The sequence below is a fragment of the Aristolochia californica genome, unplaced genomic scaffold (assembly GCF_029961685.1).
Source record: "Aristolochia californica isolate CCGP_79_NKW_82.1479 unplaced genomic scaffold, dmAriCali1.0.hap1 SCAF_6, whole genome shotgun sequence".
Lineage (NCBI taxonomy): Eukaryota > Viridiplantae > Streptophyta > Magnoliopsida > Piperales > Aristolochiaceae > Aristolochia > Aristolochia californica.
Window position 1 is genome coordinate 33,801,786 of NW_027182257.1, and position 72,089 is coordinate 33,873,874.

Below are 72,089 nucleotides of genomic sequence, written 5' to 3' on the forward strand. Positions count from 1 at the left end.
ATCTTGCACTTCAGGCAGAGCCACCCATTTCTACTCTGGATAACCTCAATTTTGGAGGCGTTTTGGGGCTCTATGACAGAGAGCAAGAGCGCCAAGAAGTTTCTAGAAGAAAATGAACAATATTTTTCCAAGAATGAAAAAACGGAGGCGAGTAGCCTTTTGGCTAAACTCGTTTTGATGAAGTATAAAGCCAAAGGGAACATAAGAGAGTACATCATGGAAATGTCTCATCTCGCGTCAAAACTCAAGTCACTTATGTTAGAGCTGTCTGAGGACTTGCTCGTGCACTTGGTTATGATCTCTCTTCCTGCACACTTTGGCCAATTCAAAGTGAGTTATATCACTCAGAAGGACAAATGGTCCCTAAATGAGCTTATATCTCATTGTGTGCAAGAGGAAGAGAGGCAGCAGCAGGATAAGACTGAAAGTGCTCACTTGGCCTCAACCTCTCAATTCAAGAAGAAGAAGAGAGGTAAGGATACTGCGGTAGGTTCTTCTCAGACTAAGAACAGAAGAAACATGATGAGGAGTTTACCTTCTACTTCTGGAAAAAGTCGGGACATATGAAGAAGGATTGTCCCAAGTACGCCACCTAGCATGTAAAGAAGGGTATGCCTCTAACTTTAGTTTGTTCTGAAGTTAATTTAGCTTCTGTACCTAGAGACACTTGTTGGGTGGATTCTGGTGCTACCACTCACATTAGTATGTCTTTGCAGGGTTGCCTGTGGAGCCGACCGCCAAGTGATACTGAAAAATTCATCTTTGTGGGCAACGACAATAAAGTTGCAGTAGAGGCTATAGGAACTTTCAGATTACAATTAAACACTGGATTTTATTTGGATTTATTTGAGACATTTGTTGCACCGTCTTTTAGGCGGAATTTAATTTCTATTTCCATTTTGGACAAAATCAGGTTTTTCTTGTTCTTTTGGAAATAATAAAGTTAGTCTCTACCAAAATTTAATTTTTTTTGGTTCCGGTCCCTTAATTAATAATCTATATATGTTTGACATTGTTAGTTCCTATAGAGAAATATTGCATATTAGTTCATGAGGTACGAAGCAAAAATTCAGTGAGAATTCTCCTACATTATGGCACAAACATTTAGGATACATCTCTAAACAGAGAATTCAAAGGCTTGTGTCAAATGGAATTCTTGAATCTCTAGATACTACAAACTTCCAAGTTTGTGTTCAGTGCATCAAGGGGAAATAAACAAACGTTATAAAATTAGGTGTCGAAAGAGCTAAAGATGTCTTAGAACTTATACATACATATATCTGTGGTCCATTCCCTACAGCTTCATAGAATGGTCAACAGTACTTCATTACATTCATAGATGATCACTCTAGATTTGGTTACCTATATTTATTACATGAGAATTCACAATCCCTGGACGTCTTTAAGTCTTTCAAAGCTAAAGTTGAACTTCAACTTGGAAAGAAAATCAAGGTTGTCAAATCTGACCGTGGTGGTGAATACTACGGACGGTATGATGGATCAGGAGAACAACGTCTAGGACCCTTCGCGATTTTCCTCAAAGAGAATGGAATTGTTCCGCAATACACCATGTCGGGCAAACCCAGCATGAACGGTGTTGCAAAGCGACGAAACCGAACTCTTAAGGATATGGTAAGGAGTATGATCAGTCATTCCTCTTTGCTAGAGTCACTTTGGGGAGAAGCTCTCAAGACCGCAGTGTACATCTTTAACAGGGTACCGATCAAAGTAGTTGCCAAAACCCCCTATGAGCTTTGGACAAGCAAGTAGCCTAGCATTAGGCACTTGCACATTTGGGGTTGTCCAGCTAAGGTGCGGGCTTATAGGCCACATGAAAGAAAATTGGACTCAAGGATGGTTAGTTGTTATTTCGTTGGTTATGCTGAAAGCTCTCGGGGCTATAAGTTTTACGATCCCACATCAAGATCCTTCTTTGAAAAGGGAAATGCGAGATTCCTAGAGAATTTTGAGTTTAGAGGGGAAGAAAACATAAGGAATGTTGTCTTTGAAGGAGAATCTGTTATTGACAGTGATCAGGTCTCCATACCTATTGTTGTTCAAGACACAGTTCAGGCAACAGAGGACAATGTTCAGGCTCCTATTCCTGACATTGTTCCAAATCAAGACAACAATGAGATTCTTCCTATTGCACCACTTTTAGAACAAACTCAACAACCTCAAGAAGTGCCATTAATGAGATCCACTAGGGAGAGGAGAAATGCGATTCCAGATGATTATACCATATTTCTCCAAGAACATGAGGATGGCGTCAGATTGACAGAAGATGACCCGATAAACTTATGTCAAGCCTTGTACAGTTCTAACTCTCAAAAGTAGATTGCTGCCATGAAGGATGAGATAAAGTCTATGAATGACAATGACGTTTGGGATCTCATCGAGTTGCCTAAAGGTGCAAAGCCCATTGGTTGTAAATGGATATTTAAAACCAAGAGGAATTCAAAGGGCAATGTCGAGAGATATAAGGTATGTCTAGTCGCTAAAGGCTTTACTCAAAGGGAAGGCATAAACTATAAAGAGACATTCTCTCTGGTATATTCGAAAGACTCTTTTAGAACAATAATGGCACTAGTGGCTCATTTAGATCTAGAGCTACATCAGATGGATGTCAAAACTACGTTTCTCAATGGAGACATTGATGAGATGATTTATATGGTACAACCAAAAAATTTTGTATCTGGTTATCCAAAGTCTATCGTCTCAAACAAGCTTCCCGTCAATGGTATCACAAGTTCCATCAAGTCATAACCTCGTACGGTTTTGAGGTGAATGTTGTTGATGACTGTGTATATCATAAGTTCAGTGGGAGTAAATACATCTTCCTGATATTATATGTCGATGATGTTCTACTCTCTAGTAGCTATTTAGGCTTACTGCAAGAAACAAAGAAATTTCTTACGAAGAAATTCGAGATGAAAGATCTTGGTGATGCCTCTTTTGTATTAGGTATACAGATACTTAGAGATCGTACTCAAGGTATCATTAGGTTGTCACAAAAGAGCTATATCGATAAGGTGTTGATCAGATTCGACATGAAAGATAGTAAACTAGGAGACACACCCATTGCTAAAGGAGATAAGTTTAGTCTCAAACAGTGCCCTAAAAATGATCTTGAAAGAACAGAGATGCAGAAAATTCCCTATGCATCAATAGTAGGGAGTTTAATGTACGCTCAAGTTTGTACTCGTCCTGACATAGCATTTATAGTAGGAATTCTGGGTAGGTATTTGAGTAATCCGGGTATGCAACATTGGAAGGCAGCCAAACGCATGATGTATTATTTGAGGAGAACAAAAGACTACATGTTTACTTATCGGAGATCAGACAGTTTAGAGATCATTGGGTTCTCTGACTCCGACTTTTCTGGATGCCAAGATTGCAGATGCTCCACGTCAGGCTACATCTTTATGTTGGGTGAAGGAGTTATCTCATGGAAGTCTACTAAGCAGACTCTCATAGCTTCTTCAACCATAGCTGCGGAGTTCATTGCTTGTTTTGAGGCATCAAACCACGGAATATGGTTGCAAAACTTTGTCATTGGGCTACGAGTGGTAGATGGCATTGACAGGCCATTAAAGATTTATTGTGACAATAACTCGGCTGTACTTTATTCCAACAACAACAGGAGCTCGACTAAGTCAAAGTTTGTTCACATCAAGTTTCTAGTTGTTAAGGAGAGAGTTCAAAATAAGCACATTTCTATTGAACATATAGGGACGGACTCTATGCTAGCAGACCCATTAACAAAGGGTTTACCGCCTAAAGTCTTTCATGAGCACACTGCTCGTATGGGCGTTATTTTTTAGGATACCTTGGTTTAGTGGGATTCACTTTTTTTACTATATGTTTGTTTTAGACATTGTGTTATTCGATTTTTTAATAAAATTGATTGCTTATTATTTTATTTATGAACTTGCTTGTGTTTTTCTATGTGCAATGTTCACATTGCATTAAGGACTATGGAAAGATCTCACTAAAGACTAAAGAAGGACTAGTTCGAAATAGGCATGTTTGAGATCACATTGCATATAATTTCCATGCTATTCATCCATATTTGATCTATGTCATTGAGGGTATTAGTATGGTGATCATTGTGGTTTAGTCACGAATGTAATGTGATGAAAGTCACGGTGGTTCCATTATTAATATATACGATGGTTCCATTATTAATAGTATACAGATGCGTGCCTCAAGAATTTGTGATATAATTGTTTATGAAATGAAATGTAACCCAAGTGGGAGATTATTAGGAAATTCACATTTCCTATTCTAATTTGGGTAACATATTTATTATGCAATTATAATTTCTATTTTTAATGGAATGGGCTGAAATTAAGTGATCGAATTTTTTTAAGCCCATTAAGGAATGAGCCACGAATATGGGCCAATTGAGTAGATACCATAGGGAATTATGGGAACCCTATATAAGGAGACACAACATGGTTATGGTCCCCAATATACTAAATCACACATACTTTCCCTTCTCCCCATCCGGAAGAGAGACAAAGGTCCCATTAAGGAATACGGCGATTTAGTTGAGGAAAACCACAACATCAATATCCGTTCTTATCGTTCGTCACGGTAAATTCCGCATCAAAAAATGAAATTCACGGAATGGATCCAGGTATGTTTTCAATCCTAATATTCTAGCATGTTGTAAATTCTGGATTAGAATTTACTATTATGGATTCTAAAACAAACGTGTTAAACAATATTCTTATTCTTAATCTCCACATTGTTGATGCTTCTGATCAACATTTCATTTTCCCCGAAAGTGAAAGGATTTTCGCTTGTTTTAGCTTAGGTGATAGACTCGATTCGCTCATTTTTGCTTTTTGTTCCTTCACTACGCCTGTCTGGTAAGATGGTCAAAATCCTTTACTGTGGGCATTGGAGCAATTAAGCTTCAACAAGAAATGTGGAGTGATGGGTATTTCTCAGATGTTGGAAAACTGATAACTGGTGTGTGGTTGAGCTGGTGGATCTGGAGTGCTTGAGCATTTTCTAATATGGGAATGTTTTTAGCAGAAAGGAGTAGTGACTCATACCAGCTTCTTGGTATGGCTGAAAGAGGAATGCTTCCAGAGTTCTTCACCAATAGATCTCGCTATGGAACCCCACTGATGGGGATCTTATTCTCTTCTACTGGGGTGATACTGCTTTCTTGGATGAGCTTTCAAGAAATTGTTGCAGCAGAGAACTTCCTTTATTGTTTTGGGATGATCTTGGAGTTTGTGGCATTTATCCCACTGAGAATCTAGTATCCCAAGGTTTTGCGACCTTACAAAATACCCCTGGGGCTGTTGGTTCCATTTTGATGTGTATTCCTTCAACCTTATTGATCTGTGTGATTTTATTTGTTGCTTCTTTAAAGGTTATGGTCATAATCCTTATTGCAGTGGTGATTGGGCTTGTTCTGCAACCATGTTTGCAGTATGTTGACAAAATGAGGTGGATGGGATTTTCCATTAGCACAGACTTTCCAGATCATCAACATATGAAGATGAATATATTGGTTTTTAGTTGTGGGTTGAACAACTTATTGTCTGGTCACAAGAGTCTTTCCTCCCTGATCTTCTTTCATTAGGATTAATAGTCATGAACTTCAAATGGCCCTATTAGAGTATCACATTACCTTGTAATTATATCCTCTGTCTAGTTGATTTTTTTTTGCTCTCATGCTTCTTTGCCTCCTTTCCTTTCTCTATGAAAGTAACTAACGTCCACTTTTTTTCATGTGCCTGTTTTTCAATCAAATAAGGTGTTTTAATCCAAGTTAGTATAAACAAGAATCACTTTTTGGCTGTCTTTTATTGAATTCGTAGAAAAGATAAATACTTCACTAACTCGTTGTTAACTGAGTACAATGAACTTCTATTTATAATAGAGGAAACAATTAAAATCCAATTACAATTAAACTACCATTGTCCCAGTTATATCCAAAGTCAAACATTACAAGATAAATCTTAAAATAATTGAACAACTGAACATAAATGGAAGACTAACAAAAATAAAAGACATTTAACTTAAACTCTTCTTTGAGACCTCATACTGTGAGACTTATATAAGACTCCACTACATTAATTCTGACTATGTGAGACTTCGTACTATTAGAGTTATGTAATACTCTTCCATATTTGTTCTTTCTCAAGTTGGTAACTCCAGTTTGCAATGAAAAAGGATTCTTAGTATTCAATCTTCATTGGCTAAATTTTTTTCATATATGTTAAATATTCATCATTTATTTTCCTCCTTATTTTAAATATTTTGGTCACATAAAAATTACAACAACATATGGAATAAAACACTTGTTTCTTGTACTTCTTCTTAGGGGTGGCATTGAGTCGAGCCGAGTTCAAACCTGCATATGTTTGATCTGGGTTTGATGTAAATACTTTGAACTCCAGCTCAAGCCGAGTCTAGGCTCGAGTTTAAAATTGGAATCGAGCTTGGACACAATAATTTTAATTGGAATCGAGCTAGAGCTTGAGCCATTTTGAGCTCTAACCTACATTTAAAACTTTGCAAAAAATACATGTCAAATAAACTGTATATAAAATTATATATAAAATTTTCTTAAAATTGGGTATCATCTCTACATAAAATTGGATACATTTTTAAAGAAGTTATTTGAATTTCTGGCAATTTCCCAGTAAAGTAAAGAACATGGAGCCCGATAAACCCCCGTTCAACCCGACAACTCACATCACATCTCTTCTGAATCCACCAAGTGACCCTTTGACCCAATCAATTCTAAATTTTGTGCCCCTCTCTCTCTCTCGTCTTTATTCTCAACCCTTCATTTTCTATTTCTTTTTTCTCTCAACAATTGGGATAAATTGTCAAAGAGAGCATGGAGGTCAGAGATTAATGAGAAAATAGTTGGAAAGAGAACTATGATAATCGATTAGATGTCCAGCCAACCATTCACGATCTTCCTCAAAAATCTCTATTTCTTGGTTTCTACTTCCATCTCCTACCAGCTCAAAAAGCTCTCCCTACCCAACACGACTCCCTCACACGGCTTTCTAAGTGGGTGATGGCTCGTGCTATTTAAAATCTTGTTTGGTGAAAGGATGGTGGAGCTGGAAGGGAATATTGACAAAGAGAAGAGTTCTTTCAGGATGAAGCAGAGAAATGAGTCCAACAACTGGTTTTGATTCTTGTAGTACAAATATCTCAAGTGGTTCTCGAGGGTTAAGTGCTATTGTCTAGTAGCGTCTTCTTCACTGGCTGTTATTGTCAAAGCACAATAAATGGAGAGAAATTAGGGTTTGGGGTGGAAGCTTGGGAAGCGACAAATTCAGTGTTCGCCTTTCCTCCGTCAGTCACGGGTCCCGAGTCTCGAGTCTCGAGCCGGTTCCCATAAATGGCTAAAACTCATTATATGTTGGGTTTAACTAAATGAGCCAGTTCGTGAGTTTGAGAACCGAACCGAACCTTGTTCAAGTTTGGCTCATTTACTTAAACAAGTCAAAAATACGATCCGATTATTTAGAATCGAACTGATCGGGAATTGAGATACTCACAAACCAGCTTGGTTAGATGCTACCCCTACTTCTTCTTTTATTTCTCCCCTTCAAGCTGAGGGTAAAAAGACATAGAAACCCAGTTTGGACAAAACGTAATGTGGGAGAAGAAAATCACTCATAACATTACGAAAAGCTCTATATACTAATCAAAATGGTTATTGTTTGAAGCACACTCTGCTCAATTTTAAAAGCGGAAAAAGGCTCAACTTTAGGGCTTAATATAGAGATTACTCAATTTTTAAGGGTAGCTCAAATACAAATCACCTATTCATTGAAGAATAAAAGACTTGACTCAAATTGGATATTGGGCATACTCTTGGGTGATGCATTTGATTTAATTTTAATTTTTTTGTGTAATTTTGGGATTTATGGTATTTATATGGTTCAATTTCGTCTTTATAGGGCTTAATTTCGAGATTAGGGTTATAGTTTTGTGTATTTAGGGTTAGTGTTTTCTATTTACTGGTTTAGGATATTTTTAGGGTTTTTGATTTACTTTTTTCGTTAAGGGTTTGTAAAAAAATTAGGGTTCTCGATTTTGGGGTGGTAGGGTTTCGGGTTTAGGGGTTGGGGCTTTTAGGGGTTTGAAGATCTACGGTTTAGGGTTTAGGTTCTTGAATTAGGGTTGAGCTTTTAGGGTTAGGTTTTAGAGTTTGGGGTGTTTAGTCCAGTTCAAATAAGGGCTGAGTCGCCTACACCGGGGTTCATTAGCCAACGAAACCCGACCCCCATCACTGACGAGGTACAATTCGTAGTGACTGCGAAGTCTTTTGGGCCTCCTCCAAGGGTTTTTTGTGAATTTGGACTTGATGTGTGTGTGTGTTTCCATTGTTTAGTGTATCTGTAATGGAAATAGTTTGATTAATTTTGGAATGTTTTAGAATGTTAATGAAAATTTGTGAAGTGCTATGGAATGATTTTGCCATGTGGTGAGAAGATTTGGATGTTATAAATATCCACCACATGGTATTTTCTTTTGTATGGTTTTTGTTTCAATGACAGGTAATGGTTGTCTAAAAAAAAAAATTCATGAGGACCATCTCCGGTTTAGATTATAAATGGTTGTAAGAAGACAACCAACTACTCGATCTTATGACATTTAGACCTTTTAAGAAGATAGTAAAATGCTCGATCTCTTGGTCTAGCTAGTCAATATAGGGAACAAGTTGCCCAATAGGGTTTTGAAGCATGAGGTATTTATGGACTGTATCAATAAGTTCAATGAAGACGTAGTTAGTAAAAAAATTGTTGAGCAACTCAAGAATCGAACAAGATACTAGAAGAAAACATACCAAATGGTAACAAGTTGTCTCAACACCAGTGGGTTTGGCTAGGATGAAACCACACAACGAGTTACTGTAAGTCATTATGTAAGGCAAGACTACATAAAGGTCAGTAAATCATGATGTACTGTAAAATATTTTTTTTGTTTTCTGTATTACTAGAACTCTATTCCAAGTCATTCAAAGGATGTTTTATTCTTGTAGTAGCATAGAGATGCTGAAAAGTATAGACAACAAGGCTACCTCCTTTATGACAAATTGGCTTTGCTAGTGGGAAACTCAATAGCCATGGGGACAACTAGTATAACTCCTGTACATCAGGGAGATGAACTCCTCCATGTGTCGGATCCTATCCCGATGGACGATCCTGAGGATGTCGATGTAGTTAGGGAAACTTCATCACAATTCATTAGAGGAAATGAGTTGACAACTGAGCAATCTCGAAGAAGTAACGCGTCATCTTCAAGTCATCATAGAAAGAGAAGCAAATTGCCCACTGATGACAGTAGTAAATTCATTGATGCAGTTAATCGTATCGCTCAGGCATTGAATAATGTTATGAAGTCTAATTAGAGCGGTGTCAAAAAAGATTGTGTCAATGCCCTAAGGAAAATCCAAAACCAGTCAGACGACATGAAGTATTGCGCTCCTGAATGGTTGGATACACCAATTAAGAAGGCCATGTTTACGGTGATGACAGCGGAAGAGCGGGTCGGGTGTCTTACATATTATGCAAGAAAATATTTTTAATACGTTTTAAGTACACTATCTTCTTTGGGAAGATTGCTATGTATTAATGACGATGTTTAAATTATGACATTGCAAGAGTTATCGGTATGGTTAATATTTTTATTATATATGATTGTTACGTTAAAATATTATGTGGATGAATATGGTGGATGAGTATGGATGTGGTCAACTAAATATTTTGATGGCCATGAATATAATTGTTGAGTATGGGTGCATAGGTTATAATTGAAGATTGATGTTTATTTTTGTTTATGACTTTTAGGAAGATTAAATTTTCAGATTTCCATGGCAATTATTGTTGAATTTATGGAAAAGAGAAATAATTCATTGACTTATTATAATCAGTGTACATGAACCTCTATTTATAACAGAGGAAGGTAGTAGATTCCAATTACAATAAAACTACCTTTGTCCGAATTACACACAAACTCTAACACTTAAAGATAAGTCCTAGCATTATTAAATGACTAAACCCTAGATAAAAGACAAACATAAATCAAACTAGAACCCTTCTAGGACATGACCATAAGATAAGGATGCCTTTATGAGTCCTTCTTGATCTTCCAACTGATGTTATAAGGATATCAGCTCATTGTAATCATTGTGGGCCCTACTTCTTATGTGGTTGGATCCATTTTGTAGTCCTTACTTGGTTGTGGTCCATCTTATAACACTCTTAGATATGTGGGCCTTCCTTGGTCGTGTGGGCTTGGGCATATCTTCCAACACTCCCCCTCAAGCTAGGGGGTGAGAGAATAACATGAACTCCCAAACTTACTGCAAATTATATACAGAATTTTTTATTTTATTTTATAATGTGGCAGATCTTTCAACACTTCCCCTCATGTTGGTGCTCTCGTTCATGAGGCCCAACTGGCATAAGAAAAGTGAGAGTAAAATCACTTCAAGTAGTATGACATTGCTCTTTAATCCAATCAATTAACTCCTATCTTGTTATGGACTCCATAGCATCTCAGGTAATAAACAAGCGTAGAAATTAAATTATGAAAATTTCATTTTTATGTATGTTGGTTTTGGTTGGGGTTGGTTTGATTGTAATTTTCGTGAACTTAGTGACCATGGGTCAGGTTTGTCATTCACGTCCCTAATCCTATTTATAGGGGAGAAGGGCTTAATGAAAAATCAAGTATTGAATCAAGTAGAAGGTTAGAGGTTGGATTCTTCCTCATGAGGTCCAGGTTCAGCCTCCTTCAAGGCTTAATTCGCTTTCACCATTCCACATTTCAAACATCGAAAACTCCTTCCCACGTCAAAAGCAAATCTGGAGGGAAGAGAAGGAATAAGGGTGACGAGATCCATGGCCTGGGAAGATCCCAACATCATGGTATCAGACAGGTCCACCCTTGGGGATTCCTCTTCCCCAGAGGATTTACGTCAACTTATAGAGGAACAATGTCAAAGGACAGAGGCACAAAATGAAGCCATTGATGATAATCGCCAGCACACTGCTGACCTTCAATTGGAAATGGCAGCTTTGAATGATTCTATCTAGCAAATCCTCCAGCGATTAGATGAAGGTGTGGTTCAAGGGCCACCGCCGCCCAGAAGCTACACTCCTCCGGCCGAGCACCACCATCACCACCCGCCACCCGCCACCCCCCCCGGCATCCCACAATGGGACCCCACGCACATGCCCCTAATTCGGTGCCCAAGTATGTTAAATTGGATTTTTTGATATTTGATGGGTCTACCGACCCCTTGATCTGGTTACACCGATGTGACAAGTTCTTTTACAATCAAATAACACCTACGAATGACCGGGTCCATTTAGCCACATTCCATATGCTCGATGAAGCGCTTCTATGGTTCCACCAGTTTAAGAATGAACATCTGGTTCAGGATTGGGATTTATTTAAACAATCTTGCATGTTGAGGTTTGGTCCTCCCAGCCGTAGCAATCCTTTGGGTGATTTGGTGAATTACATGACCCTCAAGACTTGGACCACGCTATGAACTTGGTCAGGACAATTGATGCTAAACAGTGCGCCCTCAAAGAGTCCCTGGTCAGAAGACCCTCTTGGCCAAGCAGGGTGCCCACCAATGCCCCCTCATCCTATTCAGGGACTACACTCCCTGGACAAAATTCAGCATCACGTTCAGACATTTCACCCTCTACGTGACCAGCTCCTTACATTAGAAAACTGTCCAAGTAAGAGATGGAATAGCGGTGAGCCAAGGGCCTTTGTTATAACTGTGATGAACAGTATGTCCAAGGTCACCTATGCAAGAGGTTATTCTATTTAGAGGTCTTCAATGACACAGAGGAAGTTACACCAGTGGAGACAGTGTTGAGGCCGAATAGGATACATCAGCTATTTCACTCTATGCTATGACTGGCATGCACAACTCCAACACAATGCAAGTTCGAGCGGGTTTGTAACACCTCCATTTACTGGCCTTAGTTGACTCCGGCAGCACCCACAACTTCATAAGTCAGCCAGCCACAGAACAACTTGGGTTGGTAATTTAGCAGCCTGCATATCCGTCTCAGTGGCCAATGGGGCCAAAATCTCCAGTGTGGGTATCTCTACAACCACACCATTTTGTATTGAGGGCAGTCCTTTGTAGCCGATTTTTTGGTCATTCCACGGGGTGAGGTTTGACTTGGTACTCTGAATTAAATGGCTCCAAACGTTTTGGCCTATCTTGTGGGATTTCAAATCACTTACCATGACGTTTATAGCTGCCTAGCATCAAATTACACTTGATGGCACACATGCTACTGTGCCCTGCACTCTTCAGGAAATTCAGGTCCAGAGCACTGAGCACTGAGCACTGTAAGTTAACTACTTTACTTATAGAATTTGGTGATTTATTTCAGTCCCCTACTGCCCTCCCGCCTATTCTCCATTGTGATCACGGCATACAGTTGAAATTGGGGATTGAACCAGTGGTGGCCAGGCCTTACCGTTACCCCTACTTACAGAAGGATGAAATTGAGTACCAATGCCAAACTATGCTCGCCCAAGGAATTATTCAGCCCAGCAGGTCTCCCTTTTCATCCCCCGTGTTACTGGTCAAGAAACATGACAGGTCTTGGCGGTTTTGTGTTGACTACAAGGAGCTCAACACTCATAAAATTAAAGATAAATTTCCTATACCAATGGTTGACGAATTATTAGATGAATTACATGGAGCTACCTTATTTACGAAGTTGGATCTGAAGTCAGGTTATCATCAGATTCGGGTTCATTCGTCTGATGTGGAGAAGACGGTGTTTAGGACTCACCATGGGCATTTCGAGTTTCTAGTCATGCCATTTGTCCTTCCACTTCCCAGGCCCTCATGAATGAGGTATTTAATTCACTCTTGAGGAAGATTGTTCTTTTTTTTTTTTATGATATCCTAGTCTATAGCAAAAATTGGGACAAGCACCTTCATCATCTTCACCAGGTTTTTACTATTTCACATTCCCATCATTTGGTTTTAAACCAATCCAAGTGTTCCATGGGCACATCCAAAGTGACATATCTGGGGCACGTTATATCAGTAGAGGATGTGAAGGTCGACCAGAGTAAAATACAGGTAGTCACCGACTGGCATCTTTCCACAACCATTTCAGCATTAAGGGTTTTTTTGGGGCTCACTGGTTATTACAGAAAATTCATCCGTAACTACAGACAGATTGCTGCTCCACTCAACAATCTCCTTAAGAAAAATACAATTCTCTGATCTGAGACAACAGCTTCTTCCTTTCAGCAGTTGAAGGTAGCATTATCTTCAGCGCCGATCTTGCAGCTATCAGACTTTGATGAATTGTTTGTGGTTGAATGTGATGAGTCTAGTGGGGGTATCAGCGCAGTATTATTGCAACATGGCCACCCGACAGCTTATTTCAACAGACAGCTGGGCCAACACTATCACAAACTCGCGGCCTCTGAAAGGGAACTGATCGGGTTAGCGAAAGCCATCCAGCACTGATGGCCCTATCTCTGGGCGCCCATTTCTCATATGGACCGATCATTGCAGCCTGAAGTATCTCCTTGAGCAGCGTCTTACCACCTCCCCCTAGCAACATTGGTTGAGAAAATTGATGGGGTTCAATTTCACCTTTGAGTATAAACCGGGCAACTTGAATGTGGGGGCAGATGCCTTGTCTCACCGGGACATGCCCGAGCCACAATTACATGCTATCAGTCACCCAAGACTTCTTTTGTTGGACTCTATTTGGGATGAAACACAACAGCATCCCGAGCCCATTCAGTTATATCATAATATTGAACAGGGTACAACGGATAGTCATTGGACAATCCAAGATCGTCTTATATTGTTCTGGAACAGGATTTATCTGCATCACACATCGCCACTCATTCACAACATCTTGTCCACTTTTCATGATAGCACACATGAGGGCAGGCATAAAACATATTTTCGTCTTAGTCGGGATTTTTATTGGAGGGGCATGAAGAGAAGTGTAATAGACTATGTGACAGTTTTTCAAACTTGTCAGCCGAACAAAGTTGAATCATTAAGTCTAGCAGGGTTGCTCCAACCACTTCAGTTACCTTCATAGGTATGGTCCGATATTTCCATGGATTTCATCGATGGACTGCCGCCATCTTCAAGAAAATCAATTATTTTTGTAGTGGTTGACCACTTCTCAAAATCTGCCCATTTTCTGCCTCTGGCGCATCCCTACACAGCAGCTCACATCGCCCAACTCTTCATGGATTATATTGTTCGATTACATGGGGTGCCTGTGTCCATTACTAGTGACAGAGATGCCATCTTCACCAGTACTTTTTGGAAGGAAATCTTCTAACAACAAGGCACCAAGTTGGCTTTCTCTTCCGCCTACCACCCTCAGATCGATGGCCAGACAGAAGTCGTCAACAGAACTATTGAGATGTACCTATGTTGTTTTGTGGGAGACTCGCCTAAACGGTGGGTTAAGTGGCTGGCATGGGCAGAATTCTGTTATAATACTTCCTACCACAACGCACTTGGCAAAACTCCTTTCAAGGTAGTGTATGGCTGTTATTCACCCCGGCTCTTATCGTATGAACCCAGTTCTTCCAAGGTGGCCACTCTGGACCAGGCCCTAGCAGAAAGGGACGATATGATCAATCAGGTGTGCACTCACCTCCAAACAGCCCAACACGCAATGAAACACTATTATGATAAAAAAAAAGTACCGGGAAGTGGTCTTCTCTCCGGGGGATCATATGTGGCTTCATCTTCAACACTACTGGCAACTATTCCTTACGGCCTCAAAGCGTCACAAATTATCCCCAAAATTTTATGGGCCCTTTCAAGTGCTGGACCGCTTGCAGCTACCCCCAGAGGCTAAGCTCCACAATGTTTTTCATGTCTCACAATTGAGGGCCTTCCATGGCGACTCTCCATTCCTCCACACATCTTTGCCACCGTTGCAAGATGGTTGGGTACATTCTACTCCAGCTCAGGTGTTGCAGGCTCGCCGCATTCAGGGCGACTAGGAGATTCTTGTGCAATGGGCTGAGACCGACCCCATTGACACTACCTGGGAGCCCCTGGCGTCCTTCCGGGCTCTCTAACCCACCTTCAAGCTCGAGCTTGAGGACAAGCTCTTTCTCCAGAAGGGGGCTGATTTTATGGACTCCATAGCATCCCGGGTAATAAACAGGTGTAGAAATTAAATTATGGAATTCTCCTTTGTATGTATGTCGATTTTGGTTGGGGTTGGTTTAATTGTAATTTCCGTGAACTTAGTGACCCATGGGTCAGGTTTGTCATTCACGTCCCTAATCCTATTTATAGGGGAGAAGGGCTTAACGAAAAATCAAGCATTGAATCAAGTAGAAGGTTAGAGGTCGGATTCTCCCTCCTAAGGTCCTGGTCGAGCCTCCTTCAAGGCTCAATTCGCTTTCACCATTCCACATTCCAAACAACAAAAACTCCTTCCCACGTCAAGAGAAAATCTAGCGGGAAGAGAAGGAAGAAAGGTGACGAGATCCATGGCCCAAAAAGATTTAACATATCTTCTATAGGTAGTGGGTCTATATGTTGGATGTTTGGCACACTCCTATCTTCCACAGGTAGTGGATCTATACGCTGTTTGGAATAAAAAAAACTCCTCCATCACCGTGTCCCTCCATAGGACAATGACTCTCAAGTGGTAGGAGTAATAAATTCCTATTCATGGGGGTATATCATAGAGTTACTAATAAACTCTTCCATCACGGTGAAATAACATAGATGTCCTTACGGGTAGTAAATGTAGTAATAAGCTACTTCGTCATGGTGATGTAACATATATTGAGGCCACCTCTTCTTCAATAATAATGTCTCATCCAAAGAGACATAATAGCAGTAGCTGTATATAACACGACCATCTTCCAACTCATATAACACGAACCAAAATAATAAACCTTGAAGAAGGACCCATGAAATAATCATAATCCGATATAAATATTTTTTCTTAGATGCAGAAGCTTCATCTTTTGTGCTCCCCTTTTCTTGAATATTTTGGTCACATAAACTCATCCACAACATATTGAATAAAATACCTCTTTCTTGTACTTCTTTTGCTTCTCCTCCTCAAGCTGGGAGCTAATGGCAGTCATCCCAGCTTGAACCAAATATCATAGATGTAGCAATAAGCCCAAATAATAGAGATGCATAAATAAGCCCTCAAACCAGGGAGAAGTGAGTGTTTGGCCCTCTTGGTATGATTCGATTCACTCGATGATCTTCTCTCAGTTCCTTATTGGAATACGTTTGAGAAGAAGGGTTGGAGTTTTTTGAATCCCGGATCTGACACAGGGACTCGTAGGCAGGCCACCTGAACCCGTAGGGAGACATGGAGAAGAAGATGAAGGTAACCAAGCTTTCGAAGGAAGCTTGCACCTTGGACCTCGTTGGGAGAGAGAATCAGATCTCTTGCTAAAACTATTGATCAATGCTTAATTCATTCATAACCTGACGTCCCTATAAAAGGATTAGGGAACGCACACCACAAAGGCCGAACAAAAGGGCCACGAGTTTGAAGGAAATTACATCAAGACCTGTTAATTGCATAAAGCTAGAAATTACATAGTCTACCCCTTGCATGTACTAATTACTCTAGATGCTATGGATTCCATAACAATGAGATATTTTCCTGATATATCAACTCAAAAAGTGACGCAAATAAATTCGGATTTTTCAATACAACAGAATACCAGCATGACCTTTGATTCTTCCTATGCTAATATATCTTTAAATATAGATCAGATTGACATGAAATTTTCTTGTTCTGAAAGTAGAATTAAATACCTTGCATAAAATTATAACTTCTCTTCATAAAATATGATTTTAATAAGATAAATAATCTGATATATTTTCGTCTCTATCATCTGGGTAAATTAAGTATTGTTTCTCCTTTTTTCTAGAATGACCATTGAATCTTCCAAGATCAATATCTCTATTTAAAAAAATCATACCGAGAATTGGTTGAATAGGTAAGAAAATACACTTACGTATATTACTTTTGATATATAATTACCCATATAAATTCTCTTTTTTTATAGCATAAAATACCTCGGAAGTTGAGGCTTTCTGCTGCTGCTCGAACCTTTTTGCAATCTACCCTTTGTTCATTCAAATATCAATATCTCTCTATAGATAACTCCGATTGGAAAAAATCACTTTTCTTTGGAAATTACACTCAAATATCTTTCCGCCAATATATAATTTACAATATGAAAAACTCTGTATAGAGGTAAAAAAATGCAAAGAAAACGAGTGTAGAGACTAAAAAAATAAAATAACTACTAAACTAGACATTGGGTTTAGGGTTTAGAGAAAGGATTACATTAGCTCTGTGGGTTGACCACGTCAATTCATAGAACCTGCTCTGATACCATGTTGAATTTATGGAAAAGGTAAATACTTCATTGACTTATTATAATCAGTGTTCATGAACCTCTATTTATAATAGAGGAAGGTAGTAGAGTCCAATTACAATAAAACTACCTTTGTCCCAATTAAACTCAAACTCTAACACTTAAAGATAAGTCCTAGCATAATTAAATGACTCATTATAGATAAAAGACAAACACAAATCAAACTAGAACTCTTCCAGAACGTGACCATAAGATAAGGATGCCATTATGAGTCCTTCTTGATCTTCCAACTGGTGTGATAAGGATGCCAGCTCATGGTAATCATTATGGGTCCTACTTCTTATGTGTTTGGGCCCATCTTGTAGGCCTTCCTTGGTTGTGGCCCATCTTATAATATTCTTAGATTTGTGGGCCTTTCTTGGTCATGTGGGCTTGGACATATCTTACAACAATTATGATGGACGAAGAAAGGGTTACATTTTTTGTTGGATTGATATGTATTATTGTCATCATAGGAAGATACTATTTAAGCCATTGTAATAGACATGTACCACGTTCTCTTGGGATTAATGGTCCGTTGTATTTGCAAAAGGCGTTATGTAAAGAGGATTACAATGATATATTTGAATTGGAAGATGATGATTCGGATGACGAGTTTGGTGGAGGAGGTGATGGGATTCAATTAGGTGCAACAGATGATACATACAACCATGATAGGGATGTTCTTGTGGAAGAGGATACCCAATCAACAATCTTTTAGAGGCACCGTGCATTAGAATCCACAAGAGCCGCACAATTTCAAGATCACAAAGAGACTTGCATGTGCAATGATAAATGATGATTGTATCTTATTGCTTTTGAACATGTGTTGTTCTTATGTACTAAATTTTTAATTTGATGATTTTAATATTAAAGGCATGAACTCATTATTAGAATAATCTTTCTTAGGTTATTAATGAAGTTGTATAATTATTTATATATTATTTATATTAAATTTTATTACTATATTAAACTAGATATTTAAGTCTGGTAAATAAAATTTAGTTGCAATATGCATTTAATCAATTAATTATTTCAATTTTGTGGAAATATATTATTAATTAATACCATGTAAAAAATCCATCTTCTGTTATTAATAAAATAATTCATTTTTTATTCATTATATTTATTTTTTAATTATTGTATTATATTATTAATTTAATAGTGGTAATTAAGATATTGTTAAATCAAGCATTTCATCAATTATTTTGGTTTAATTGATCCATTTTATATTTAATAAAATCATTGGTTTTAGATTTAACATTAACATATTATTAATTAATAATACGTACAAATATATAGTGGATTAAAGTTATGATTAGATCAATTTTTTGCTCAATCATTACTTTTTAGCTTAAAGTATACCATATGTTATTAATAAATTAATAATTCAACTTAGTATATTCATTTATGTTATTTATAATGTTTTTTTCTTATAATTAATCGTGGGCATATTTCATTGGCTCACGTAATTATTGTATTAATGTACAATAAATATAATCATTAAATAATATAATATATAATTTAATTAATTAGTATATTAATATATTTTAATTATACATTAAATTACTTATTCGTGTAGTAATAATGCATGTTTTACCTAATTTGGGGTTTAAGGATTAATTAAGTATACTGTTAGGGTTTAGGGATTCTCTTCTTTTTTATATTTTTCTCATGTTGGGGCACTAACACTAGAAACTATTTTCCAGTGCACACGAAGTCGTCAACACTAACACCAATTTCAAATATGAAGTTCATGTAAATGAATGAAATGAATTTTAATCAGGAGATGAAGATGAACTTCAAATTTTCATTTTGTTGACTAACCCCTCTTACATACTTTTGAATGAATGAATTGTACATCTTCTTATATGACTAACTTCCCAAATTAAATGATGGGATTGTTCCAAAGTGGCTTGATGAATATATCTACCAATTGCTTATTTATTGGTATGTATGTAATTCAAATAAGTCCTCATTGAATCTTCTCGTGAGTAAGGCGATAATTGAGTTCAATTTGCTTAGCACATTCATAAAAGACTAGATTACATACAATTTGAAGAGCCCACTGATTGTGAAAAGAGAAAAGTTGGTTTATTATGTGGAACCCGAGGTCAAGAGATAGATATGTATTCAATATAAATTTACAACTTGTGTCCTTTTGGTAATGATCTTGAAACTATTGTTTGCTTTTTTATGTTTTAAGAAATTAACGTCAGCTCAAGTATTGTGGAAAAACAAAAAATAAATATCAAAATCAAAAGATAAATAGAAGAAGAAAATAAATCAAAAGATTAATGGAGGAGAAAGAACGTAAGAGAGGAAGAAGGAGAACTCATGGAGAAAAGAATAGTGGGACAAGGAATAGAAAGTAATTGCACGCCACAACAACTCCCTTGAGACATGAGACTACTCCTTATATTCCTCTTGTGGAGTCTTTTAACTAACAAAAAATCCACAAGAGATGAGGTGTGCAATAATTTCACATCCCTACTAAAGAAGGAGGTGCACCAATGTTCTTACTTTCTAAGTGGCGCCAACTAGTTGCAATTATATCTTTGCCCCTCTCTCATTTATTACTAAAAAACTACATGAATTACATGAAAGGAAAATAGTAATGAAGTATAAAGTAGGAAAAATAATATAAAATCTTAGGCACTACAACCGTATGTAGTACTTGAGAGGCATGCGTGAGTTAATTGACAATATTAATTAAAATGAGTAATATCAAGTCTAATCAATGAAAAACTTAGACATTTTTTGATCAATATTTAATACCTAGAATTCAATTGGTCTCCTTTTGTAAGACATAACATATGTCCTACTTCAAGAGGAGTAGCACTCTATTTGCAAGCAAGTATAATATATTCCTTGAGCAAATTTGACACATACGTTTTTCTTGACAAATAAAAATTTCAGATTTTTTTGGACATACCTCAATTATGAGAAAGTATTTGAAAATTTCAAAGTTCTTAGTTTCAAATTCTTTGGCTTATGTTGCCTTCATTCAACAATAAGCTTATAATTAGTACCTGTAATGACCATATCATCAACATAGACAAACATGACTATCAAAGTAGTATGATTACACCAATCAAGCAAAGTATGATCAACATTACTTTAGTGAGAACCTTATTGAATCATAAGCATTGCTAACCTCTCAAACCATGTGTTGATGCAGGTATGGAAAAGTCTAACTTGACTCTCATAGCAAGAAGTCTAACAGAGCCAAAATTAATATGCTGGAGTCTAAGAGTCTCATAGGAAGGAAGAGTCATAGAAGAGGTTTATTTTACAGGTGTTTGAGTTATGTTAGTCTTCAATTTATGTTTAATTATTTAATTAGATTAAAAATTATGTTTACTTGTAAGACTTTGGTTATAACTGAGCCATGCATAATTTAATTGTAATATGATTCTACTTATTTTTTATTGTAAATTGAGGCTGATTGTACTCAATAATGATCAAGTCAATGAAGTGTTCTTCTTTCCAAAAATTAAACATGGTATTATAATAGGTTTTGTTAGTTTAGTTTAGTTTGGTCTTTATTGTTGTTTTCTTTTCTATTGGTTTATTTCCCTTTTGCGTCCTTGACGCCCTCTCAATAATTGAAAACTATGCTATGGAGGTTGTTGTGTTAGTACTTCATATCCCAAGTTCAAAGAGTTCTACTGGCCCCTGCTATGTGGATGAGCATTACTTCCCATCTATGTATCCATACAAGCTCCTTAGCTCTGGGCTAAGAGAAGCTTTACATGGGTGAATTGGTCAAGAGATGGAGCACACCTAGACACCTTCCGGAGTGAAAATATTATATAGGATTGTCTTAAGAAAGTTCTTCAACATAGGAGTTGTATGTATAGTAACCAGTCGTCTTCTGTTTGTTATTTTTTGTTCCAAAGTTCACTCCTAGTGCATTGGAGAGTAAACCTTACACCCAACTACCTGGACTTCTACCAGAGACAACAAAAGCAGTTCTGAGAGATTTTCTCTTGCTGGTTGTTGAATTTAGGACCCCATACTTGAAACCTCGAGCAAAATGAGAGAGAGAGCTTAGGTAGAGAGGAGAGAAGAGAAAATGGAGACGAGAAACTTTAGGCTAGGAGAGAGTTTCTTCCACAAATTTGAGAAGAGGAGAGCTAGATTGAAGGCTTCAACCAACACCATATTTAGGGAAACTCCTCAATCAATTAGGATCTCTACTTACATCAATCTTGATTAGCTAAATTATATCAATCAAAGGATGATCAATCAATTACATTAATCAAGGAAGATTTCCAAATCTTCTACCTCATGTGATGACTCGTCATGCCACCTCGTGTGGGCATGGAGGGTTTGGTCCCACTTTCTAACACTTGGGGGTGAGAAAACATCATAGATGCCCAGCTTGTTGCAAATGGTGGACATGATTTTATGAATGACTGGTTTGGTGAGAATGTCTGCAACTTGCCCTTATGTGGAGATCTGTTTGAGAGATAATACAGGTTGGAATTTCTCTCATATCAAGTGGAAGTCCACCTCAACGTGTTTTGTTCTTTCATGGAATACCAAATTTGAGGTGTTATGAATTGCCGCTTGATTATAACAATGTAGATCCATTGGAGCTTCTTTATGGAATCTCAATTTAGTGAGAAGAGACTTGATCCATAGAAGCTCACTAACAGTAAGAAGTCTCATAGCGCCATAATTAATATGATGGAGTTTTACCGAAGTCTCACTGAAGAAGGTCTCATAGAAGAGTCTCAATTAAAGGTGTTTTAGTTTATGTAAGTCTTCTATTTTTGTTGAGTTATTTAATTATACAAGGACTTATCTTTAAGTGTTGCAGTTTGGGTGTAATTGGGACAATGGTAGTTTAATTGTAATTGGACTCTACTACTATCCTCTATTTTAAATAGGGGTTCATGAACTCAAATTACATCAAGTCAATGAATTTTTTCTCTTTTCCATAAATTCAACATTTTGCACTGGACCTTTCAACTACATTATGCTTCTTGCTTCTCCATGTAACCTAGTTCCCTCCAACCATTGTACAATATCCGCAAGTAGATATTCTATCATCTGGGGTTCTGGCCCTGTCAGCATCTGATAACCCTTCTATGTTCAAATGACCTTGGTTTTTATAGAGAAGCCCTCTTCCTAGAGCACCTTTCAAGTATCGCAATATTATTTTCAGAGCTTGTCAATGAGTTAGTTATGGTTTGTGTAAGTACACTTATTGCATATGATATATCAGGCCTTGTTACAGAGAGATAAATGAGTTTCTCCACAAGTTTTTTATATTTTTTTATATCCACATCTTCTCCAATGCCTGTAGATAATTTTTTATTTGAATCCATAGGGGTTTTTGTTAGTCTACGCCCTATCATTCCACTCTCCTTTAGTAGATCAAGGACATACTTCCTTTGAGATAATATAATCCCACGATTGGATTGTAGTACTTCAATACGTAGAAAGTATTTAACTAATCCAGGATCTTGTCTTGAACTCTTCACTTATATTTTCCTTAGCTTTTTAAATGACCTCGAGATCACTAGTGGGTAAGACAATATCATCAACATAGAAGGCCAAAAGCACTTGCCCTTTAGGAGTGTCTTTAAGAAAACATAGAGTGATCTATGGAATATCTGTGAAATCCATCCAGTATCAATGTTAGACTAAATTTATCAAACCATGCTTGAGGAGATTATTTCAGATCATAGAGGGATTTCTTCAATCGACATATTGACTCCCCCTCAACCACAAGTCCAAGTGGTTATTGCATAAAAATTTCTTCCTTTATATCCCCATTGAGGAAAATATTTTTCACATCTACTTTATAGACCGACTAGGAGGAATTAGCAGCAAGAGTTAATAAGATACATATCAAGTTCAATTTGGCAACTGAAGAGAAATTTTCCTCATAATTGATCCCATAGCACTGAATATAGCCTTTGGCAATGAGGTGGGCCTTAAGGCATGCAATTGACCCATCCGTATTGTGTTTAACCATATAGACCCACTTACAACTTACAAGTTTTTTTTGTCTAATGGAAGAGGAACTAGAGCCCATCTCTGATTCGCATAGAGTGCATGCATTTCTTCTTCCATTGTTGCCTGCGCCCCTGTGCCCCTAGATGTCTCAGAGCTTCCTGATAGGACTGTGGGACAAAGATGGAGTAAATAGACGCAATAAATTGACAACATGAAGAAGATAAGCGATGGTGGGACACAAATTTGGATATGGGGTGAGAAGTAGAGGGCGTAGTGCAAGCTCTATGTTTTTTCCTTAAGGTAATAGGTTGAGTATCATATTGTGGGCCAAAAGGAACATTGAGAAGATGGAATTACCTTGATGGGATCCGCAAAGTCCACAAGTGTGGTGTTAGCCAGTGCTTTAGGGGCTTGAATTTTTTATATTGGAAGATGGTCCCAAGCCCACATGACCAAGGAAGGCCCACATATCCAAATGTGTTGGAAGATGGCCCAAGCCCATAAGATATGGACCAACCATGATCACATGTGCTAGTGGGACCCACCATGACCACGCAAGGTAGCATGATGAGTCTTACACAATAAGAAGTCTTACAGAGCCAAAATTATTATGGAAGCAGATCTCCCATAAGAGTTTCAGTTTAAAGATGTTTTAGTCATGTTAGTCTTCTATTTATATTGGGTTATTTAATTATGCTAGGACTTATCTTTAAATGTTACAATTTGGGTGTAATTGGGACAAAGGTAGTTTAATTGTAATCGGACTCTTCTACTTTCCTCTATTATAAATAGGGGTTCATGTACCTTGATTACATCAAGTCAATGAAATATTCTTCCTTTCCATTAATTCAACATGGTATCAAAGCAAGTTATGTGAGTTGACTCAGTCAACCCACAGAGGTAATGTGATCTTTTCTGATCTATTATCTCTAGTATTTTAGGTTCGTATTTATCTCTTTTTGACCTCTATACTTCTATTCTATTTCTAGGAGTTTTTGGATCATGACCGTCTACCATGATGATCCCTCTCTTGTCTCTGAAGTTGCTCTCCCAGCAGCATTGGCGAGCTCGTTGTTGAATAAATCTCTACCCCACCATTGCTCAGTTGTTGATCACTTTCGGCTGTTGTTCTGTGACTTGAGGATTTTCCATGCTGTTTTGTTGGACTTCTCCAACGGGTTTTTTGGTGCAGATTATTTGCAACCTCCGCCGTTTGGTAAGTTGCCATCTCTGTCGAACGTGCATGAACCACCAACATCATTGGCATCTAGGAACATTAATGTCGCACTGGCATTGCGAGGAAGGTATAGATACTATTATTCACGCAGCGATGGTAGGCCTAGTTTTGAAAACTCTTGCTCAATCAGTTCGACACAACTATCTTCGAAAAAAAAAATCTCTACCGATCCGTTGTTGCATTGCTAATTTTGGAAAGTTTTGATTCTCTAAAAAGTTATCTCTCCATTTTTAGTCACCGCGCTAGCGTCGTTTCCATTTCTAGAGATGAAGACTTCTCACTACAAGGAAGTAGGCCACCGATCCGGCCGAATTATCATCAATATTCATCTTTCATTACTGATCTTGTGCTGGAAACTTGATGTACCTTCTGTCTATCCTCACAAAAAACACGTTGCTGATTTTCTGGTTCTGTGTCATCATCGCTGAGTTGCCATTTTGGGAGGGCGAAGATGCCAACCAGATTATTTTCTTGTTTCTAATTCTCGATCATATCTTCATTGTTGTTGTCCATTAGGAATCTCTGGTTTTTTTGGTCTGTTCGGAAGAGGAGAAGAAGAAGGCATTGTTGCCCAATTTTATTTTGCCAAAGTTAGGAAAAATTTGATTGAACGTTGACTCTGCTGAGCAGATTCTGACCGAGGCCTATTCCAGTCCAAATTCAGCCAAAAAAAACCAGAGACCCGAGCTTACTGATTCCGCACCAGTATTTCGAGTTAACTCAGACCAACTAGGACCAAGTCAACATGGTTTGGGTAAACCCAACTTGGCCAAATTATTTTTTTCCACGATATACGTGTCTGGGTCTCAAATTTTACAAATATTTCTGGTGCGACGAGGCTTTATTGTTCTACTATTTGACTAGCACAACTCGATTCTATTTCTTCGACTGGATTATTATTTTGAGGTATTCACAATATATTCCTTGGTCATCATATTATTTGGCGCAGATACACACTTCAAATTATTTAATGGCTCCTTTACAAGGATTTTTATAATTTTGGTTCATGTGAGATAGGCCCAGGCTCATTTAAGCTACAACTATTATGTCTCTTTTGATGAGATATTATTATTGAAGAAGTGGAGGCCTCAATATCTAATCTTCCTCAAATACCCGTTTGGGCCAACCTCTTATGCGTTGCTTCAGTTGGTGTTTTAAGTCCATACATAAATACATATATGGGTGTTTTAAGTCCATTTAGACTTTTTTAGATATATACCCGTGGGTCTTTTATTACCGTCTTGTGAATGACAGGCATTACCCACTTATCACCTAAGTCAAACTCAATTAAAATTATTGGGTTCGAGTTTGATTCCAATTATAGGCTCAAACTCAAGTTCTAAGTATTTAAATCAAACCCAACTCGAGCATATGCAGGTTCAAGCTCGGCTCGACTCTATGCCACCCCAAATCTCCCCTAATACTTCATATTTCTAATGATCGGTAGAAACCTAAATATATGTTATTAAGGAAAAGTAACTAAAACACTTAGTAATTTCAAGGTATGCCATTAATACTTCTTCAATAGTCACTTTGGCCTATCTTCTAATAGTATCATAGGGTTCTCGAGACTTCGCAATATAGTTGCACTTATTGGTAACTACAGCTAGATATTATTCATTCATTTTGTCGATGATGAACTCGTTCATCTTTATGGTTCACTTAAGGATTTTGATTTTGCTTGGTTTTTTTATAGAGCATCTCGTAGGGACCTAGATTCTTGGACATATGTGATTTGCTCATGTGAATTTATTAAGAAACATGTTGAGTTGATGGAAATTCTTTCCACAATGCAATTGGATAAGGGTCAAAAACCTACAGAAGTAATAAATATTTCGGTCTTGCTGGCCTTTAAGTTGTCTTCATGAGAAGAGAACTAGCAATTCGTGCTTACAGGGGTGAACTTTTAATTTATTTATGGGTTCAGCTATTCTTGATTTCAGGATCCTAAAGATGTTTTTTAGTATTTGAAAACACAGAGGAACAAGATTTTATTTGCATTTCAATGATCGAAGGTTGCTCTATGAAGGCATCTAGTTTAATTTTTTCCTAGATTTTCTTTTTTTATAAAATAAATTGGAAATGAAAATTATATGATTGAGAAGATCTAGAGAAAAGTTTTCATGACAATAGAAAAATAATTAAGATATGAAGAAGATTTTATTCTCTACTTGAAGCTTTTCTTAAATAATTGAGATTTTTTTAATATGTGGAAATTTGGAAATAGAGCATGTAAATGGTTCTATAGAAAACACAAAATCTTAGAGAGCCATATTTCCAAATTAGTCTACATAAATGCTCATTGTTGCATAAACTAAATAAACTTCTAAAACAAATTCTTCTCCCATTCTACTATTTCATAGGTTTCTTTACCATGATTTCTATTATTTTCCACGATTCTTCCATTGTTGAAAATTATAGGAGCATTGTGTGTGCCAACTAATTTTCTATTTCTAATTAGGTTTCAGTATTTCTTCAAGTTTATTTAATCACTTTTCCACAACGTATTAGAACTTCACTAGTCCTTCACCTAAGTTACTTTCACAACAAGGTGTAGAGAGTTTGCTTTTCTCTACCAATTTTTTGACTTTATTAAATGTGCTATGGATCCATATGTGATACTTATTTATATTTTTTTGCATTTTTCTATATCAACCCTTGTTGTGTTAAGGGAAAGACCATGTTGGAGACACGGGATTGGCTAAAGAAGTATGGTTGAAATGCCCCTGTGTGAGGTTAAATGTAGAATCAAGCTTAAGTGTCGAAACTTTAGACATAGATAGAGTTCATTTAAGTTAGCATTATTAAGTCGTCCACCAAGGGTTTCATCAAGTGAAAAACGTGGAAAGGAAGCAGAGAAGGATCTAGAAGGCTACACAAGTTGGAAAGAAACAACTTCACGTTAAGAGGAGAGTTAAAGAGTCGGTGCCAACCAAGAAAGGGTAAAGATGACTAGAGAAAGTCCTACATAGGTGTTCCAATTAAGGAATGGAAAAAAATTTGAGAAAAAAGTATATTCCAAGTTTTAACTCCTTTAATCCCACATAGATTAAAGAGTAGAAGCAGTTTTAGTCTCTAGTCTATAAATTGGAAGCTCTATGAACCTTCTGAATCACTATTCTCTACCCCAATAGATCCACACGCCATCCAACCAAGGAGAACATCACTTTGTCTAAGGTATTTATATTTTTTACTATTTTTTGTTTTTTTGTTTAGTTATCTTATCGCTTTCCTTTTATTTGCCTTGCTACCCTTCCCATCCTGTAGTCCTACTAACTCCCAAGAGACACCTATGCCTCCCCCTTCATCCATGAGTTTCATTTTCTTCTTTCACTTCCATCCAAGCTCCATCATCCATCACCTCATAGTCTTCGTGTTCTATATATCCACCTCTTCTCCTCCAATGCACACCCTTAAACCCTAATCTCTCCTCATATTCTATATTTCATATACACCACACCCAAACCCCCCCCCCCCCCCCCCCCCCCCCCCCCCAAAAAAACTCACACACACACACACCCTTCTCATTAGCTAGCCTTAAACTCCATACAGCCCCAAACCTTATATTACTTAGCTACCCAATGTTCTATTCAAGGTACCATCTTTCACACTTCAAACCAAACTTAATGGTCCCCAACATAATTCTTTAGCCAACAATGCTCAGGCAAGAAATTGGAATCATAAATTTTTCTGTTTTGTTTGAAAATATAAACATTCCGTTGTTTGTGAGTAACAATGTGTGTCTACTTGAAAGGAAAGAGAGGTGTTCCTCTTTGCTTAAATAAAAAAAGAAATTGAAGTTGCGATACATTCTCTAATTTTACTCTAATTCTTTCAAAGCGCTATTATTTTTATCTATTCCTTTTGTAGTGGTTCCTTTACTTGGTTTTTGTTCTCACTAATTTTATTTGCTTGTTTTGTGCCGTTTCATTCATTTCATTTTTTTTCTTCATATCCGTACCCAAACAAGTAAAAATCATCTTTTTGGTAGATTTATAGATCATGGATGGAGATGTGTGGCTTGGATTACTATTATAAACATCATACGGAATGGATGGAATTGGAAAGGTCAAACTGTAAGTTCACATATTGATTCAAATATTACTTTGGATTCTCTATTAACGTTTGTTTCCTCATATATATATATATATATATATATATATATATATATATATATGAGTTTGTGTGTGTGTGTGTGTGTATATAATATACAAAATTATATTTGAAAAACTGGCCTTGCGTGATTTTTAGCTAAAAATCAAAAGGAATATTCTTGCGTTTATTATGTTTAAGTTGTATATATATATGAGTTTGTGTGTGTGTATATAATATACAAAATTATTTTTGAAAAACTGGCCATGCGTGATTTTTTGCTAAAAATCAAAACGAATATTCTTGCGTTTATTATGTTTAAGTTGTTTAATTACAATAGTTCAAGTTGTAAGAAAACAGTTCTTCAAACTAGTGTTACAAAACTTGAATTGAACGGGTCTCTTGGCTCCTAGCAATGGAGAAGCATGCACTCCAACACAAGTTTCTTAAAGCAATTATTAGCTAGGAAATGATCGTATGTGTAGACACTCTAATTCAAATTTTGATTTCTTGTTTGTCAAAATATTGTAGACTTGCCTTTTTTTTCTTTGTCGCGCCCTTTGATATGATCGATCTGATATTTGTTGTTTTCTTTATGGATGCAAGGGTTGTTTCGAGAGTAACTCAAGGAATAATGAATATCCCAGGGTTGACTCTATCAAGCATTGCCATTTGGTTGCCCTGTTGATTTGGTTCCGGATGTTTTCATGCAAGTAACATTTGATCGATTTGCAACTTTCATGGTAAGTACATTACTTGCTCCATTAATTGTCAGTCACCTTAGCTATAAAATTTGGACAAAAAATCATACCATTAATTGCTTAGCGAAGGACTCACGTATGTAAAGGGAACCTGCCCCTCAAATGGTTTGCACTCGGTTCCGGTGCAAGATTTTCAAACAACGGGGTTGATCAACTCACAAAACATTTCGTTTCGTCTACATAAGTGATGACATCTTTGACTCGTACCAGTCTCACGACGAACTCATTCCCTTCTTCGAAGTAGTAAACATTTACCTTTTTCTCACTAACTTTCATTGCAAAAACTAAGAGAATTCCTCTAATTTCATTGCAAAAACTAAGAGCAAAATGGCTCAATTTGGTCCATTTGCCACTGGCAAACGAGTATCCGAAAATGGAGTTGACCGCATAGGCCTGCCCATGGTGCTTCATCTTGTTTCATTGTTAGGTGAAGGAGCATCCTTTGAAAGGATAAACCTCCATTCCAGCATGCCCCGTCTTATCTCATTACCTGCAACTCTTCTTCGTCTCTGAAGTATTTGGAAAGTGCCAAGCTAAGAAAAGAAAAAGAGAAGCAATGATAACTTCCTCATGGTCAAATGCAATGTAAAGAGAGAGAAAGAGAGGGAGAGACTGTGGAAAACATAAGGATTTGTGAAAAAAAAGTTCATTTTTAACATCATTGGCATTAATTTCAAGAACAGAAAATTGGGCATTAATTTGGCTTTGTCATCTCTTTAGTTTATGTGATTGAATCCTTTGAATAAATTATTGTTCATAGAAATGAAATCCAAAAACGTTCTTTTGTGTCAAACCGGATTTATAGGAGCATTCGTAGCAGTTAATGTGGTATTGGCTGCTCATTTGATAGGCAATTGTCGTGTCTCTGAAATCAGGGTTCTCGGCCAACAAGAAGTGATAGATGGGACTAAAATGGTCTAATATATAATTATTATGTCTTCCAAAATTTGAGTTATAGAAAATATCATTCGAGTCTTTGACTTAAGAAAACCTATTTAATGTTTAATATAATTTGATTATATCTAATAATTATTATTTATGACAATAATTACCTGGTAAAAGATTAGATTGATAAAAATAATTAAATATTCATAAAAAATTTTAATTAAAATAAATGTATCCGACATGACATGTAAACTATAAAACTTTGACTAGCACAACAAATTTCAACCAACTCCAAGTTTATCTTGTAAAGAACTAGATAAATATTTTAGACTCGGTATTATTATAGTTATATGCTTCCAATTATTATTATTCTTATCTGTCATTATTATATAATAATTATTATTATTTTATATTAATAAATTATCATATAATATCAATGGCCCAACATTTTTTTATATTTTTTTATTTATAATTATTATTATTTTTAATTAAAATAGGCTAAAGACCTAAAACTTGAAACCCTACCATCTTACCAACTATATATGTTCCATGGTATAATTTTAACATCAATTTTACTTTTTATAATAAAAAATATTTAAATATCACATTTTTTTGTCATAAAAAGGTTTTCTAATTGATACTCAAATATGATTGAAAAATAAAAGAGAGAAGGAGAAAGAACCCAACTTGGGAACCACCCTCCTAAGAACCCAATTACCAAATTCTCTAAATCTAAGGTAAGTTAAATGGTCATGGTGATTCTTATCCCCCTTGTAGGAAGCATCTATGGAAGAACCTTAATGAGTTGTGTTAATTATGCTTAGAAAGTGTTACATAGTAGATTTAGATGCACAAAAATAAGACATGTGGTCAACCACATTTGAGATTACAAATCTAAGGTCTTATTTAGAAAATTATTTAATATTTAAAATAAAAAAATTATTAGGATAATTAAAATCTTAATTTATTTGTAAGGATAATTAACAATGTTATTTAACATTTAAATTACAAGGCCAATTAAAAAATAAAATATTGATTCAAATATTGGAAGTTGAAGGCATATTGGAAGATGTGCCATTTTTATACATCATTTATAGCAAGTTGGGAGTTCATGTTGTTCTCTCACCCCCAGCTTGAGGGTGAGTGTTGGAAGATAACCTTAAGACCAAATGACCAAGGAATGCCCACATATGTAAGATTATTATAAGATGGGCCACACGACCAAGGAAGGCCCACAAGATGAGCCCAAGCCCATAAGAAGTAGGACCCACAATGACTACCATAAGCTGGCATCCTTATCATATCAGTTGGAAGATCAAGGACTCACAAAAGTATTATTAAATTGTCATACAATATCATTATTATTTTTAATTAAAGTAGGCTAAAGACTTAAAACTTGAAACTCTACCATCTTACTGAATATATAATGAAATATTATTACCATGGTATAATTTTAACATCAATTTTACTTCTTATAATAAAAAATATTTAAATATCACATTTTTTGTCACAAAAAGTTTTCTAATTGATACTCAAATATGATTGAAAAATAAAAGAGAGAAGGAGAAAGAACCCAACTTGGGAACCACCCTCTTGAGAACCCAATTACCAAATTCTCTAAATCTAAGGTAAGTTAGATGGTCATGGTGATTCCTATCCCCCTTGTGGGAAGCATCTATGGAAGAACCTTAATGAGTTGTGTTAATTATGCTTAGAAAGTGTTACATAGTAGATTTAGATGAACAAAAATAAGACATTTGTTCAACCACATTTGAGATTAAAAATCTAAGGTCATATTTGGAAAATTACCTAATATTTAAAATTAAAAAAATCATTAGGATAATTAAAATCTGAATTTATGTTTTAGGATAAATTAACAATGTTATTTAACGTTTAAATTACAAAGCCAATTTCGTACAAGTACAGATGAAGTTTCTTTATGTTTAGTTTAACAACTTATATTTATTTTATATAATTGAGAACATGGTAAAGTTTGCTTTTAGTAGGATTTCAAGTTGTATTCATTTAAAAAATAACATGATGTAAGAAAGCATAACATCTTTGTCATATTTTTCTCACATATCAATCTACATGTATTGTTTTGGTTCTCTCTTTTCTTACCTTTCATTTCCATGTTTTCTTTGGTTCTCTCTTTTCCATGTTTCTTTCTTAACACTTAAGGCTTGTTTGGAACCCATAAAAAAAAAGGGAGAGAAAACTATATTTTGTTGTTTGGATTGGAGAATCATTGAGAGAAAAGAAAATAAGAAATAAAATCTTAGTTAATAAATTTTCACTCACAAAATGATGGAATTTGGGGAGAAGAAAATAAACATAAACTTAAGAAAAAATATTTAATTGTCAAAATTTTAAAATATTGTTAATTTTTTTTCAAACAAGAGGAACTATATTTCTCTTCAATTTTCTCTCATTTTCCATAAACATCCAAACAAGAGAAAAAAAACCTCTTGTTTCTTTTCTTTTATCTTTCTCTTTCTATGTTCCAAACATAGCCTTGCGAAATGCAAATATGGATCTACATTTTTTTTACCTAGTAAAAATAGTTATTATTGGCCATGTTGGCGCAAATAGCCAAATCCTACATTGACCAAAATCCCACCCAAGAGTAACCACTGACACCCTCGCAGGCCCTTTGTCGATAGAAAAGAGTCCAATGCCGTCCATAAAACTCCCTAGTACATACACCCACAAACGTACCTATCGATTTAAGGTGGAGATGAGCATGATAAAAACATTAATTTTTGGGTTGTCAGGGAGGGCTCATTGAGTTATCGAGCATAGAGCGTGATGCAAAGGGCATCATGATTCTGCAAATGGCATCACGAACAGACTTAGGCGTCCCATCCAGATTCCTATTCTTTCCCTTGTCGGCTAAAGAGCAAATGTGTTAAACAACATTCTTATTCTTAATCTCCACAGTGCTGTTCATTTTCCATTTGGGGGGGGGGGGGGGCGTCTTCGCATTTAGTGTTAGTGTTGATGCCTTAATGTACAGGAAAACAGTTTTCAGTGAATAGTGCCCACTCATTAGAAAAACATAAAAAACAAGAGAATCCCTAAACTTGTACAATACAGTTATAATTACAGCATAATCCTTAAACCCCAAATTAGGTAAAACAATCATTATTACTACACAAGTAACTTATTTAATGTATAATTAAAATATATTAATATATTTATTAATTGAATTAGATATGTTATTGTGCATTAATATGGTCATTACGCGAGGCAATGAAATACGCACATGATTAATTATAAGTAATAAATAAATAACGTTATAAATAACAAAAACGAAAGTTATATGTTTAGCTATTAATTTATTAATAACATATGATATACTATAGCCTAAAAATGAATGTTTTAAGAGGAAAATTTGATCTAATCATAACTTTAATACATTATAAATTTGTACATAATATTACCACTATTAAATCACTAATATAATACAGTAAATAAAAAATAAATATAAGGTTCAAGGCCTCTCTGACGCACGATTTCTGAAGAAGGTAGCTGGAAATACTGGAAATTTACCGTATTTGTCATTTGTTTTCGTGGAGAAAGAAAGTTATTTGTTTATTTAGCTCTCCCTGATCCATTTTCTTGTTGTCGTTGTTTCCTGTGCTTGTAAATCCTATACAGAAAAAAAATACAAACATCATACTGAATTGGGCTGTGAAACTGGGAACAGCTGAATCAGCTGATTCGGTAGCATAATAAGTTTGAAAAAGTCCTCTTGAAGCAAAGGTAAAAAATTCTCAATTATTCTCTCTCGTGAAGACCGAATTTTGAGGTTCATAATGGAGCTTACAAACTGGGAGAGACCATGAATTGGAGATCACCATGAATGAATTTGAAGGGATCTCCATGAATTGGAGATTCAGAAATAATTTTTCAATATTAATCTCATCTCTTGAGGACCGACTTTTGAGGTTTTCACAGCTCCCTAAGAAGGGGTATGACACAGGGTTCCCAGCAGGACAAGTAAATCATAAAGCAAAAAAACACTGGTCAACAATACCCACAGTAGCAAAAACAGGTTTCTCAAGGAGAACATCAAGAAAATTTAAAATTATCAAAAGTTACAGGTGATGCTTATTCATAATGACAGACATTACAAGAAACGAAAGAGTAGGGAACAGCCAAATACTAGTAAAAGAGATGCTCAGCAGAAGAAGGATTGACTCTGATAACAATACTTCATAATGTAATTTAAAAGGGGAGGTAGTTGTTATAGGTTTACTCTTTTGGGGCCTCATCGGTATCGATTTGCTTATCTTCCTTAACATGTGAGTGTTCTGCTGTGGTTTCTATAGGCGCAGCTTCTGCTGGTGTGGTTGTGTCTTCCGTGGATGTGGCTTCTGCTGATCTGGGTTCCGTCTCAGAGGACTCAGTGGCAGGCCCATCCGATACTGTGACAGTTTTTTTTATGGTTCCAACTTTAACATACTTGCTCATGAACTAGTATTCCCAGTCCTGTAAGGCTTCTAGCTCAAAGGGGGCGAGACCTGAGATGTCTCCCGTCAAATCCTTCTCTTCGAACGACATCTTTGCGAGAGCTCTGCTGGCGTCTTTGCCAGTGAAGAGGGCATAAGGGCCACCAGGTCCATAGAACATTCTGCAACAGTGACACCACAAATAGAGAGCAAACACCAGGGTCACTAAGACATTAAGGCATGATTCTATTATAGGAATGGGGCTACCAATGGTTTCTCCAACAATGAAATTGAAACACTGAACTAGGACAATATATAATAGAGCAATAAACTAAAGATATGAGGAACCCAAAAAGTGAGTAATTGATACAATTCAACAACCACCCCAAAATAAAAAAGAAGGGAAGAAAGGCCAAGAAATGGTTATCAGCAACAGTTAGCTGCTGCGTGGGGGGAGGAGGGGAGAGGAATGAAAATCGACATGATCTCCTTGAGAGCCTAAGACAAAAGCCGGGGATGCAAACAAGATAACTGGTCTGATGAGCAGAAAAACCAAAATCGACCAAGAAAAACTGACACCCAGTTTCCTGAAATCCCCGGAACACTCATCAAGCAAGACACTGGTTGTTCAACTAGTCAAACACAAAGAACAAACCAACAAACAAACAAAGCAACCAAAAAACCACAAAAACCACAAAAACAAAAACCCCAATATTTAGATGCACAAAATAAACCCGGAAACAAAAAACTCCAAGGTGAAAAACCTGCTCTGCGAGACATCGTAGATCTGTCCCTTGATCGCCATCAACGGCTTCTTAGGATCCAACCCATCATAAGCCCTTAATTCCTCTTCAGAAATCTCCTCGAGCTGAACAGGCGGAGGTAAGGGCTCCGTCTCTTCAACAGGCTCCCTAGCTCTGGGCGGCGGAGGCGACTCAAAAAACCTAGAAATCGCATAGTCAAAGGCCGGAGACTAGCAGAACTAACCCCCCCCCCCACACCTCCCCCCCCCCCACACCTCGGTCTCCCTCGAACTCATTTCATTCATCTCTCGCTGTTCCCTCAGCCTATGGTTCTTAAATATGACACTCTGAGGTGCTTGCTTTCGAACTTTCTATTTTAAACTCTGATGCTTGAAATATTAACTTTTAAAATATTCTGCCGGGCTTGCTAAAACATTTTTTTTTCTTTCAGATATTTGGTTTTCACTCTATGCGAAATTTTAAAGCTTTCAGGCGACTTCGATCCTTGTATGACTTACTGCCTCTCTTTTGCTGAGGGGTTGAGGTCCTGTAACACCCGAAAGAGAAAGGATTTTCATTTGTTTTAGCTTAGGTGACAGACTCGATTGCTCATTTTCGCTTTTTGTTCCTTCACTGCGCCTGCCTGGTAAGATGGTCAAAATCACCAAGCCGCTGCTGCTGGAAATTTGAAAGACCTTATTTTGCGTGATGGGAAGCTGAGTATATTGGAAGCGTTTCTCTGTTTAGATGATTTGTAAATGAACTTCTCCAAATTCTTTCATTGCATTGTTTGCTGTTTTTCTCATTGGTAGCTTTATGCTTTCTAATATGGTATCGCGACAACCAATGCTTCGGAATGCTGTCTATATGGTCTCCGAGCGAAATGAGTAAGCTTCTCATTTTAATACTTTTGCGTTCGTTCTGTTTTGCCATTATCTTCGTTTCTCCTAGAATACGAAGAAACCCCATCTTCCGTTAAGATTTGTTCCACCGCATCTGCTCGAATTTATTAATATTTCGGAAAAAAAAGGAAATATACATCAGGCTTCACGATGGGTATGGCGATGAAGTGATTTTTTCCTATCCTTCTGATTTAGTACTTAAAAGTTTTCAGACTACCTCGCGTTCTGTTTTTGGTTGTCGCTTTGTGTTTAAGCTTTTGATGTTTGTTTGTTATTTTCTCGTTCTACCTAGGGTTTTCGTCTATATCTGCTACTTATAGTGGGTTTGTTTCGTAACCTTCAATCATAGAGTTGCATCTAACAATTCCACTGTCTCACCTGATTGTTTGTTGGCTATGAATATGCAGAAACTGAGAGTAACATCGAGCAAGAACTTCAATTATAAAATGCGAGAGCACAGCGGAGTTGGTTATCAGGACCTTAGAGGAGAACTTCCGATACTTAATAACTTCCCAAAGGTTACTCTTGTTCCCCTTGTCTTTCTGATTTTCTATGAGGTATCTGGTGGTCCGTTTGGTGTAGAAGACAGCGTCAAAGCTGCTGGTCCTCTTTTGGCCTTTATTGGATTTCTAATTTTTCCATTCATATGGAGTATTCCAGAAGCTCTAATAACTGCAGAAATGGAACTATGTTCCCTGAAAATGGAGGTTATGTTGTATGGGGTCTCATCTGCTTTGGGTCCTTACTGGGGTTTCCAGCAAGGTTGGATGAAATGGTTAAGTGGGGTTATTGATAATGCTCTTTATCCTGTTCTGTTTTTAGATTATCTGAAATCAGCTATACCAGCATTCGAAGGTGGTGTTCCCAGGGTTATAGCTGTGCTCATAATTATACTTGGATTAACTTATATGAACTATCGAGGGCTAACGATAGTTGGGTGGGTAGCAGTTTTGCTAGGAGTTTTCTCTCTTCTCCCTTTCATTGTTATGGGACTAGTAGCCATACCCAAGCTAGAACCATCCAGGTGGTTCGTGGTGCCCTCGGAACATCTAGACTAGGGTTTGTACCCGAACACACTCTTTTGGAATTTGAACTACTGGGACTCCATTAGTACTTTGGCAGGAGAGGTACACAATCCGAAGAAAACTTTGCCAAAGGCTCTCTTCTATGCTCCTGTTGGTCATTTTAGGATATTTCTTTCCTCTTCTTGTGGGCACTGGAGCAATTGAGCTTCAACAAGAAATGTGGAGTGATGGGTATTTCTCAGATGTTGCAAAACTGATAGCCGGTGTGTGGTTGAGCTGGTGGATCCAGAGTGCTTCAGCATTTTCTAATATGGGAATGTTTTTACCAGAAATGAGTAGTGACTCATACCAGATTCTTGGTATGGCTGAAAGAGGAATGCTTCCAGAGTTCTTCAGCAAGAGATCTCGCTATGGAACCCCACTGATGGGGATCTTATTCTCTTCTACAGGGGTGATACTGCTTTCTTGGATGAGCTTTCAAGAAATTGTTGCAGCAGAGAACTTCCTTTACTGTTTTGGGATGATCTTGGAGTTTGTGGCTTTTATACAACTGAGAATCAAGTATCCCAAGGCTTTGCGACCTTACAAAATACCCCTGGGGACTGTTGGTTCCATTTTGATGTGTATTCCTCCAACCTTATTGATCTGTGTGGTTTTAGCTCTTGCTTCTTTAAAGGTTATGGTCATAAGCCTTATTGCAGTGGTTATTGGGCTTGTTCTGCAACCATGTTTGCAGTACGTTGACAAAAGGCGGTGGATGAGATTCTCCATTAGCACAGACCTTCCAGATCTTCAACATATGGAAGACGAATATACTGCTTTTTAGCTGTGGACTGAACAGCTTATTGTCTGATCACGGGAGTCTTTCCTCCCTTGTCTTCTTTCATTAGGATTAATAGTCATGAACTTCAAATGGCCATATTAGAGTATCACATTACCTTGTAATTATATCTTCTGTCTAGTTGGATTTTTTTGCCCTCATGCTTCTTTGCCTTTTTTCCTTTCTCTATGAAAGTAACTTACGTCCACTTTTTGTCATGTGCCTGTTTATATGGTGTTTTAATCCAAGGTAGTATAGACAAGAATCACTTTTTGGTTTTATGCCTTTTGTTGAATTTCTAGAAAAGAGAAATACTCAACTAACTCGTTATTAACTGAGTACAATGAACTTCTATTTATAATAGAGGAAACAAGTAAAATCCAATTACAATTAAACTATCATTGTCTCAGTTATATCCAAAGTCAAACATCAAAGGATAAGTATTAAAACAGTTGAACAATTGAACACAAATAGAAGACTACTATAGATAAAACATATTTAACTGAAACCTTCTTTGAGACGTCATCATGTGAGACTTATTTAAGACTTCACTATATTAATTTTGATTTTGTGAGACTTCTTACTGTGAGAGTTACGTAAGACTCTTCCATATTTGTTCTTTCTCAAGTTGATAACTCCAGTTTGCAATGAAAAAGATTTTAGGTATTCAATCTTCATTGGCTAAAACTTTTTCATATATGTTAAATCTTCATCATTTATTCTCCTCCTTATTTTAAATATTTTGGTCACTTAAAAATTATAACAACATATAGAATAAAATACATCTTTCTTGTACTTTTTCTTAGTAGTGGCATTGAGTTGAGCCGAGTTCAAACCTGCATATGTTTGAGTTGGGTTTGATTTAAATACTTTGAACTCGAGCTCAAGCCGAGTCTAGACTCGAGCTTAAAATTGGAATTGAGCTCGAACATAATAATTTTAACCGAATTCGAGCTTGAGCTTGAGCCAGTTCAAGCTCTAATCTACATATAAAACTTTGCATAAAATACATGTCAAATAAGCTGTATATAAAATTATATGTAAATTTTACTTAAAATTGGGTATCATCTCTACATAAATTGGATACATTTTTAAAGAGATTATTTGAAATTTTGGCAATTTCCCCAGTAAACTAAAGAACATGGAGCCCCATAAGCCCCCGTTCAACCCGACAATTCACATCACATCCCTTCTGAATCCACCACTTGACCCAATCAATTCTAGATTTTGTACCTCTCTCTCTCTCGTCTTTATTCTCAACCCTTCTTTTTCTATTTCTTTTTACTCTCTATCGAAACACAAACACCCAATGTAACCGAGATAAATTGCAAGAGAGAGCTTGGAGATCATAGATAGATGAGAAAAGGGTTGGAGAGAGAAATTGTGATAATCGATTAGATGTCCAGCCAACCACTCACGATCTTCCTCAACGAGCTCTATTTTTTTGTTTCTACTTCCATCTCCTACCAGCTCGAAAACCTCTCCCTACTCAACACGAATCCTCACGCGGCTTTCTCAATGGGTGATGGCTTGTGCTGTTTAAAATCTTGTTTGGCGAAAGGATGGTGGAGCTGTAGAGGAGTATTGGCAAAAAGAAGAGTTCTTTCAGGATGAAGCAGAGAAATGAGTACAACAAATGGTTCTGATTCTTGTGGTACAAATATCTCAGGATGTTCTCGAGGGTTAAATGCTAGTCTGGTAGCATCTTCTTCACTGGCTATTATTGTCTAAGCACAATAAATGGCGAGAAATTAGGGTGTGGGGGTGGAAGCGTGGGAGGCAGAAAATTCGGTGTTTGCCTTTCTTCTGTCAATATCGGGTCCTGAGTCTTGAGTCTCGAGTCTGTAGCCGGTTCCTAAAAATGGCTAAAACTCATTACATGTTGGGTTTAACTAAACGAGCCAGTTCGTGAGCCTGTGAATTGAGTCGAACCTCATTAGAGTTCGCGTTTACTTAAACGAGTTGGAAATCCGATCTCGAATTCGATTTGAGATCGGGTTATTTAGAATTGAATTGAGCCGCAATCGAGCTAAGCTCGAGCTACTCGCGAACCGGCTCGGTTCGATGCTACCCCTACTTCTTCTTTTACTTCTCCCCTTCAAGTTGAAGATAAAAATGACATAGAAACCCATTTTGGACAAAACATAACGTGGGAGAAGAAAATCACTCATAACATTATGAAAAGCTCTATATACTAATCAAAACGGTTATTGTCTGAAGCACACGACTCAATTTTAAAGGCAAAAAAAAAAGGCCCAACTTTAGAGCTTAATAAAGAGATTACTCACTTTTTAAGGGTAGCTCAAATACAAATTACCTATTGGGTGAAGAATAAAAGACTTGACTCAAGCTAGATATTGGGCACACTCTTATACTTTTTAGGTAGTGGGTCTAGGCATTGCTTTGAAGCGATGAAAACAAAAAAAGATAATCCCAAGAAATATGAGAAAAAAACAACTTTAATCAGAAGAAGACGACTATGCAATACTCATAATTCCAAAGAGATTTTTTATTTTTTTTTGAAAACTAGGGAAGACTATAACAATAGAACTTAATAAATTTGACTAAGTCTAACTTTTTTTGGGTGACCACAATTTTTCGGAGTTGATGATGCATACGATACACCGCCAAATAATAAAAACACGAAGCTTGAAAACAACATCGAAGCAATATATTGCTAAGTTGTGGAGCCTAATCAACACCCTCTTTATATTTGGGGCGTTGCTATTAGGGTTTTATCTTCACAGACGCTTTGAGTTGCAGACCAAGAGAGGTTAGAGGAAATACCTGTAAGTGTACGATTTTTCTTGTAAGCTATTTCATCTTCATAATAGATTACTACAGCGGTGGAAGACAGGATGTAGTCTCACCTTGAGGCAAACCTGTATAAATCTTGTTGTATGTTTGTGTTTATTTTTCTCCTTTCTTCAACAATTATTATTATTGATCTCGTTAGTTTAGAATTAGGGTGTCTAATTCCTAACAAGTGGCATCAGAGCTTTGGTTCGTGATTGAGAGCAATGGCTGGCGGAGAAGGATCGGTACTTGGAATTAACAAGTTCGGTGGTATGAATTTTACTTTTTGGAGGATGTAGATCGAAAATTATCTGTACAGTAAAAAGTTGCATACACCACTTCTGGATATGAAATCAGAAGGTATGAAAGATGATGAGTGAAATCTCCTTGATAGACAGTTGTTGGGAGTAGTCCAGTTAACACTATCAAAGAACATTGCTCACAACGTGGTGTCGGAGAAAATCACAACGGGGATGATAAAGATTTTATCTAATATGTATGAGTAGCTTTCTGCAAATAATTAAGTACATCTCATGAAAAAACTCTTTAATTTAAGGACGATAGAAAATAAATCAGTGGCATCATATTTGAATGAGTTTAGCACGATTGTCAATCAATTGACATTCGTTCAAATTAAATTTGATGACGAGATCCGTACTTTAATTCTTTTGGTGTCTCTGCCAAATTGTTGGGAGCCTATGAGGGTTGCGATTAGCAACTTTGTAGGCAATGGGAAGTTGATATTTAATGATGTTCGGGATACCATTCTTGTGGAGGAAGTTCGTAGAAAAAACTTTGGAGAATCGTCGACCTCTAATTCTGCCCTAAGTGCAATAAGAGAGGCAGGAACTTTGAGAGGAATTCCAACAAGGGCAATGGTAGAGGGAAGTCAAGGAATCGAAGAAGCAAGTCCAAATTTGGAAGGAATCTAAAGTGCTGGAATTGTGGCAAGTCTGGTCACATAAAGAAGAACTGTAGAGCCGAAGAAGGATGAAAAAAAAAACGATGTTGCAAATGCGGTGACTGAAGAGGTACAAGATGTTTTACTCTTGTCGGTTGATAGCCCTATTGACTCTTGGGTGTTAGATTCAAGAGCTTCTTTTCACACCACCACACATCATGAGATCATTGAGAATTATGTTGTTGGAGATCATGGGAAGTGTACCTTGCTAATGGAGAACCTTTGGATATTGTCGGTATTAGTAATGTCAGTTTGAGGATGTCAAACGGGTCAGTATGGAAAATTCACAAGGTGAGACATGTACCAAAATTGATATGTAATCTGATTTCAGTAGGGCAGCTTGATGATGAAGGTCATAATGTGACTTTTAATGGTGTTGTCTGGAAAGTCACTAAGGGAGCCATGGTTGTTGCACAAGGAGTTAAAACTGGAACTCTTTACATCACTTCCAATTGCAGAGACGCAGTTGCTAATGTTGTTACTGATTTTGACTTGTTGCATTATAGGCTTGATGACATGAGTGAGAAGGGAATGAAAGTGCTTCAGTCCAAAGTGAAGCTATAGGGTTGAAAACTGTAAATAAAAGTTTGTGTGAAAGTTGTATTTTCGGTAAGTAGAAAAGGGTTAGCTTTTCTAAAGCTGGAAATGAGCAAAAATCAACAAAATTGGAGTTGGTTCACACAGATGTTTGGGGGCTTCAACTATTACCTCCCTTGGTGGTTCTAACTACTATGTGACATTTATTGATAATACAAGCAAGAAGCTATGGGTTAATTTCCTGGAAAAAAAAATTTGATGTCTTTGATACCTTCAAGAGATGGAGAACAATAGTTGAAAATGAGACAAATTTGAAGGTGAAGTGTTTGCAGTTAAATAATGGAAGAGAATACATAAATGATGATTTCAAGTGATACTGTCACTATGACCGAAGCAAGCAAAGAGATGATATGGTTGCAGTCCTTCAGGGAAGAATTAGGTCTCAAGCATGGGAAGAATGTATTGTATTGTGACAGTCAAAGTGTTGTTCATTTAGCAAAGAATCTTGTTTATCATACTAGAATAAAGCACATGAAGGTGTGTTACCACGTCATTAGATCGGCTCTGGAGGATGGAGTCTTAGCACTTGAGAAAATTCAAGGAAGTCAGAATCTGGTTGATATGTTGACAAAGACTGTTATAATTAAGAAACTGAAGTAGTGTGCAACTTTTGTTGGATTTATCTCTGAGGATTGAGAAGTTGTTGCTGCTGCAGAGGAGATATTGATGTGGACTAGTCTCCAAGTGAGATTGTTAAGTTATGGAGCCTAATCAACGCCCTACGCTGAGTCGGTATGCGGATCAACCTTCGCGGTAAGATTGTCGTGGGAGTTGGAAGGTGAGCGGGAAGCCTCCCTCCCGAGGGTGTCAGGGTGGAGCCTTCGCGGGATTAACGTTAACAATGTTATTTAACGTTTAAATTACAAAGCCAATTTCGTACAAGTACAGATGAAGTTTCTTTATGTTTAGTTTAACAACTTATATTTATTTTATATAATTGAGAACATGGTAAAGTTTGCTTTTAGTAGGATTTCAAGTTGTATTCATTTAAAAAATAACATGATGTAAGAAAGCATAACATCTTTGTCATATTTTTCTCACATATCAATCTACATGTATTGTTTTGGTTCTCTCTTTTCTTACCTTTCATTTCCATGTTTTCTCTGGTTCTCTCTTTTCCATGTTTCTTTCTTAACACTTAAGGCTTGTTTGGAACCCATAAAAAAAAAGGGAGAGAAAGCCATATTTGGGAACCCATAATAAAAAAAAAGGGAGAGAAAGCTATATTTTGTTGTTTGGATTGGAGAATCATTGAGACAAAAGAAAATAAGAGATAAAATATTAGTTAAAATTATGCTACGGGGCTTTGCTAAAACAGATTTTCTTTTTTTTTTTTAGATATTTGGTTTTCACTGTATGCGAAATTTTTAAAGCTGTCAGGCGACTTCGATCCTTGTATGACTTACTGCCTCGCTTTTGCTGAGGGGTTGAGGTCCTGTAACATAAATGTCCCCGAACGCGAAAGGATTTTCGCTTGTTTTAGCTTAGGTGACAGACTATATGCGCTCATTTTCGCTTTTTGTTCCGTCACTGCGCCTGCCTGGTAAGACGGTCAAAATCCTTTACTGTGGGCACTGGAGCAATTAAGCTTCAACAAGAAATGTGAAGTGATGGGTATTTCTCAGATGTTGCAAAACTGATCACCGGTGTGTGGTTGAGCTGGTGGATCCGGAATGCTTCAGCATTTTCTAATATGGGAATGTTTTTAGCAGAAATGAGTAGTGACTCATACCAGCTTCTTGGTATGGCTGAAAGAGGAATGCTTCCAGAGTTCTTCAGCAAGAGATCTCGCTATGGAACCCCACTGATGGGGATTTTATTCTCTTCTACTGGGGTGATACTGCTTTCTTGGATGAGCTTTCAAGAAATTGTTGCAGCAGAGAACTTCCTTTACTGTTTTGGGATGATCTTGGAGTTTGTGGCATTTATACAACTGAGAATCAAGTATCCCAAGGCTTTGCGACCTTACAAAATACCCCTGGGGACTGTTGGTTCCATTTTGATGTGTATTCCTCCAACCTTATTGATCTGTGTGGTTTTAGCTCTTGCTTCTTTAAAGGTTATGCTCATAATCCTTATTGCAGTGGTTATTGGGCTTCTTCTGCAACCATATTTGCAGTACGTTGACAAAAGGAGGTGGATGAGATTCTCCATTAGCACAGACCTTCCAGATCTTCAACATATGGAAGACAAATATACTGGTTTTTAGCTGTGGACTGAACAACTTATTTTCTGGTCACGGAAGTCTTTCCTCCTTTATCTTCTTTCATTAGGATTAATAGTCATGAACTTCAAATGGCCCTATTAGAGTATCACATTACCTTGTAATTATATCTTCTGTCTAGTTGGATATTTTGCCCTCATGCTTCTTTGCCTCCTTTCCTTTCTCTATGAAAGTGACAACGTCCACCTTTTGTCATGTGCCTGTTTTTCAATCAAATATGGTGTTTAATCCAAGGTAGTATAAACAAGAAGACTCCATGTCCGGTTATATCCAAAGTCAAACATTAAAAGATAAGTCTTAAAACAATTGAACAATTGAACATAAATAGAAGACTAACAAAAATAAAACATATTTAACTTAAACCCTTATTTGAGAACTCATACTGTGAGACTTATACAAGACTTCACTATATTAATTCTAACTTTGTGAGACTTCTTACTATTAGAGTTATGGAAGACTCTTCCATATTTGTTCTTTCTCAAGTTGGTAACTCCAATTTGCAATGAAAAGGATTCTTGGTATTCAATCTTCATTGGCTAAAAATTTTTCATATATGTTAAATCTTCATCATTTATTCTCCTCCTTATTTTAAATATTTTGGTCCCATAAAAATTACAAGAACATATGGAATAAAATACTTGTTTCTTGTACTTCTTTTTAGGGGTGGCATTGAGTCGAGCCGAGTTCCAACCTGCATATGTTTGAGCTGGGTTTGATGTAAATACTTCGAACTCCAGCTCAAGCCGAGTCTAGGTTCGAGTTTAAAATTGGAATCGAACTCGGACACAATAATTTTAACCGAAATCGAGCTAGAGCTTGAGCCATTTCGAGCTCTAACCTACATTTAAAACTTTGCAAAAAAATACATGTCAAATAAACTGTATATAAAATTATATATAATTTTTTTCTTAAAATTGGGTATCATCTCTACATAAAATTTGATACATTGTTCAAGAAGTTATTTGAAATTCTGGCAATTTCCCTGTAAAGTAAAGAACAAGGAGCCCCATAAACCGCCTTTCAACCCAACAACTCACATCACATCCCTTCTGAATCCACCACGTGAACCTCTGACCCAATCAATTCTAAATTTTGTGCTGCTCTCTCTCTCTCTCTCTCTCTCTCTCTCTCTCTCTCTCTCTCTCTCGCTCTCTCGTCTTTATTCTCAACCCTTCTTTTTCTATTTCTTTTTTCTCTCTATCAAAACACAAACACCTACCACAATCGAGATAAATTGTGAGAGTGAGCATGCAGGTCAAAGATAGATGAGAAAATTGTTGGAGAGAGAACTGTGATAATTGATTAGTTGTCCAGCCAACCAATCACAATCTTCTTGAACAAGCTCTATTTCTTGGTTTCTACTTCCATCTCCTACCAGCTCAAAAAACTCTCCCTACCCCCACACGAATCCCTCACACAGCTTTCTAAGTGGGTGATAGCTTGTGTTGTTTAAAATCTTGTTTGGCGAAAGGATGGTGGAGCTGCAAGGGAATATTGACAGAGAGAAGAGTTCTTCGAGGATGAAGCCGAGAAATGAGTCCAACAACTGGTTCTGATTCTTGTAGTACAAATATCTCAAGTTGTTCTCGAGGGTTAAATGCTATTGTCTGGTAGCATCTTCTTCACTGGCTGTTATTGTCAAAGCACAATAAATGGTGATAAATTAGGGTTTGGGTGTGGAAGCTTGGGAAGCGTCAAATTTAGTGTTCGGTTTTCCTCCGTCAATCCCGGGTCCCAAGTCTCGAGTCTCGAGCCAGTTCCCAAAAATGGCTAAAACTCATTATATATTGGGTTTAACTAAATGAGCTAGGTCATGAGTTTGAGAACCAAACCGAACCTCGTTCAAATTTGGCTCGTTTACTTAAACGAGTCGAAAATACGATCTTGAATGGAATTCGGGATCCGGTTATTTAAAATCGAACTTATCGGGAATCGAGTTGAGCTTGAGATACTCACAAACCAACTTGGTTCGATGCTACCCCTACTTCTTCTTTTATTTCTCCCGTTCAAGCTGAGGATAAAAAGGACATAGAAACCCAGTTTGGACAAAACATAATGTGGGAGAAGAAAATCACTCATAACATTAAGAAAAACTCTATATACTAATCAAAATGGTTATTGTTTGAAGCACACTCGGCTCAATTTTAAAGGCGAAAAAAGGCTCAACTTTAGGGCTTAATATAGAGATTACTCACTTTTTAAGGGTAGCTCAAATACAAATCACCTATTCGGTGAAGAATAAAAGAGTTGACTCAAGCTGGATATTGGGCATACTCTTGGGTAATGTATTTGGTTTAATTTTATTTTTTTTGTGTAATTTTGGGATTTATGGTTCAATTTTGACTTTATAGGGTTAGGGTTAGGGTTTTGTGTATTTAGGGCTTAGTGCTTGGTATTGACAGGTTTTGGATTTAATTTTTGGATTTAGGGTTTGTAAAAAATATTAGGGTTCTCGATTTTGGGGTGATAGGGTTTAGGGTTTAGGGTTAGGGGCTTTTAGAGGTTTGAAGATCTATGGTTTAGGGTTTAGGTTCTAGAATTAGGGTTGAGCATTTAGGGTTAGGGATTAGAGTTTGGGGTGTTTAGTCTAGTTCAAACAAGGTTGAGTCGCCTACACCGGCGTCCATCAGCCAATGAAACCCGACCCCCATCACTATCGAGGTACAGTTCGTAGTGAGTGTGAAGTCTGTTTGGGCTCTACCAACGGTTTTCGATGGATATGGATTTTATGTGTGTGTGTGTGTGTTTCCATTGTTCAGTGTATCTGCAATGGAAATAGTTTGATTAATTTTTGAATGTTTTAGAATGTTAATGAAAAATTTTCAAGTACTATGGAATGATTTGGCCATGTGGTGAAGAGATTTGGAGGTTATAAATATCCACCACATGGTATTTTCTTTGGTATGGTTTTTGTTTCCATGACGGTTAATGGTTGTCTGAAATAAAATCCATGAGGACCATCTCGGATTTAGATTATAAATGGATGTAAGAAGACAATCAATTGCTCGATCTTATGACATTTTGACCTTTTAAGAAGACAGTAAAATGTCCGATCTTTTGGTCTTGCTGGTTAATATAGGGAACAAGTTGCCATATAGGGTTTTGAAGCATGAGGTACATATGGATTGTGTCAATAAGTTCAACGAAGACGTAGTCAGTAAAAAAATTGTTGAGCAACTCAAGAATCAAACAAGATCATGGAAGAAAATACACCAAATGGTAACAAGTTGTCTCAACACTAGGAGGTTTGGCTAGGATGCAACCACACAACGAGTTACTGCAAGTCATTCTGTATGGCAAGACTACATAAAGGTCAGTAAATCATGATGTACTATAAAATATTTTGTATGTTTTTCGCATTACTAGAACTCTATTCCAAGTCATTTAAAGGATGTTTTAATCTTGTAGGAGTATAGAGATGTTGAAAAGTATATACAACAAGGCTACCTCCTTTATGACATATTGGCTTTGGTAGTGGGAAACTCAATAGCCACGGGGACAACTAGTATAACTCCTGCACATCTAGGCGATGAACTCCTCCATGATTCGGATCCTATCCCGATGGACGATCCTGAGGATGTCGATGTAGTTAGGGAAACTCCATCATAATTCATTAACGAAAATAAGTCGACAACTGAGCAATCTCGAAGAAGTAACGTGTCGTCTTCAAGTCGTCGTAGAAAGAGAAGCGAATTGCCTACTGATGACAGTAGTAAATTCATTGATGCAGTTAACTGTATCGCTCAGGCATTGAATAAGCCATCTTCTTTTATTAATAAAATAATTCTTTATTTATTCATTATATTCATTTTTTAATTATTGTATTATATTATTGATTTAATAGTGGTAATTAAGATATTGTTAAATCAAACACTTCATCAATTATTTTGGTTTAATTGATCCTCTTTTATTTAATAAAATCATTGGTTTTAAATTTAAAAGAAACATATTATTAACTAATAATACGTACAAATATATAGTGGATTAAATTTATGATTAGATCAATTGTTTTTAATCATTCCTTTTTATCTTAAAGTATATCATATGTTATTAATAAATTAATAATTGAACTTAGTACATTCGTTTATGTTATTTATAATATTTATTTTTTATAATTAATCATGTGCATATTTCATTGGTTCACGTAATTACTGTATTAATGTACAATAAAATATAATCATTAAATAATATAATATATAATTTAATTAATTATTATATTAATATATTTTAATTATACATTAAATTACTTATTCGTCTAGTAATAATGCATGTTTTACCTAATTTGGGGTTTAAGGATTATGTTTTAATTAAGTATACTGTTAGGGTTTAGGGATTCTCTTGTTTTTTATATTTTTCTTATGTCGGGGCACTAACACGGGAAACTATTTTCCAATGCACACGAAGTCGTCAACACTAACACCAAGTTCGAAGATGAAGTTCATGTAGATGAATGAAATGTATTTTAATCAGGAGATGAAGATGAACTTCAAATTTTCATTTTGTTGACTAACCCCCACTTACATACTTTTGAATGAATGAATTGTACATCTTCTTATATGACTAACTTCCCAAATTAAATGATGGGATTGTTCCAAAGCGGCTTGATGAATATATCTACCAATTGCTTATTTATTGGTATGTATGTAATTTAAATAAGTCCTCATTGAATCTTCTCGTGAGTAAGGTGATAATTGAGTTCAATTTGCTTAGCACATTCATAAAAGACTAGATTACATACATTTTGAAGAGCCCACTGATTGTAAAAAGAGAAAAGTTGGTTTATTATGTGGAACTCGAGGTCAAGAGATAGATATGTAAGCAATATAAATTTACAACTTGTGTCCATTAGCCAACGAAACCCGACCCCCATCACTGACGAGGTACAGTTCGTAGTGACTGTGAAGTCTGTTGGGGCTCTACCAACGGTTTTCGATGAATATGGACTTTATGTGTGTGTGTGTGTGTGTGTGTGTGTGTGTTTCCATTGTTTAGTGTATCTGCAATGGAAATAGTTTGATTAATTTTGGAATGTTTTAGAATGTTAACGAAAAATTTTCAAGTGCTATGGAATGATTTTGCCATGTGGTGAAGAGATTTGGAGGTTATAAATATCCACCACATGGTATTTTCTTTTGTATGGTTTTTGTTTCCATAACGGGTAATGGTTGTCTGAAAAAAAAATCCATGAGGACCCTCTCGGATTTAGATTATAAAGGGTTGTAAGAAGACAACCAACTGCTCGATCTTATGACATTTGGACCTTTTTAGAAGACAGTAAAATGCTCGATCTTTTGGTCTGGCTGTTCAATATAGGGAACAAGTTGCCCAATAGGGTTTTGAAGCATGAGGTATATATGGATTGTGTCAATAAGTTCAACGAAGACGTAGTCAGTAAAAAAATTGTTAAGCAACTCAAGAATCAAACAAGATCATGGAAGAAAACATACCAAATGGTAACAAGTTGTCTCAACACCACTAGGTTTGGCTAGGATGCAACCACACAACGAGTTACTGCGAGTCATTCTGTAGGGCAAGACTACATAAAGGTCAGTAAATCATGATGTACTATAAAATATTTTGTATGTTTTCCGCATTACTAGAACTCTATTCCAAGTCGTTTAAAGGATGTTTTAATCTTGTAGGAGTATAGAGATGCTGAAAAGTATAGACAACAAGGTTACCTCCTTTATGACAAATTGGCTTTGGTAGTGGGAAACTCAATAGCCATGGGGACAACTAGTATTACTCCTGTACATCTAGGCGATGAACTCCTCCATGAGTCGGATCCTATCCCGATGGACGATCCTAAGGATGTAGATGTAGTTAGGGAAACTCCATCACAATTCATTAGCGGAAATGAGTTGACAACTGAGCAATCTCGAAGAAGTAACGTGTCGTCTTCAAGTCGTCGCAGAAAGATAAGCGAATTGCCCACTGATGACAGTAGTAAATTCATTGATGCAGTTAATTGTATCGCTCAGGCATTGAATAAGCCATCTTCTTTTATTAATAAAATAATTCTTTATTTATTCATTATATTTATTTTTTAATTATTGTATTATATTATTGTTTTAATAGTGGTAATTAAGATATAGTTAAATCAAACACTTCATCAATTATTTTGGTTTAATTGATCCATTTTTATTTAATAAAATCATTGGTTTTAAATTTAAAAGAAACATATTATTAATTATTAATACGTACAAATATATAGTGGATTAAAGTTATGATTGGATCAATTTTTTTAATCATTCCTTTTTATCTTAAAGTATATCATATATTATTAATAAATTAATAATTGAACTTAGTACATTTGTTTATGTTATTTATAATATTTATTTTTTTATAATTAATCATGTGCGTATTTCATTGGTTCACGTAATTACTGTATTAATGTATAATAAAATATAATCATTAAATAATATAATATATAATTTAATTAATTAGTAATTAATATATTTTAATTATACATTAAATTACTTATTCGTCTAGTAATAATGCATGTTTTACCTAATTTGGGGTTAAGGATTATGTTTTAATTAAGTATACTGTTAGGGTTTAGGGATTCTCTTGTTTTTTATATTTTTCTTATGTCGGGGCACTAACACGGGAAACTATTTTCCAATGCACACGAAGTCGTCAACACTAACACCAAGTTCGAAGATGAAGTTCATGTAGATGAATGAAATGTATTTTAATCAGGAGATGAAGATGAACTTCAAATTTTCATTTTGTTGACTAACCCCCTCTTACATACTTTTGAATGAATGAATTGTACATCTTCTTATATGACTAACTTCCCAAATTAAATGATGGGATTGTTCCAAAGCGGCTTGATGAATATACATACCAATTAAATAAGTCCTCATTGAATCTTCTCGTGAGTAAGGTGATAATTGAGTTCAATTTGCTTAGCACATTCATAAAAGACTAGATTACATATATTTTGAAGAGCCCACTGATTGTAAAAAGAGAAAAGTTGGTTTATTATGTGGAACTCGAGGTCAAGAGATAGATATGTAAGCAATATAAATTTACAACTTGTGTCCTTTTGCTAATGATCTTGAAGCTATTGTTTGCTTTTTTAAGTTTTAAGAAATTAACGCCAGTTCAAGTATTGTGCAAAAACCAAAAATAGATATCAAAATCAAAAGATAAATGGAAGAAGAAAATAAATCAAAAGATTATTGGAGGAGAAAGAGCGTAAGAGAGGAAGAAGGAGAACTCAAGGAGAAGAGAATAGTGGGAGAAGGAAAAGAAAGTAATTGCACGCCAACAACTCCCTTGAGACATGAGACTTCTCCTTATATTCCTCTTGTGGAGACTTTTAACTAAAAATAATCCATAAGAGATGAGGTGTGGAATAACCCCTACTAAAGAAGGAGGTGCACCAATGTTCTTACTTTCTAAGCGGCGCCAACTAGTTGCAATTATATCTTTTGCCCCTCTCTCATTTATTACTAAAAAAATACATGAATTACATGAGAGGAAAATATTAATGAAGTATAAAGTAGGAAAAATAAAATAAAAGTATATGCCTTCAACATTCCCTCTTAAGCTGAGATGTAAATGTTGCTAAGTATTAGCTTGTTTGCAATATCTTTGAACTATTCACTTGGAATGGTGAAGATGTTTGCAACCTGAAGCTTGAAGGAAATGTGAAACATGCAAATCTCTCCTCAAAAAAGCCTCTCACATGCAACATGCTTTTCAAGTACTTTAAAATCTTGGGCACTACAACCGTATGTAGTACTTGAGGGGCATGCAAGAGTTAACTGACAATATTAATTAAAATGAGTAATATCAGGTCTAATCAATGAAAAACTTAGACGTTTGCCGATCAATCTTTAATACCTAGAATTCAATTGGTCTCGTTTTGTAAGACATAACTTATGTCCTACTTCAAGAGGAGTAGCACACTACTTGCAAGCAAGTATAATATATTCCTTGAGCAAATTTGACACATACGTTTTTGTTGACAAATAAAAATTTTAGATTTTATTTGACATACCTCAATTATGAGAAGGTAATTGAAGATCTCCTAGTTCTTAGTTTCAAATTCTTTGGCTTATGTTGCCTTCATTCAACAATACACTTCTAATTAGTACCCGTAATGACCATATCATTAGAAAAACATGACTATCAAAGTGTTATGATTACACCCATCAAGCAAAGTATGATCAACATTACTTTAGTGAGAACCTTATTGAATCATAAGCATTGCTAACCTCTCAAACCATGTGTTGATGAGCAGGTATGGAAAAGTCTCACTTGACTCTCACAGCAAGAAGTCTAACACAGCCAAAATTAATATGCTGGAGTCTAATAGTCTCATAGGAAGGAAGAGTCATAGAAGAGGTTCATTTTTATAGGTGTTTGAGTTATGTTAGTCTTCAATTTATGTTTAATAATTTAATTATATTAAAACTTTTCTTTACTTGTTAGACTTTGGTTATAACTGAGACCTGGATAATTTAATTGTAATATGATTCTACTTATTTTTTATTGTAAATTGAGGCTGATTGTACTCAATTATCATCAAGTCAATGAAGTGTTCTCTTTTCCAAAAATTCAACATGGTATTATAGTAGGTTTTGTGTCTTTAGTGTAGTTTAGTTTAGTTTGGTCTTTATTGTTGTTTTATTTTCTATTACTTTATTGCCCTTTGCGTCCTTGACTCCCTCTCAATAATTAAAAACTATGCAATGGAGGTTGTTGTGTTAGTACTTCATATCCCAAGTTCAAAGAGTTCTACCACCCCCTGCTATGTGGATGAGCATTACTTCCCATCTATGTATCCATACAAGCTCCTTAACTCTGGGCTAACAGATGCTTTACATGGGTGAACTGGTCAAGAGATGGAGCACACCTAGACACCTATCAGATTGAAAATATTATATAGGAATGTCTTAAGAAAGTTCTTCAACATAGGAGTTGTATGTACAGTAACCAGCCATCTTTTGTTTGTTATTTTTTGCTCCAAAGTTCACTCCTAGTGCATTGGAGGCTCTAGTAAACCTTGCACCCAATTACCTGGACTTCTACCATAGACAACAAAGCTGTCATGAGAGATTTTCTCTTGCTGGTTGTTGAATTTAGGACCCCATGCCTGAAACCTTGAGCAAATGAGAGAGAGAGAGAGCTCAAGTAGAGAGGAGAGAAGAGAAAATGGAGACGAGAGACTTTAGGCTAGGAGAGAGTTTCTTCCACGAATTTGAGAAGAGGAGAGCTAGAATGAAGGCTTCTACCAACAACATATTTAGGGAAACTCAATCTATTAGGATCTCTACTTACATCAATCATGACTAGCTAAATTACATCAATCAAAGGATGATCAATCAATTACATTAATCAAGGAAGATTGCAAAATCCTCCACCTCTTGTGATGACTTGTCATGCCACCTCATGTGGGCATGGAGGCTCTAGTCCCACCTTCTAACACTTAGGGGTGAGAATACATCGTAGATGCCCAGCTTGTTGTAAATGGTGGACATGATTTTATGAATGATTAGTTTGGTGAGAATATTTGCAGGTTGCCCTTATGTGGAGATATGTTTGAGAGATAATATGTCAGGTTAGAATTTCTCTCGTATCAAGTGGCAATCCACCTCAACGTGTTTTGTTCTTTCATGGAATACCATATTTGAGGTTTTATGAATTGCCGCTTGATTATCACAATGTAGATCCATAGGAGCTTCTTTATGGAATCTCAATTCAGTGAGAAGATACTTGATCCATAGAAGCTCACTAACTGGTAGATCCATAGGAGCTTCTTTATGGAATCTCAATTCAGTGAGAAGATACTTGATCCATAGAAGCTCACTAACTGTAAGAAGTCTCATAGTGCCAGAATTAATATGATAGAGTTTTACAGGAGTCTCACAGAAGAAGGTCTCATAGAAGAGTCTCAATTAAAGGTGTTTTACTTATGTAAGTCTTCTATTTATGTTGAGTTATTTAATTAAGCTAGGACTTATCTTTAAGTGTTGGAGATTGGGTGTAATTGGGACAAGGGTAGTTTATTTGTAATTGGATTCGACTACTATCCTCATTTTTTAATAGGGATTCATGTACTAAGATTACATCAAGTCAATGAATTTTTTCTCTTTTCCATAAGTTCAACATTCTGCACTGGACCTGGCAACTACATTATGCTTCTTGCTTCTCCTTGTTACCTAGTTCCCTCCAACCATTGTACAATATCCCCAAGTAGATATTCTATCATCTGGGCTTCTGGCCCTGTCAGCATCAGATAACCCTTCTATGTTCAAGTGACCCTAGTTTTTATAGAGAAGCCCTCTTCCTAGAGCTCCTTTCAAGTATCGTAATATTATTTTCAGAGCTTGTCAATGAGTAAGTAATGGTTTGTGCAAGTACACTTATTGCATATGATATATCCGGCCTTGTTACAGAGAGATAAATGAGTTTCTCCACAAGTTTTTGATAATTTTTTATATCCACATCTTCTCCAATGCCTGCAGATAATTTTGTATTTGAATCCATAGGGGTTTCTACTAGTCTACACCCCATCATTCCATTCTCCTCTAGTAGATCAAGGACATACTTCCTTTGAGATAATATAATCCCACGATTGGATTGTAGTACTTCAATACATATAAAGTATTTAACTAATCCAAGATCTTGTCTTGAACTCTTTACTTATATTTTCCTTCGCTTTTTAAATGATCTCGAGATCACTGGTGGCTAAGACAATATCATCAACATAGAAGGCCAAAAGCACTTTCCCTTTAGGAGTGTCTTTAAGAAAACATAGAGTGATCTATGGAATATTTGTGAAATCCATCTTGTATCAATGTTTGACTAAATTTATCAAACCATGCTTGAGGAGAGTGTTTCAGATCATAGAGGGATCTCTTCTATCAACATATTTACTCCCCCTCAACCACAAATCCAGGTGGTTATTGCATATAAATTTCTTCTTTTATATCCCTATTGAGGAAAATATTTTTCACATCTAGTTTATAGACCAACTAGGAGGAATTAGCAACAAGAGTTAATAAGATACATACCAAGTTCAATTTGGCCATTGAAGAGAACTTTTCCTCATAATTGATCCCATAGCACTGAATATAGCCTTTGGCAATGAAGTGGGCCTTAAGGCATGCAATTGACCCATCCGTATTGTGTTTAACCGTATAGACCCACTTACAACTTAGAAGTTTTTTTGTCTAATGGAAGAGGAACTAGAGCCCATCTCTGATTCCCATAGAGTGCATGCATTTCTTCTTCCATTGTTGCTTGCACCCCTAGATGTCTCAGAGCTTCCTGATAGGACTGTGGGACAAAGATGGAGTAGATAGACGCAAGAAATTGAAAACATGAAGAAGATAAGTGATGGTGAGAGACAAAATTGGATATGGGGTGAGAAGTAGAGGGCATAGTGCAAGCTCTATGTTTTTTCCCTAAGGTAATAGGTCGAGTATCATATTGTGGGCCAAAAGGAACAATGAGAAGATGGAATTACCTTGATGGGATCTGCAAACTCCACAAGTGTGGTGTTAGCCAGTGCTTTAGGGGGTTGAATTGTTTCTATTGGAAGATGGGCCCAAGCCCACATGACCGAGGAAGGCCCACATATCCAAATGTGTTGGAAGATAGCCCAACCCATAAGATATTGACCCACCATGATCACATGAGCTGGTGGGATCCACCATGACCACGCGAGGTAGCATGATGAGTCTTACACAATAAGAAGTCTTACAGAGCCAAAATTATTATGGAAGCAGATCTCACATAAGAGTTTCAGTTTAAAGGTGTTTTAGTCATGTTAGTCTTCTATTTATATTGGGTTATTTAATTATGTTAGGACTTATCTTGAAGTGTTACAATTTGGGTGTAATTAGGACAAAGGTAGTTTAATTGTAATCGGACTCTTCTACTTTCCTCTATTATAAATAGGGGTTCATGTACCTTGATTACATCAAGTCAATGATGTATTTATCCTTTCCATTAATTCAATATGGTATTAGAGCAGGTTATGTGAGTTGACTCAGTCAACCCACAGAGGTCATGTGATATTTTCTTAACTATTATCTCTAGCATTTTAGGTTAGTATTTATCTTTTTTTGTCCCTATACCCATTATTTGCTTTATGGTTTCACCTCTATACTTCTATTCTATTTCTGGGAGTTTTTGGATCATGACCGTCTACCGCGATGATCCCTCTCTTGTCTCCGAAGTTGCTCTCCCAACAGCATCGGCGAGCTCGTTGTTGAATAAATCTCTGCCTCGCCATTGCTCTGTTGTTGATCACTTCCGGCTATTGATCCATGATTTGAGGATTTTCCATGATGTTTTGTTGGACTTCTCCAACTTTTTTTTTGGTGCAGATTATTTGCAACCTCCATCGTTTGGTAAGTTGCCATCTCCATCGACCGTGCACGAACCACCAACATCATTGGCATCAAGGAACATTAATGTCGCATTGGCATTGCGAGGAAGGTGCAAATGCTATTATTCAAGCAGGGATGGAAGGCCTAGTTTTGAAAACTCTTGCTCAATCAGTCCGACACAACTATCTTCGAAAAAAAAAAATCTCTACCAATCCGTTGCTGCATTGCTATTTTTGGAAACTTTTGATTCTCTATAAATTTGTCTCTCCATTGTTATTCACTGTGCTAGCATCATCTCCAATTCTAGAGATGAAGACTTCTCACTGCAAGGAAGTCGGCCACCGATGCGGCCGAAATATTAGCAATATTCATCTTTCATTACTGATTTTGTGCTGGAAACTTGATGTACCTTTTGTCTATCCTCACGAAAAACAAGTTGCTAATTTTCTGGTTCGGTCTCATCATTGCTGGGTTGCCATTTTGGGAGGGCGAAGATGCCAACTAGATTATTTTTTTGTTTCTGATTCTCGATCGTATCTTCATTGTTGTTGTCCCTTAGGAATCTCTGGTTTTTTGGTCTGTTCGGAAGCAGAGAAGAAGAAGGCATTGTTGCCCAATTTTATTTTTCCAAAGTTAGGAAAAAATTGATTGAACGTTGACTCTACCGAGCTGGTTCTGACCAAAATTTATTTTTTTCCACGATATACATGTCCTAGTCCCAAGTTTTACATATATTTCTACTGCAACAAGGCTGTATTGGTCTACTATTTGACTTGGCACAACTCGATTCTATTTCTTCGGCTGGATTATTATTTTGAGGTATTCACAACATATTCCTTGGTCATCATATTATTTGGTGCAAATACTCGCTTTAGATTATTTCATGGGTCCTTCACAAGGATTTTTATAATTTTGGTTCATGTGAGATAGGCCTAGGCTCATTTCAGCTACAACTATTGTGTCTCTTTGGATGAGACATTATTATTGAAGAAGTGGAGGCCTCTGTATCTAATCTTCCTCGTATACCACTTTGGGCCAACCTCTTATGCGTTGCTTCAGTTGGTGTTTTAAATTCACACATAAATACATATATGTGTGTTTTAAGTCCATTTAGACTTTTTTATATATATACTCGTGGGTCTTTTATCGCTGTCTTGTGAATGACAGACATTACCCACTTATCACCCAAGCCAAACTCAGTTAAATTTATTGGGTTCAAGTTTGATTCCAATTTTAGGCTCAATCTCAAGTTCAAAGTATTTAAATCAAACCCAACTCGAACATATACTGGTTCAAGCTTGGCTCGACTCTATGCCACCCCAAATCTCCCCTAATACTTCATATTTTTAATGATGGGTAGAAACCTTAATATATGTTATTAAGGAAAAGAAACTAAAACACATAGTAATTTAAAGTATGCCATTAATACTTCTTCAATAGTCACTTTGGCCTATCATCTAATAGTGTCATAGGGTTCTCGAGGGTTCTCGAGACTTCGCAATATAGTTGCATTTATTGGTAACAACAGCTAGATATTATTCATTCATTCTGTCGATGATGAACTCGGTCATCTTTATGGTTCACTTAAGGATTTTGATTTTGCTTGGTTTTTTTATGGAGCATCTCGTAGGGACTTAGATTCTTGCACATATGTGATTTGCACTGAAATTATTAAGAAACATGTTGAGTGGATGGAAATTCTTTCCACAATGCAATTGGATAAGGGTCAAAAACCTACAGAAGTAATAAATATTTCGGTCTTGCTGGCCTTTAAGATCTTGTCTTCATGAGAAGAGAACTACGAATTCGAGCTTACATCATTAGGAGTGAACTTTTAATTTATTTATGGGTTCAACTATTCTTGATTTCAGGATCCTAAAGATGTTTTTTAGTATTTGAGAATACAGAGGAACAAAATGTTATTTGCATTTCAATGATCGAAAGTTGCTCTATGAAGGCATCCAGTTTAATTTTTTCCTATATTTTCTATCACAAATAAGTAAGCTTTTTTTATAAAAAAATTGGAAATGAAAATTATATGATTGAGAAGATCTAGCGAAAAGTTTTCTTGACAATAGAAAAATAATTAAGAAATGAAGAAGATTTTATTCTCTACTTGAAGCTTTTCTTAAATAATTGAGATTTTTTTAATATGTGGAAATTTAGAAATAGAGCATGTAAATGGTTCTATAGAAAACACAAAATCTTAGAGAGCCATATTTCCAAATTAGTCTACATAAATGCTCATTGTTCCAGAAACTAAATAAACTTCTAAAACAATTTCTTCTCCCATTCTACTATTTCATAGGTTTCTTTACCATGATTTCTATTATTTTTCACGATTCTTCCATTGTTGAAAACTATAGGAGCATTGTGTGTGCCAAACTAACATTCTATTTATAATTATTTTTCAGTATTTCTTCAAGTTTATCAAATCACTTTTCCACAACGTATTATTACTTCACTGGTCCTTCACCTAAGATACTTTCACAAAAAGGTGTAGAGGGTTTGCTTTTCTCTACCAATTTTTTTTACTTTATTAAATGTGCTATAGATCCATATTTGAAACTTATTTATAATTTTTGCATTTTTCTATATCAACCTTTGTTGTGTTTAGGAAAAGACCATGTTGGAGACAAGGGATTGGCTAAAGAAGTATGGTTGAAATGCCCTTGTGTGGGGTTAAATTTAGAATCAAGCTTAAGTGCCAAAAGTTTAGAAATAGATGGAGTTCATTTCAGTTAGCACTCTTAAGTCGTCCACGAAGAGTTTCATCAAGTACAAAAGGTGGAAAGGAAGCAGAGAAGGATCTAGAAGGCTGCAGAAGTTGGAAAGAAACAACTTCACGTTAAGAGGAGAGTTAAAGAGTCGGTGCCAACCAAGAAAAGGTAAAAATGACTCAAGAAAGTCCTCTTAAGGTGCTCCAATTAAGGAATGGAAAAACAAATGAGAAAAAAGTATATTCTAGGCTTTAACTCCATTAGTCCCACATAGATTAAAGAGTAGAAGTTGTTTTAGTCTCTAGTCTATAAATTGGAAGCTCTATGAACCTTTTGAATAACTATTCTCTGCCCCCAATAGATCCCAACGCCATCCAACCAAGGAGAATATCCCTTTGGCATAGGTATTTATGTTTGTTACTATTTTTTTTTTTCTTTAGTTATCTTAGTGCTTTCCTTTTATTTGCCTAGCTACCCTTCCCATTAGTCCCACCAACTCTCAAGCTACACCTATGTCTCCCCCTTCATCATGAGTTTCATTATCTTCTTTCACTTCCATCCAAGCCACATCATCTATCACCTCATAGACCTTTGAGTTCTATATATCCACCTCTTCTCCTCCAATGCACACCCTTAAACCCAAATCTCTCCTCACATTCTATATTTCATAACTAAGCACCCCCCCCCCCCCCCCCCCAACTTACTCAGACACTCACACACACACACACCCTTCTCATTAGCTTGCCTTAAACTCCATACAACCCCAAACCTTATACTGCCCAGCTACCCAATATTCTATTCAAGGAACCATCTTCCACACTTCAAACCAAAGTATGGTCCCCAACTTAATTCTTTAGACACCAATGCTCAAGCAAGAAATTGGGATCATAAAATTTTCTGTTTTGTTTGAAAATATAAACATTCCGTTGTTTGTGGGAAACAATGTGTATCTACTTGATAGGAAAGAGCGGTGTTCCTCTTAGCTTAAATAAAAAAAATTGAAGCTGCCATACATTCTCTAATTTTACTCTAATTCTTTCAAAACGCTGTTATTTTTATCTATTCCTTTTGTAGTGGTTCCTTTACATGGTTTTTGTTCTCACTAATTTTATTTGCTTGTTTTGTACCGTTTCCTTCATTTCATTTTTTTCTTTATATCTACCCAAACAAGTAAAAATCATCTTTTTGGTAGATTTATAGATCATGGATGGAGATGTGTGGCATGGATTACTATTGTAAACATCATACGGAATGGATGGAATTGAAAAGGTCAAACTGTAAGTTCATATATTGATTCAAATATTACTTTGGATTCTGTATTACTGTTAGAGTTTGTTTCCTTATATATATGAGTTTGTGTGTGTGTATGTATATAATATAAAAAAATATTTTTGAAAAACTTGCCTTGCGTATTTTTTGCTAAAAATCAAAAGAAATATTCTTGCGTTTATTATATTTAAGTTGTTTATTTACAATAGTTCAAGTTGTAAGAAAACAGTTGTTCAAACTAGTGTTACAAAACTTGAATTGAACGGGTCTCTTGGCCCCTAGCAATGGAGAAGCATGCACTCCAACACAAGTTTCTTAAAGCAATCAATAGCTAGACAATGATCGTATGTGTAGACACTCTAATTCAAATTTTGATTTTTTGTTTGTCAAAATATTGTAGACTTGCTTTTTTTTCTTTGTCGACGCCCTTTGATATGATCGTTCTGATATTTTTTGTTTTCTTTATGGATGCAAGGGTTGTTTTGAGAGTAACTCATGGAATAATGAATGTCCCAGGGTTGACTCTATCAAGCATTGCCATTTGGTTGCCCTGTTGATTTGGTTCCGGGTGTTTTCATGCAAGTTACGTTTGATTGATTTGCAACTTTCATGGTAAGTAGCATTACTTGCTCCATTAATTGTAAGTCACCTTATCTATAAAATGGTCTGATGTGTTCTATTAATTTGGAAAAATAAGGTAGACAAGTTTGGACAAAAATCATTCCATTAATTGCTTCACAAAGGACTCACTTATGTGAAAGGAACCTACCCCTCAAATGGTTTGCACTCGGTCCCGGTGCAAGATTTTCAAACAACAAGGTTGATCAGCTCACAAAACATTTCGTTTCGTCTACATAAGTGATGACATCTTTGACTCTTACCAGGCTCATGACAAACTCCTTCCCTTCATTGTTGTAGTAAACATGTACCTTTTTCTCACTAAATTTCATTGTGAAAAGTAAGAGAATTTCTCTAATTTCATTGCAAAAACTAAGAGCAAAATGGCTCAATTTGGGCCATTTGCCACTGGCAGACGAGTATCCGAAAATGGAGTTCTCCGCACAGGTCTGCCCATGGTGCTTCATCTTGTTTAATTGTTAGGTGAAGGAGCATCCTTTGAAAGAATAAACCTCCATTCCAGCATGCCGCCTCTTATCTCATTACCTGCAACTATTCTTCGTCTCTGAAGTATCTGGAAAGTGCCAAGCTAAGAAAAGAGAAGAAATGAAAACTTCCTCATAGTCAAATGCAATGTAAAGAGAGAAAGAGAGGGAGTGAGAGTGGAAAACATAAGGATTTGAAAGAAAAAAAAGTTCCTCTTTAACATCATTGGCATTAATTTTAAGAACAAACAATTGGGCATTAATCTGGCTTTGTCATCTCTTTAGTTTGTGTGATCGAATCCTTTGAATAAATTATTGTGCATAGAAATGAAATCCAAAAATGTTCTTTTGTGTCAAACCGGATTTACAGAAGCATTTGTAGTAGTTAATGTGGTATTAGCTGCTCATTTGATAGGCAATTGTCGTGTCACTGAAATCATGGTTCTTGGCCAACAAGATGTGATAGATGGGACTGAAATGGTGTAATATATAATTATTATGTCTTCAAAATTTTTGAGTTATAGAAAATATTGTTCGAGTCTTTGACTTATGAAAACCTATTTAATGTTTAATATAATTTGATTATATCTAATAATTATTATTTATGACAATAATTACCTGGTAAAATATTAGATTGATAAAAATAATTAAATATTCATAAATAATTTGAAATTAAAATAAATTTATCTGACCTGATATGTAAACTATAAAAATTTGATTAGTACATCAAATTTCAACCAACTCCAAGTTTATCATGTAAAGAACTGGATAAATATTTTAGACTATGTATTACTATAGTTATATGCTTCTTCTTCTTATTATTATTATTATTCATTAATATATAATTATTATTCTAATTTTATATTAATAAATTATCATATAATATCAATGGCTCAACATTTTTTATATTTACTTATTTATGATTATTATTTTTTTAATTAAAATAGGATAAAGACTTAAAACTTGAAACTCTACCCATCATACCAACTATATATTGAAACACTATTTCAATGGTATAATTTTAACATCAATTTTAATTTTTATAATAAAAAATATTTAAATATCACATTTGTTTTGTCACAAAAAGGTTTTCTAATTGATACTCAAATATGATTGAAAAATAAAAGAGAGAAGGAGAAAGATCCCAACTTAGGAACCACCCTCCTGAGAACCCAATTACCATATTCTCTAAATCTAAGGTAAGTTAAATGGTCATGGCGATTCCTATCCCCCTTGTGGGAAGCATCTATGGAAGAACCTTAATGAGTTGTGTTAATTATGCTTAGAAAGTGCTACATAGTAGATTTAGATGCACAAAAAAAGACATTTGGTCAACCACATTTGAGATTACAAATCTAAGGTCTTATTTAGAAAATTACTTAATATTTAAAATTAAAAAAATCATTAAGATAATTAAATCTTAATTTATTTGTTAGGATAAATTAACATTGTTATTTAATAATTAAATTACAAGGCCAATTACAAAATAACATGATGTAAGAAAGCATAACATCTTTGTCATATTTTTTTCACATATCAATCTACATGTATTTAACTAATCCAAGATCTTGTCTTGAACTCTTCACTTATATTTTCCTTTGCTTTTTAAATGACCTCGAGATCACTGGCGGCTAAGACAATATCATCAACATAGAAGGCAAAAAGCAATTTCCATTTAGGTGTGTCTTTAAGAAAACATAGAGTGATATATGGAATATCTGTGAAATCCATCATATATCAATGTTTGGCTAAATTTATCAAACCATGCTTGAGGAGATTGATTCATACCATAGAGGGAATTCTTCAATCGACATATTGACTCCCCCTCAACCACAAATCCGGATGGTTATTGCATATATATTTCTTCCTATATATCCCCATTGAGGAAAATATTTTTCACATCTAGTTTATAGACTGACAACGAGGAATTAGCAGCAAGAGTTAATAAGATACATACCAAGTTCAATTTGGCCACTGAAGAGAACTTTTCCTCATAATTGATCCCATAGCACTGAATATAGCCTTTGGCAATGAGGTGGGCCTTAAGGCATGCAATTGACCCATCTGTATTGTGTTTAACCGTATAGACCCACTTACAACTTAGAAGTTTTTTTGTCTAATGGAAGAGGAACTAGAGCCCATCTCTGATTCTCATAGAGTACCTGCATTTCTTCTTCCATTGTTGCCTATGCCCCTAGATGTCTCAGATCTTCCTGATAGGACTGTAGGACAAAGATGGAGTAGACAGACACAAGAAATTGACAACATGAAGAAGATAAGCCATGGTGAAACACTAAATTAGATATGGGGTGAGAAGTAGAGGGTGTAGTGCAAGCTCTATGTGTTTTCCTTTAGGTTATAGGTTGAGTATCATATTGTGGGCCAAAAGGAACATTGAGAGGATGGAATTACCTTGATGGGATCTGCAAACTCCACAAGTGTGGTGTTAGCCAGTGCTATAGGGGGTTGAATTGTTTCTATTGGAAGATGGGCCCAAGCCCACACGACCAAGGAAGGCCCACATATCCAAATGTGTTGGAAGATGGCCCAAACCCATAAGATATGGACCCACCATGATCACATGAGCTAGTGGGACCCACCATGACCACGCAAGGTAGCATGATGAGTCTTACACAATAAGAAGTCTTACGGAGCCAAATTTATTATGGAAGCAGATCTCACATAAGAGTTTCAGTATAAAGATGTTTTAGTCATGTTAGTCTTCTATTTATATTGGGTTATTTAATTATGATAGGACTTATCTTTAAGTGTTAGAGTTTGGGTGTAATTGGGACAATGATAGTTTAATTTTAATCGGACTCTTCTACTTTGCTCTATTATAAATAGGGGTTCATGTACTCTTATTACATCAAGTTAATGAAGTATTTTTCCTTTCCATTAATTCAACATGGTATCAAAGCAAGTTATTTTAGTTGACTCACTTAGTTGACTCAGTCAACCCACAGAGGTAATGTGATATTTTTTTATCTATTATCTCTAGCAGTTTTGGTTCGTATTTATCTTTTCTTTGTCGTTATACCCAATATTTTCTTTATGGTTTCACCTCTACACTTCTATTCTATTTCTGGGAGTTTTTTTTTTATCATGACCGTCTACCGTGATGATACCTCTCTTGTCTCTGAAGTTGCTCTCCCAGCAGCATCGGCAATCTCGTTGTTGAAAAAATCTCTACACACCCCCCCCCCCCCATTGCTCTACTATTGATCACTTTCGGTTGTTGTTCCATGACTTGAGGATTTTCCATACCGTTTTGTTGGACTTCTCCAACTGTTTTTTTGGTGCAAATTATTTGCAACCTCTGTCGTTTGGTAAGTTGCCATCTCCATCGACCGTGCACGAACCACCAACATCATTGGCATCTAAGAACATTATTGTCGCGCTGGCATTGTGAGGAAGGTGGAGATGCTATTATTCTCACAGCGATGGGAGGCCTAGTTTTCAAAACTCTTGCTCAATCAGTCCAACGCAACTATCTTCGAAAAAAAAATCTCAACCGATCCGTTGCTGCATTGTTATTTTTGGAAACTTTTGATTCTCTAAAAATTTGTCTCTCCGTTGTTATTCACCACGCTAGCGTCGTTTCCATTTCTAGAGATGAAGACTTCTCACTACAAGGAAGCCGGCCACCGATCCGGCTGAATTATCATCAATATTCAACTTTCATTATTGATCCTTCGCTCGAAACTTGAGGTACCTTCTGTCTATCCTCACGAAAAACACGTTGCTGATTTTCTTGTTCAGTCTCATCGTCACTGGGTTGCCATTTTGGGAGGGCGAAGATGCCAACCAAATTATTTTTTTGTTTCTAATTCTCGATCGTATCTTCACTGTTGTTGTCCATTAGGAATCTCTGGTTTTTTGCTCTGTTCGAAAGCGGAGAAGAAGAAGGCATTGTTGCCCAATTTTATTTTTCCAAAGTTAGGAAAAATCTGATTGAGCATTGACTCTGCCAAGCCGGTTCTGACAGAGGCCTGGTCTAGGTCCCAAGTTTTACATATATTTCTGCTGCGACTAGGCTATATTGGTTTACTATTTGACTTGGCACAACTCCATTCTATTTCTCCAGCTGGATTATTATTTTGAGGTATTCGCAACATATTCTTTGGTCATCATATTATTTGGCGCAGATACTCGCATCAGATTATTTCATGGGTCTTTTACAAGGATTTGTATGATTTTGGTTCGTGTGAGATAGGCCTAGGCTCATTTCAGCTACAACTATTGTGTCTCTTTGGATGAGACATTATTATTAAAGAAGTGGTGGCCTCAGTATCAAATCTTCCTCAAATACCCCTTTGGGCCAACCTCTTATGTGTTGCTTCAGTTGGTGTTTTAAGTCCATACATAAATACATATATGGGTGTTTAAGTCCATTTAGACTTTTTTATATATATACCTGTGGGTCTTTTACCGCCATCTTGTAAATGACAGGCATTACCCACTTATCACCCAGGTCAAACTCAGTTAAAATTAATGGGTTCGAGTTTGATTCCAATTTTAGGCTCAAGCTCAAGTTTGAAGTATTTAAATCAAACCCAACTCGAACATATACAGGTTCAAGCTCGGCTCGACTCTATGCCACCCCAAATCTCCCCTAATACTTCATATTTCTAATGACGAGTAGAAACCTTAATATATGTTATTAAGGAAAAGAAACTAAAACACTTATCAATTTCAAGGTATGTCGTTAATACTTCTTCAACAATCACTTTGGCCTATCTTCTAATAGTATCATAGGGTTCTCGAGACATCGCAATATAGTTGCACTTATTGGTAACTACAACTAGATATTATTCATTCGTTATGTCGATGATGAACTCGTTCATCTTTATGGTTCACTTAAGGATTTTGAGTTTTCTTAGTTTTTTTTATAGAGGATCTTGTAGGGACTTAGATTCTTGGACATATGTGATTTGCTCATGTGAATTTATTAAGAAACATGTTGAGTTGATGGAAAATCTTTCCACAATGCAATTGGATAAGGGTCGAAAACCTACAGAAGTAATAAATATTTCGGTCTTTCTAGCCTTTAAGTTCTTGTCTTCATGAGAAGAGAACTAGCAATTCGTGCTTACATCATTAGGGGTGAAGTTTTAATTTATTTATGGGTTCAGCTATTCTTGATTTCAGGATCCTAAAGATGTTTTTTAGTATTTGAGAACACAGAGGAACAAAATGTTTTTTTGAATTTCAATGATCGAAGGTTGCTCTATGAAGTCATCTAGTTTAATTTTTTCCTAGATTTTCTATCACAAATAAGTAATCTTTTTTATAAAAAAAAGGAAATGAAAATTATATGAATGAGAAGATCTACCGAAAATTTTTCTTGACAATAGAAAATTAATTAAGATATGAAGAATATTTTATTCTCTACTTGAAGCTTTAATTAAATAATTGAGATTTTTTTAATATGTGGAAATTTGGAAATAGAGCATGTAAAGGGTTCTATAGAAAACACAAAATCTTAGAGTGCGATATTTCCAAATTAGTCTATATAAATGCTCATTGTTGCAGTAACTAACAAAACTTCTAAAACAAATTCTTCTCCCATTCTACTATTTCTTAGGTGTCCTTACCAAGATTTCTATTATTTTCCACGATTCTTTCATTATTGAAAACTATAGGAGCATTGCATGTGCCAAGTAACATTTTTTTTCTAATTAGGTTTCAGTATTTCTTCAAGTTTATCTAATTGCTTTTCCACAATGTATTATTACTTCACTGGTCCTTAACCTAAGACACTCTCACAAAAAGGTGTAGAGGGTTTGCTTTTCTCTACGAATTTTTTTGACTTTATTAAATGTGCTATGGATCCATATGTGATAGTTATTTATATTTTTACGTTTTTCTATATCAACCCTTGTTGTGTTTAGGGAAAGACCATGTTGGAGACAAGGGATTGGCTAAAGAAGTATGGTTGAAATGCCCCTGTGTGGGGTTAAATGTAGAATCAAGCTTAAGTGCCAAAGGTTTAGACATAGATAAAGTTCATTTAAGTTAGCTCTCTTAAGTCGTCCACCAAGAGTTTCATCAAGTACAAAATGTGGAAAGGAAGCAGAGAAGGATCAAGAAGGCTGCACTAGTTGGAAAGAAACAACTTCACATTAAGAGGAGAGTTAAAGAGTCGGTGCCAACCAAGAAAGGATAAAAATGACTAGAGAAAGTCCTACGTAGGTGCTCCAATTAAGGAATGGAAAAAAATGTGAGAAAAAAAAGTATATTCTAGGTTTTAACTCCATTAGTCCCATATAGATTAAAGAGTAGAAGCAGTTATAGTCTCTAGTCTATAAATTGGAAGCTCTATGAACCTTTTGAATCACTATTCTCTACCCCCAATAGATCCCAACACCATCCAACCAAGGAGAATATCCCTTTGTCTAAGGTATTTATGTTTGTTACTATTTTTTGTTTTTTTCTTTAGTTATCTTAGTGCTTTCCTTTTTATTTGCCTAGCTACCCTTCCCATCCTAACTCTCAAGCTACGCCTATGCCTCCCCCTTCGTCCATGAGTTTCATTTTCTTCTTTCCCTTCCATCCAAGCCCCATCATCCATCACCTCATAGTCCTTCGAGTTCTATATATCCACCACTTCTCCTCCAATGCACACCCTTAAACCCTAATCTCTCTTCACATTCTATATTTCATAACTAAACCTTCGCAAAATACACAGCACTCCATAACCAACCAACCCCCCCCCCCCCCTTCTCTCTCTCTCTCACGCACACACACACACCCTTCTCATTAGCTTGCCTTAAACTCCATACAACCCCAAACCTTATACTGCCAAGCTACCCAATGTTCTATTCAAGGTACCATCTTTCACACTTCAAACCAAACTTAATGGTCCCCAACATAATTTTTTAGCCAACAATGCTCAGGCAAGAAATTGGGATCATAAAATGTTATGTTTTGTTTGAAAATATAAACATTTTGTTATTTGTGAGATACAATGTGTATCTACTTGATAGGAAAGAGCGGTGTTCCTCTTAGCTTAAATAAAAAAAGAAATTGAAACTGCGATACATTCTCTAATTTTACTCTAATTCTTTCAAAATGCTGCTATTTTTATCTATTCCTTTTGTAGTGGTTCCTTTACATGGTTTTTTGTTAGATCATCTTTTTGGTAGATTTATAGATCATGGATGGAGATGTGTGGCTTGGATTACTATTGTAAACATCATACGGAATGGATGGAATTGGAAAGGTCAAACTGTAAGTTCACATATTGATTCAAATATTACTTTGGATTCTCTATTACTGTTAGGGTTTGTTTCCTTATACATATATATATATATATATATATATGAGTTTGTGTGTGTGTGTGTATATATAATATAGAAAATTATTTTTGAAAAACTGGTCTTGCGTGATTTTTTGCTAAAAATCAAAAGGAATATTCTTGCGTTTATTATGTTTAAGTTGTTTAATTACAATAGTTCAACTTGTAAGAAAACAGTTCTTCAAACTAGTGTTACAAAACTTGAATTGAACGGGTCTCTTGGCCCCTAGCAATGGAGAAGCATGCACTCCAACACAAATTTCTTAAAGCAATCATTAGCTAGACAAATGATCGTATGTGTAGACACTCTAATTCAAATTTTGATTTCTTGTTTGTCAAAATATTGTAGACTTGCCTTTTTTTTGTCGCGCCCTTTGATATGATCGATCTGATATTTGTTGTTTTCTTTATGGATGCAAGGTTAGTTTCGAGAGTAACTCAAGGAATAATGAATGTCCCAGGGTTGACTCTACCAAGCATTGCCATTTGGTTGCCCTGTTGATTTGGTTCCGGGTGTTTTCATGCAAGTTACGTTTGATCGATTTGCAACTTTCATGGTAAGTACATTACTTGCTGCATTAATTGTCAATCACCTTAGCTATAAAATGGTCTGATGTGTTTTGTTAATTTGGACAAATTAGGTAGACAAGTTTGGAGAAAAAATCATACCATTAATTGCTTAGCGAAGGACTCACGTATGTAAAGGGAACCTGCCCCTCAAATGGTTTGCACTCGGTCCCGATGCAAGATTTTCAAACAACAGGGTTGATCAACTCACAAAACATTTCGTTTCGTCTACATAAGTGATGACATCTTTGACTCTTACCAGTCTCGCGATGAACTCATTCCCTTCATTGAAGTAGTAAACATTTACCATTTTCTCACTAACTTTCATTGCAAAAACTAAGAGAATTCCTCTAATTTCATTGCAAAAACTAAGAGCAAAATGGTTCAATTTGGTCCATTTGCCACCAGCAAACAAGTATCCGAAAATGGAGTTGACCGCATAGGCCAGCCCATGGTGCTTCATCTTGTTTCATTGTTAGGTGAAGGAGCATCCTTTGAAAGGATAAACCTCCATTCCAGCATGCCGCGTCTTATCTCATTACCTGCAACTATTCTTTGTCTCTGAAGTATCTGGAAAGTGCCAAGCTAAGAAGAAAGAGAAGCAATGAAAACTTCCTCTTGGTCAAATGCAATATAAAGAGAGAGAAAGAGAGGGAGAGAGAGTGGAAAACATAAGGATTTGTGAAAAAAAAAAGTTCCTCTTTAACATCATTGGCATTAATTTCAAGAATAGACAATTGGGCATTAATTTGGCTTTGTCATCTCTTTAGTTTATGTGATTGAATCCTTTGAATAAATTATTGTTCATAGAAATGAAATCCAAAAACGTTCATTTGTGTCAAACCGGATTTACAGGAGCATTCACAACAGTTAATGTGGTATTGGCTGCTCATTTGATAGGCAATTGTCGTGTCTCTGAAATCAGGGTTCTCGGCCAAAAAGAAGTGCTAGATGGGACTAAAATGGTATAATATATAATTATTATGTCTTCCAAAATTTGAGTTATAGAAAATATCGTTTGAGACTTAAGAAAACCTATTTAATGTTTAATATAATTTGATTATATCTAATAAGTATTATTTACGACAATAATTACCTGGTAAAAGATTAGATTGATAAAAATAATTAAATATTCATAAAAAAATTTAAATTAAAATAAATGTATCCGACATGACATGTAAACTATAAAAAATTGACTAGTACATCAAATTTCAACCAACTCCAAGTTTATCATGTAAAGAACTGGATAAATATTTTAGACTCGGTATTATTATAGTTATGTGCTTCCAATTATTATTATAATTATCTGTCATTAACATGTAATTATTATTATTATTTTATATTAATAAATTATCATATAATATCAAAGGCTCAACATTTTTTTATATTTTTTATTTATAATAATTATTATTTTTAATTAAAATAGGCTAAAGACTTAAAACTTGAAACCCTACCATCTTACCAACTATATATGTTCCAAGGTATAATGTTAACATCAATTTTACTTTTTATAATAAAAAAAATTTAAATATCACATTTTTTTGTCATAAAAAGGTTTTCTAATTGATACTCAAATATGATTGAAAAATAAAAGAGAGAAGGAGAAAGAACCCAACTTGGGAACCACCCTCCTAAGAACCCAATTACAAAATTCTCTAAATCTAAGGTAAGTTAAATGGTCATGGTGATTCTTATCCCCCTTATAGGAAGCATCTATGGAAGAACCTTAATGAGTTGTGTTAATTATGCTTAGAAAGTGTTAAATAGTAGATTTAGATGCACAAAAATAAGACATTGGGTCAACCACATTTGAGATTACAAATCTAAGGTCTTATTTAGAAAATTACTTAATATTTAAA

The 72,089-nt window shown here is 36.0% G+C and overlaps 1 protein-coding gene and 4 pseudogenes across 1 annotated transcript; 4 read left to right on the forward strand and 1 right to left on the reverse strand.

Moving 5' to 3' along the window:
• Positions 1-4,934: 4,934 nt before the first annotated feature.
• On the forward strand, positions 4,935-5,605 carry LOC137935331 (probable polyamine transporter At1g31830; annotated as a pseudogene).
• Positions 5,606-34,340: 28,735 nt separating this feature from the next.
• LOC137935332 (membrane steroid-binding protein 1-like) lies at positions 34,341-35,898 on the reverse strand (annotated as a pseudogene).
• Positions 35,594-38,533, forward strand: LOC137934692 (probable polyamine transporter At1g31830; annotated as a pseudogene).
• A 4,861-nt stretch (positions 38,534-43,394) lies between these two features.
• Positions 43,395-44,903, forward strand: LOC137935333 (probable polyamine transporter At1g31830). The gene is made up of 4 exons (XM_068780004.1): positions 43,395-43,447; positions 43,563-43,576; positions 44,033-44,237; positions 44,303-44,903. The coding sequence occupies exons 1-4, from the start codon at positions 43,395-43,397 to the stop codon at positions 44,901-44,903; spliced, it is 873 nt and encodes a 290-aa protein (XP_068636105.1).
• Positions 44,904-70,609: 25,706 nt separating this feature from the next.
• LOC137935334 (probable polyamine transporter At1g31830) overlaps positions 70,610-72,089 on the forward strand; it is a 2,594-nt pseudogene continuing 1,114 nt past the window's right edge.

Coding starts and splice junctions, on each gene's coding strand:
- LOC137935333 (XM_068780004.1), top strand. CDS start 43,395: ATGGAGCCTAATCAACGCCCTACGCTGAGTCGGTATGCGGATCAACCT. Junction 44,238..44,302: donor TCCGTCACTGCGCCTGCCTG/GTAAGACGGTCA, acceptor AGAAATGTGAAG/TGATGGGTATTTCTCAGATG.